This window comes from Gracilinanus agilis, chromosome 3 (assembly GCF_016433145.1).
Source record: "Gracilinanus agilis isolate LMUSP501 chromosome 3, AgileGrace, whole genome shotgun sequence".
NCBI classification, from domain to species: domain Eukaryota; kingdom Metazoa; phylum Chordata; class Mammalia; order Didelphimorphia; family Didelphidae; genus Gracilinanus; species Gracilinanus agilis.
Window position 1 is genome coordinate 380,315,529 of NC_058132.1, and position 66,983 is coordinate 380,382,511.

General features: G+C 37.8%; 1 protein-coding gene across 1 annotated transcript; it reads left to right on the forward strand.

The window, feature by feature from the left end:
- Positions 1–39,481: 39,481 nt before the first annotated feature.
- On the forward strand, positions 39,482–56,264 carry EIF2S3 (eukaryotic translation initiation factor 2 subunit gamma). Its single transcript, XM_044666822.1, has 12 exons — positions 39,482–39,559; positions 40,389–40,452; positions 42,932–43,059; positions 43,154–43,275; positions 44,414–44,508; positions 46,064–46,222; positions 47,137–47,271; positions 48,184–48,278; positions 48,702–48,846; positions 50,198–50,367; positions 51,866–52,038; positions 55,714–56,264. Exons 1-12 carry the CDS (start codon positions 39,491–39,493, stop codon positions 55,775–55,777), a joined length of 1,419 nt encoding a protein of 472 aa, XP_044522757.1. The 5' UTR covers positions 39,482–39,490; the 3' UTR covers positions 55,778–56,264.
- The last annotated feature ends 10,719 nt before the right edge of the window (positions 56,265–66,983 follow it).

Genomic DNA, 66,983 nt, shown 5'->3' on the forward strand with positions numbered 1-66,983 from the left:
AAAATGGTAAATTTTGGACGGGATGTGGTAAAATTGGAACACATTGTTGGTGGAGTTGCAAACTGATTCAAACATTCTGAAGGGCAATTTGGAACTATGACCAAAGGGATATAAAACTGTCCATACCCTTTGATCTAGTAATATCAGTACTGGGTCTGTATCCCAAAGAGATGCATGGGACAGGGTCATGGACAGTGGACCCCACCACTGAAAGAAGTTTACAAACACAGAGCTCAGAAGAGCCAAAGAAGACAGTAGTTTTATTCTTTCAAAAAACGGACATTCTCCAACATTAGGTGCCTACGGAATGTCAAATTAGGAATGTCAAATTATTGAATCCAAAGAGTCAGTTTATAGTCTCCAAACAAAGAAACTCCTCCCCACTCCCACCTCCCATCTTTTGTTCCAGTCAGACATTGAATCTTTTAAAATTGAGTGAGTTACTGGGTGTCAAAGATTATAAAATTTGATGGATTATGAGTTAATCCATCCCTCAAGGCCTTTAAAATGTGAAAGACCAAGGGTTTTCTTTGGGGGGGGGCAGTTCTAAAAAGAAGGGAAAGTACTAACATCTATCTAGGTACTGTCAACTTGGGAAAACAAAGAACCACTAAAGTAGTCAGCAAAATCAAATCTTTAATCAGGAAAGAGACAGATCCTTAATAATTGGCCACCACACAGAGCCAAGCGCTAAATACCCCACAGAGTTGAACCCTGGAAGCTCTGGGGACAGTATCTCTGAGAGAATCTCAGATGCACAATTCTGTGTGTCTTTTCCAGATTATTCTCCAAAGAATAATAAAACTTGGGGACCTTATATACCTTTCAGGGAATTAAGTACAGCAAACATACATTGACAGTTTATAAGTAGGCTTGGGAAAAAGGTTGTAGTCAGAGGCTAGGGTATCAGGGAGTAGCTTAATTTACAATGGATACAAAAGGATGGTTCCTGCCAAGTGTTGGTCTTCTTGGGAAAGGATCTCTGATACAATGGGGAAACTTCAAAGAGAAAAGGAGTGACTGAGTATTTGAGCATTTCTATGACTCCTATTCAGGATACTTAATGGATGCTCGGTGATTACTTGTTCAGCCCAAGACAAAATCAGTTTGGGACTTTCCTTAAGGTATTTTACAGAGACAAAATTGGGATTCCCAAAATCCAATTGACAGTACTTAGCACTTCTTATGAGATAGACACAGAGTTAACAGTATCAACCTGAAAAAATACAGAATTACCAAAGTAGTTACAATAATGTGTCTTTAATGGGGGGCAAGGAGATTGTGATCAAGAAAAACATACAGAGCTATAGACTAGAATTATAATCTGGAAAAGACACACAGAATTGTGCACTGGGACTTCCACTAACCTACCAAAAGAGGGGTGCTTAAATATTCTTTTAAAAGTGGAAAAAGGGATAAAAGCCAGGTCACTTAATTCACAAATGCTTGGGATAGACACAGTAGCCAGAGGCTAGGATAATTGGAAATGTGTTTTAAGTTTATTGTCTTCTATTACTAAATCCAGAAAAAGAAGCAAAAATTCATAGTCATTTCAATCATTGTCTTTTGAGTTCTTTGTTTTAAGAATCTGGGAGAGTCAATAATGAGATTATCTGAAAATAATGTTGTCAAAGGTAATTAGGAATTCTAAGAAATAGAGTTGAGTGTCAATGTGGAATCTAGAAACCTCCAAATTTGTAGCCTCATGGGATCTGATAACCCCCTCAGTTTAGTTAGCTTTAAGGTAAAGATCTCAAGTTTGACTTAGTCACGTGAGAGTTTCTCCCGAAGGGAAAACCCAACTTTGCAAGTTTCTGGTTAACAATAGACCTTAAAGTAGTTTAGGTGGAGCTAGCTAATCCTATCAGGTATTAAGTACCCTTTTTGTCCCAGTAGTTTCTCCCTTTATGTCAAAGCCCTTTTCCAAGGTAGCCCAGCCCTTGGCTGGATCTTTCCCTTTTGTGTCCATTGTAAAGCAATAGCCTCTCCCAGAAAATCCTGTCTTGGACTTCTCATTTTCTTTGCTGCCATTGTAAAGCCAATCAACTATACTCCCCAGTCCTCAGTCCCCTAAAAGGTATGTAAGTCCCCCAATTTCTTTTATCATTGGAGCTGTCAATCTTACTCAATTGGAATGCCCTGGGGTTGATGGCCAGGGTAGCCCAAGTCTCAAGGCTCTGTGTGGGCTTGTGGTATGCAACCCTGTGTGGAGGGCTGAGAGAAAATTACCAAAACCCTCTCCTTAATTAAAGATGGGTTTTTTCTGACTATTTAATAGTTCTATGTTTTTTCCAGTTTAACATGAGGAAATAGTATTTTCTAGGCATGGCAATCAATTACTGTTTCCACCTGAAAAATACTGAACAATCAAGAAGTAGTATTATAACAGATCTTCATTTGGGGCATGGAGATTATAATTGAGAAAAACACACAGATCATAGCAATGAGGTTATAATTTGGGAAGTCATGCTGAGCAGAAGTACTGGAATTTCCACTGAATTAAAGAAAAGGTGGTGATTAAATAGTTTTTTGGTTTGTTTTAGTTTGGGCTTTAGGAAGGGAGTGGGCAACAGAGAGACAGATCTTCTGAGTTCACAAAAGCTTGGGAAAGATGCAACAGCTATAGCTCAGGAAGGGCCTAGCTGCAAGAGCCTGAATTGTGTGGGGAATGGGTCTCTTATTCTTCAGATCCAATTATTCTTTTTCAAATTCAAGTCAAGTGAAGAGTCAAGGATGACACCAAAGTTGCAAAACTTGGTGACCAGAAGGATGATAAGATTTAACATTATCAGAAAATCTCCAGATTGACTCTTTTCCTGAGTGTTAAAAAATAGAACACAAAAGACAGATAATAATTGACTTAACTATGAATTTGTTTTGCTTCTTTTCCAAGACTTAACTTCTTTTGCCTGAAACTTGATGTAAGAAGACAATCAAACCTAAAGAAAAGGACACCTTTTCCTAGTCACCCTAATCTTTGGCTATTGCATCTTTCTCAAGTTTTTGTGAATCCTAGTAACCTGACTGTTTTTCCTCCCCTCTTTTCCAAAAGATTATTTAACCCTCATTTTTCTGCATCAAATTAGGGATCCCAAGTTCCATTGGTGCATGGTGCTTTGGGGGAAACCTAGATTGAAATCTTTCTGACTACAAGGAGAACTCATGGCAAATGACCTTGAATTTTTTTTCACTAAAGTATGAAGTCTTCAAATATCCCCTGATGTTAAGGAATAAAATATAGTAATTTTGCATAACTCTCAAATAATGAATATGGGTATTGAAGTAGTGTTGTACCCAAATTTTAATACCTAACCCAGGTTCATGGCCAAAGGAAGAATCACACTGACAATGCAATATGCAAGAAGAGGCTCATTCTTTACTAGCAATAATAGCTAGGGTCCCTAGGCAGAGAGGAGTGCCTGAACTGACCCCTTGGAATTCTCAGCCAAGAGTTTATATAGAAATATTTGGGGAAGGGGGTTGGTACATACATAATTATCAAGGTAGTATCAGGGACAGGTGGTCAGGAAGCATCTGGGGAGTGGGGGAGTTTCAGGGTCAGGGGTCTGGAAGCATTTGGCAAATATACATTAAATAGGCAAATATTGTTAAGCAGGCAAACATAGACAAACATTCCTCAAGAAGGTTAATATCCATGAGATAAGATAGCTTCAGTTTTAGGTTTATGATAGGGGGAGATAAGGAAGACTGTGCTGGGAAACCTTGGGGACTGGGGGTAGCTTGTCTAGGCCAGAAATAGTTCAGTAGACTGCCAGACTGATTTTTAAATCCAAAGTAGCTCTCTTACCACTCCTGGGCCAAGGACAGTCCCTAGCCCGGATGAAAAAGGAGGAGGGTTGGGCGTGGGGCTAGCAACCCCACCCTGTAAAAACTACATCTGCTAAAGAAACTGCAACCTAAAGTAGGGGCAGCTGGGCTGGCTCAGTAGATTGAGAGCCAGGCCTAGAGACGAAAAGTCCTAGGTTCAAACCCGGGCTCAGACACCCTGAGTGACTGTGTGACCCATTGCCTACTGGTTGTTCAGCTCCTAGAATAGAGTCCCAGGATAAAAAAAAAAAAAGTAGCTCTCACTTTTAAAATTAAAATCTTAATAATTATTATGCAGTATTCTTATAACATTGAAAAAATCAATGTTTTTAGAAGGCCTTTGAAGTATATTTGAATTAGAATAAAGTGATCATAGAGTACAAAAAATATAACTGCCAAAAAAATAACTCATCATGCCCATAAATTATATAGGAAAATAAAAGAAATCTGTGAACTGTTCTCATTAGTAGTCCCTGCTTCCTGGCCATTCAACTCACATTCAACTCAAATTCTCTATTTTTAAAGGTATTCACTGGAGTCTGTCAATTCACTGAAAGAGCATCCTTTCTGTTCCAGGGTTAATCTCAAGCTCTCCCACAACATTTTGGTGCCAAAAGCCAGGACTGAGAAGACTGCTTCTCAGGGAGGAAGGGACTCTCTTGGCTCCCATCCCCCTTGGGTAGTGGCTGCATTGGACTCTCTCCCTCCTATATGGAGCCTCAGAGGTTAGTGTGGCTGCCAAGCCTGGGGTTGGACTCTATGTACTGATTATCATTTCTCTGAACAGCTGGAAAACGCTCTGACTTAGAGAAACATCTCACACTTAGAAGTCAGTCTGGCCTGAGAGTTTGGTTGTTGGTCATTCTTTGTGGATGCAAGAATGATAGCTTCTCAGTATGGGGTTAGCCATCTCTTATTATGAATTTGCCCACCAGGTATTCTTGGTGTGATTACAGGAGACAGAGGGAAAACATTCTAAGAGAATTCACATTCAGATGAAATTAGGCCTAAACAGCTTGAATAAAAATGAAATTATTTTATGTTGCAATGTTGAATGGCCAAAATACATCCTTTGAGAATTGAGAAAATTGACTTGTGAATGGCACTGTGTGAAACAGAATTAAGTGTGCTATTTTCAGAATGAGCATTTAGCTTACAAGGACTAGTTTGTTACCTTTTTGTTGATTAAGGACTTCAGGATAAGCTTGGGAGGGAGACTGGTGAAAGAAAGGGCAGTGAACAGCTCTGTTCTGTTGCTCCTCTTACTTCACCTAAACTGGGTTGGAAGAATCTACAACCCTGTCACAAGTGTTTTGAATTGTGGGGGTGGTCATAACAGGGGACAGGAGAGGAGCTTTGTGTTATATATTGCCTCTTTGCTCCTTAGTCATTTGGTACTTCTTAGCCCATCATTGAAGTGTTCTCTTTCATAGGGGAATAAACAACTGCCTCTTTTTACTCCTACCTTCTGATTCTAGGTTTTTATTTGAGTGAGTCATCATTTTTTATCTCACAGATGGGGGGCTCATCCAGGATTCCTGGAATGATAGAGAAATCCTCAACACCCTCCCCTAATTGATAGGATGTCCCATCAGTCATTCTGGTGTCTTCCCCCTCCCCCCCATCCTCAGGGAAGGGATAATCAAGTGAGCCTCTGCCAGCTTCCAAGCCCAAAGGGATAAGAAAGTGAAAGTAAAAAATCAGAGAAGGTCCAGATGGGGAGGGGAGAGAGCTGTGACAAGAATTTTGGTTTATGTACCCACATCCCAAATCTGTTGAGATTTTGAAAGTTTGAAACATCCTGGCTGATCTGCAGGATGGTCTTGGTTGGTGACCCTGAGGTTTGGGTGCAACCTAGGGTCTGATTCACAAGATATCTCAGACAAGATACAGTGAAAGATCTGGGGGGGTCTAAGAGTGAGCAAATCAAGGAAGTAGGCTTGTAGGCCTCAGGATTGAGCAGTGTAATGCCTGCCTGTTGTGATATTGGAAATTTGGAAGTCCTTGAACTAATTTTGAGGTCCCTGGTTTAAACTTCCTGTGGACATTTAGGGGACTTGAAACTACATTTCCCATGATTCCTGGCTTACGTAAATGACCATAGGCAATTACCTAATAACATCAACAGAAGGTTAAATAGGGAGTATGGGGACTGGCTTGCTCTCTTTTTGTGATAGGGAGGAGGAGCAGGTAAATGGCAGATCCCTTTAAATTAACTCAACAGAGACCTGGCTTCATTTTTCTAAATGGCTTTCAATAAACCCTTTGAAACCATGTTATTTTTAATTTTATCACTCTATATTAATTTTATTTCTTACACTGTAGGGTGACAGGGTTCTAGTCACCTTGATTTTGATACAGGTAAATCTGGGAATAGGCCAGGGAAATCCAGAGTCACAAAAGGGCCTGTCTCCCCCCTCCTGTAGATCTGGGGAGTTGGGTTGGAGCAGACTCAAAATCCGAGGCAGAGTTAGTTATCTCTTTCATGTTTGTTCTTGTAAGTCCAGTGCTATAGGTCTATTTTATGTATTTTAAGACAAAGGAGGTCAGTAACTTCCCTTTCCAAGATCCTGAATCCGGTGATTAGAGGGTGGTCTACATACATTCAGGCTGGGACTGCCACCTTGGTGGAGGAGAGCATAAAGTGGTCCTGAAGTTAGTAGGAGTTGGAGAAAGAAAGGAATGCTCTGGCTAGAGGACTGGGTCCTGAAAAGACAGTTGATTGACCCCAGTCTGAGAGATGCCCTTCTAGCTGTAAGAACAGCTGAGGAAGGATGGATTCACTACATATAAGTGAAGAGGCTGGCAGCTCCACTTATCTCTTGGACAGCTGAGACTTTGGAGGGACAAGCCCTGAACATGCCATTCAGAAAGACTCTGGTGACTGGTGCTGAGATTGGACTGATTGTCTTTGGACTGGGAATTTGTGGACTTTTGTGTAATTTGTTATATTGTCTCTATTTGTATTATTAAAGGAAAACTGAAGTAAATGAAAATAATACATCTCTGAAAATAAAATGGGGGACTGTGTGAAACGGAATTCTCGGAAGCATTTAGCTTACAAAAGCTAGGTTACCTTTAGTTGAGTGAGGACTCTGGGATAAGCTTGGGAGGGAGACTGTTGAAAGACAGAAACTATAATAACTCTGTTGCTTCCCTTACTTCACCTGAACTGGGTTGGAAGAATATACAACCCTGTCACAGGTGTTTTGGATTGTGGGGGTGGAGGTGGGTCATAACAGTGGAGGGGAGAGGAGCTTTGTATTATATGTTGCTTGTTTGCTTCTTAGTCATTTGGCACTTCTTAGCCCATCATTGAAGCGCTCTCTTTCATGAAGGGGAATAAACAACTGCCTCTTTTTACTCCTACCTTCTGATTCTAGGTTTTGCTTATTTGAGTAAGTCATTTTAATCTCACACAGCACCTTAATTTATAACTCCATTTGTCATTCGGATATATTTTGCAGGGAAGAGGACAGATAGAGAGAAGGCTCTTATATTTTAGTTTTTATGTCTCCCAAGTCAGAACCTGGATCTGCAGTGCTCCTGTTGCATGTGTCTCAATCCACCTATGATGAAATCTAGTGGGAGGAGTCCTCAGGAGGATATTTTAGCAACCTCCTCTCTCCAAAGCTGGCTCCCTCCCCCAAATTCCTTGACCTCTGCAAAAGGGGATATCTATCTCTGAATCTCCTTCTTTTTCTTCTTCGTAGCTACCACCCTTGCCTTTTTCCTCCCTCGCTATGTTCCCAGGGCTCCAAGTCCTAACTTTGCCTGGGACCACTGCTGAGCTTGCCCAGGACCCTGACTGGAATTAAACAAAGGGATTTAGAAATCAAATAAGGCAGAAAGGGATTAGAAAGCAGGTTAATTACCAGAAACTAAAAGAAGCCACTCAACGAAAGGAGAACACATGTTTCTTTTAAAATATGAGTCTGGCCATAGGATTAATGAATTTATCAGTTATGGATAGGTAAGAGAAAGAAGGGAAGGAGGGAGGAGAGAACCCTAATCTAACTTTCCCATGTGGCTGTTCATCCTCCAGCAGCTTTTTGGGCTGCACCTGGCACCTGCTCAGAAGTTACAACAGAGAGAGAGAACCTACTTCTTCCTCCATCATTCATATACCCTGCCCCCCCAACCCTTGGTTCCCTGCTCTCCCTACAGATGTTCAGTCTGATGTTCAGGGGACATTAGACATGCAGATAGTGTTGCATTTGTGACACCAGAAGGGGAGGGTAAATTTCCTTCACACAATCTCCCCTCTAATTCTTTGGGAGACTAGCATGTTAAATCTTTTCACTTTGGTTTTCTAAGAGTTTAACATGTCGGGTCTCCCCAGTGACTCATTCCACATGTAGAGTCTATACATCTAAAATTCTCTCACTAGGGGGTATAAAATATTATACCTTACATAAAGGGAATTTCAACAATTTGGGGAATAAGAGGGAAAAGGGGAAAGAAAAAAAAGAAAAATGATTGATAGATGCATTGATAAAAAGCCAGTTGGGGGCACTCCCCTTTGGCATAATAGTTTACAATCAGAATAAACAATAGATTCAACACCCAATTCAGTTCGTTATATTCAAAAATTCGCTCTGGATCTCTTGATGTAGTGTGTGATTTCTGCAAGCATTTCCATAATGTTTTCTCCAGAAGATCCACTTTCCTGGTACAGGGTATTGGTGATTTTCTTTTCTTGAAATTATTTTAAAAGATCTTAAACTTGGGATTTTAGGATAATTTAGGATAATTATATAATCCATGCCCCCTCAGGAGACCAAAACTAGAATCACCCTGGAATGGGTGGCTAAGTTAGGAGGTATATGAATCAACTTTTTAAAAAATCCAAACACGAGGAGAGAAAAAAAAGAAAAAAGTAGATAAAAAAAAAAATATATATATATATATCTATCAAATTCTATGTGTATAAAAATTGAGTAAAAATTAAAATCATAACAGATCCTTGAATTATCAGAAAGGCCCAAGTGAGGTAACTTATATCCTATAAGCATGCTGGACAATTGCAGCAATACTGTACTTACCTGTCAGCAGCCAGGACTACAGAAAATTGCCATACTATAAAAGAAGAAAGGGACAAAAGTCTGAGATAAAGGGAAATATGATTCTCTGGTCTGATTTTTTTCCCTTCAATCACAGGGATAGGGGAGCCAAAGCAAAAGCCAAACCAAGGTACTTGTAAAACTAAGCATGAGGAAGCCCAACATCTGGACTTGCCAAACAGTTGCTTCCTCAAACTCCTAGGACAAGTCCTCTGTCTTGGCATAGATACTTATTGACCCCATAGGGATTGTTGGTCTCCTTGACCTTGTGCTTCTTTGCACTGTGAACTGTTCTCATTAGTAGTCCCTGCTTCTGAAATCAGACACAAATATTAAAGTCCCATAGTATTTAACAACCAATGGCAGGTTTCCATAGTCTAAAGCTTATGGGTATTATGCAATGTTATTGGGGCTAATAGGTATTATAAACTTATCCTTCAACATAAAAAAATATTTTAAAAAAGAAAATCATATTTCACATCCCGTTAAACAATAGGTCAGCCAAACAGAGGCATAATAAAAGGATTTTTCACTCAAAAGTGAGAGCTAATTCCTTTTTTAAATTGACTATGATAGATGGTGTGATTGTACATAATTTTTTCACCTGGTAAAAGCTTGGTATAAATGTAGTACAACAGCTAATACAAATTCTAAAGAGTACCACAATTCTCAAGATTAGAAGAGCCCATTTGGTTATAGTAAACAAATCAGTACCCTGTAGCCATTGTAATGGTGAAATAAGAAGAGGATGGTAAATGGGAGTCACTAGAGGCCTAGGAGCCAGTAATTAAACTAGCTGGAGATTGGAGTTGATGTTATCAGAGGGGAGCAGCCTCAGCTGAATCTCCACTGCTAGCTGCAGGCTCCTTTAAGATGTTGAGTTGGTGGCCCCTCCCTGCTGAGGCAAATAACTTCCTATTGGGTGAGAGCAGAGCCCAGCAGGAAACCGTGGCTCAACTTCCTCCCAACAATGGAGACTTAGCTTTCCCTTCCACAGTAACCCCTACTTCTCAAAATTCTGTCCTCCCCTTAGTCTCCTTAGCCTTGAAGGTGCTAGAATAACCACAGGAATTAGCAGATTAAGGCCAAGGGATTTATTTGAACTGGAAAGGGAAAGCTAAGGTAAGAGGGCTTAGGTTTGCTAAACTGTTGCTAGGGGCAACTGGCAGGTGCTGGCAAAGGACCTAAAAGGTCTTGACAGGCTGATGGCAATAAGCCCTCAGCCAGAGATATCTAGATTCTGACTTGGTGCTGTTTGATCAGCTAGGTACACCGATGATGTTTTTGAGTTGCTCTAGAGATGGCCCTAACCACTAGGCTACACTATCTAAGTTCCTACCCAAGATCCACCTCCCTTTACCACCCAGGGCCCAAGGGGAAAGGTCAGGGATAGCAAGTTGACTGGGTGAGGTCAAGGGAAAACAGAACCCAGGGTTGGGTTTGCAGGGCCTTATATAGTCACAGCCCAACTGCCAGTTGGCACCTTCCCCATAGCGCATGCCATCGGCAAGATTCCATTCTGATAACTGACAGGATTCCTAGGTTAATGTTGCAATGCAAGAAACCCTGCATTACACCATGAAAGGTCCTTCTATGTACCAATAGATGGTGCATGAGTCTACAGCAATTTACTGTGTCATTTAAAATTCTTTGAAGCTCATGGACATTTGTCACAATTTCTCCAGATCTACTTATATAAGAACAAGAAGATTGATTAATAAGGGCACACATACCTCCCTATGTGGCTGTAAACATGTCAAAAGTCAGCCAGTTTTATATAACTGTTTTTGCTAAGGAGTCAATCTCCTTCTTTAGGAAAAAGATAGCCTTAGTAGTTCAGGATATGGCTTGAGCTGTATCTTGAGCCAATCTTTCAACTGCAGCTGACATATTTCTACAGAGTCTATCATTGCTGTAATTCCAAAATTCAGCAGAAGTGCCCAGAAAAATCTCTGTACTGCTGATGAGGATGTTACTGAATTTGACTTTGACCTCTTGGGTCTAGAATGCCACCAAGAACCTAAATTCCTGACTGTGGATTTGTCTATCCAGTCAATATAGTAGTGGTCATGCACCAATACTGGTGGAGTAACATGAGCCAAACCACAAGTACCATACCACCCTTGGGGAAAGATAGAGTAAGCTAAAGAGTTATAAACATAGAACTGTCCAGGAGTCATCAAGCTCCATGGGAAATCATTCAACTGAGATGAGACCATAACAGTCATAACACATGGATTTCTATGTCCCATTGTTACTACCAGTGCAATCAGGCCCAGGCAGGGTTCTTTTGACTAGGGAGGAACAACTGACATGAAGTGGCAAGAATTATAGAAAAAGGAAGAAAAATATGAGGAACCAGAATAGAGGTTGGAAAAGTGCTCTCACTGGTATTCCAGCTTGAGATGTTTTTTGTTAGGAGAACCAGTGCACATTGATCCATGATTGACATCAATGGTAAACAGGGGAAACAATACAATGGGTTACTTCAAAGATACAGGTCTGGTTTAACAGGTTAGCTAAATTCTTGTTATAAGAAAGGTTCATATTTTTATGGCTATGTGACTATTGATAATAAAGTAGGGAAGAGGTGTGAAGAAAGATTCTTAGAGGCTTTGAGTTTGGGAAATCCTAGGTCAGGAGTAAAAAATTCTACCTTTAGAGGTCCTTTTTTGCAGCTGTAGATGTTTGATATGCTATATCCAAGGATGCTTGTAATGCTAATTAGGAAAGCTCAGGTAAGCACCTTCAGAAGAGGCTGAATTTCTATTGTGAATTCAGTCAGTTTGCCAAGGAATAGACTTCTTTATGAATTTAGAATAGTCTCCCCAGTCATTTCTTTATTTGAAGGTTTAGGACTTGTTAACTTATGATAATTTCTGAAATTAAATTGCCTTTGCAAAATGCCTTTGCAAAAATATCTTGTTTTTCACTGAATTCTGGCTTTTGCCATAAGTCTCAGTGTGACGACGTCATTTAACTCATAGTTCTTTAGTCCTTTTGATTCCTTCACCTATCCATTGGGTTTCTTAACTTTACCTTAGCACAAATAAATGTGGAGGTAGGGAATGGAATGGTAAGGTTGTACTTCACTTTGTCACCCATAAGTCTACTGCTTAATGAACCCTTACCTCTGTTTACACATAAGTCAAAGTTGGCTCATGATTAGTCAGAGGTAGTGGTGGTCCTACGTATCTGAAAACCACTTCTGAAGACCTGTGAAAATCAACTATTTTCAGTTACTTAAATTCCTCATAGTTCAATGGTACAGGTTGAAATCAATTTGATTGAGTCCAGTTATCATCATCTATGTGACATGTAATGAAAGCAAAAGAAGCAAAAGGCTTTTTTGGCAACGTGACATTCATGTGGTGCAAGTTGTGGTAGAATGCAAGTCCATTCTGATGGACTGGAATTGTTGCCCAAGACAAAACAGAGCTCCTATGGATCTGGTGACAGACCCAGCATCCATAGGAACCAATGGCTTTGCCTTGGAAAAGAGTTTGTCCAACTTGACTATGGACTTTTATAATGGCATTATTCCTAGTCCAATCATAGGAAGAAGGTACAATGAAGAAATTGTAGCTAATAACTTTATTAGCTACTATTAGCATCCTGGATTAGATTAGATCAATATGTAAATTTAAAGCAAAATTGAATCCAAAAACAAACAAGCAGCAATATATAATATATATGACTGGGGGGGCAGCTGGGTAGCTCAGTGGATTGAGAGCCAGGCCTAGAGACGGGAGGTCCTAGGTTCAAATCCAGCCTCAGACACTTCCCAGCTGTGTGACCCTGGGCAAGTCACTTGACCCACATTGCCTACCCTTACCACTCTTCCACCTATGAGTCAATGCACAGAAGTTAAGGGTTTAAAATAAAAAAAATTAAAAAAAAAATATATATATATATATGACTGGATACAGTCAGTGTTAGTAGAAGGTACTTGTTTTAAATGCAAACAATGAATCCAATAGTCCTTTTATCCAATTTTGATAACTGTTGGAGTAGTTAACAGTACTTGAAATGGGCCTTACCAGGCAGGCTGAGTCCCTCCAGTGTGCTGGAAGTTCTTTATGTACACCTTGTTTCCTGGGTATAGATTATGGAATGAGAAGTCTAGAGATCCAGTCTGTACTGCAGCAACAGATTCATGGAGTTCTTCTGACTGAAGAGAGTCTTCAAGGGAGCTTTGCTTGAGATTGCAGTTTGCATTGTGGAGTTGGAGCTCAGCTTCAACTTAGACTCTGACTCCTGGACTATTTCGTTGGGTGAGTGAAAGGCTAACTCCTTCCTAGTTTCCTAAAAGACTAACTCCCATCTTGGAGGAGACCTTGTGGTTACTCACTACTGGCCCTCTTGGCTGAGGATTAGTATAGGTATTTTCTCTAACCTCTTTCACATTTCTCTACTTTATTGTTTCCCCTCTATTTTGGTAAATAAATTTCTGACTTGAGATATAATAATTTTGGCAATCACATTATTTCATATAATTTAAGTCCAATTATTAAATTTAGCCTTTACAGAGTTCACACAACTTGACCTGCAAATCCTGTATATAAGAAGTGTTAAGATTAAAAATAATAAAGACTGATATAATAATAGAAATTAGTATTTTAATTAAAGCCATGGCCATGCTGGTAAAATATATACATATAAGACCCCGCCTGTAAGTATTCAAACTGCCACCTCAGCCATCTTTTCCTTTCGTATCCCGCACCTGCTAGCTAAGAGACCAGTTCAAAGTCACTTGCCCCTATTTAAAGCTGTCCCTCACCTTGAATACATAATCCAAAACAGGAAACCCGTTGGACCACGGGAAATGTAGTTTTAAGGTCCCCATGTGTCCATAGAAAATATATATATACTTTTAAATGGCATCTCCCAAATTCCAATTAACAGAAGCAATAGAAGTATCCCCCCTAGTAATGATGTGTGTGCAGGGGAAAAGGGGTTGGCCTTTATGGTGGATGTCCAAAAAGCATTTCAAATGGGGGAGACATGTATATCTCCCCTGGGCCTGCTGCAAAGATAAAGCAGGGCTAAGGGGATGAAAGATTCATATATGAATTTGGAAAGCTTATACAGGTATAGGCCTAACTCTGGACCTAGATATGACCATGTGATATTGGTTCAAGGATGGGCACGAAGGAGAATATCTCCTGGGACCCTGGCCAGGCCCCAGGTGGATGTCTAACCATTTGTATGCTGACAGTTTTTGAGAACTCGCCACTCCTGAAAAACTGTAAACAGTCCCATGGATCTTTCAGGGAGGGTTGACCCCCTCTCTTGGGAAGATTCTCAGACCCAAAATTGTTTAGTTTAACATCTTTGGCTTTAATCCCACACACCCTATTCCTTGCCAAGATTAGCCAGGTTATGCAAGCATACTGGCCAAAAGCCACTTTTGTCTACAACCCCCATAAAGGTCCTTATGAAGCCCTCAGCCCTCTGGTGTCTCACCCATGGAGAGGAAGCTCTGCCTGGGACCTTCCCAGTCGGGACTCTGGGTGGCTGTACCAGGACCCCCAGCCTTGTGAACCCAGGAGTTGGTGTCTCCCCTGATTTGGTGATGTATTCTTGGCTTATATAAGCTCTTACTGCTTTCACTTTTGTACTTTTTGGTTGTATATTTTTTTTTTTTAATTTTAAACCCTTAACTTCTGTGTATTGACTTATAGGTGGAAGAGTGGTAAGGGTAGGCAATGTGGGTCAACTGACTTGCCCAGGGTCACACAGCTGGGAAGTGTCTGAGGCCGGATTTGAACCTAGGACCTCCCGTCTCTAGGCCTGGCTCTCAATCCAATGAGCTACCCAGCTGCCCCGGTTGTATATTTTATTGTTGCTGTAAATCAAATATTTCACTGCCCATTTTATAATTAATAAATAATTCTTACTGAAAACTGTGGTACCAGAGTGTCCTTGCATAGGAGCGAATCTGAACATGGTCTTTTAATGAGACAAATTCCCTTAACAAGACAAGGGATAACTTCAGGCCATTTCAAGTGAGTCTCAGTGCATAACTTACCAATCACGTTTTTAAGTCCTTTACTCATGGGTTCAACTTGGCCTAAATTCTGGGGATGATAGGGATGTGGAATTTGGGAGTAATCCCGAAACAAGAATAAACCTGAGCTAAGACAGAGTCAGTAAAATGGGTTCCCCTATCTGAATCAATGTGTGCAGGTAGGCCAAAGTGAGGGACAATATTCCCTCAAGAGCACCTTAATAACAAAAGTTGCTGTGGCTTGAGCATTGGGGAAGGCTTCTATCCATGTAGTGAGTTGGTCCACTATGACAAGACAAACTATAATGTGTAGCCTTAGACATAGTAATAAAACCAATTTGTAAATGCTCAAAAGATGTGTAAGCCAGAGAATGTCCACCAAAAGGCTTGTTACAGAAAGCATTTTGCTTGTATCCCTGGCAAGTGGGGCAGGTTGCACAGACTGTGGAGGCTACGTTGGTTATACCAGGGCTATCCAGACTTTTTATACAGTGTCTATGATACTCTGAATACCAAAGTGACCACTCGTGGGAACGGATAAGTGTATTTGATGATAGAAGCTTCTAGGGAGTAGGGGCTTCCCTTCAGATAACACCCACACACCATCAATCTATTTTGCTTTAAACTTTTGTTTCCATTTTTCCACTTCCAGTTCATTATAGGAGAGGGATAAATTTGGTCCATTACTAGGTGTCAGAGTTAAAATCAACTCAGGTCCTTCTTAAGTAGCAAGCTTAGCAGCAGTATCTGCCCAATGATTCCCTTTAGAAACAGGGTCAGTAACTCCTGTGTGGTCAGAACAATGAACTATAGCTAGAGCTGCATGTAGCTGGAGAGCAGAGAGTACCTCTTTAATGTCTGAGTTTTCAATACACTTTCTAGCAGAGGTTAGAAACCCTCTTTGGAATCATAGCATGTTTACTGCATGGCATATACCAAAAGCATACCTACAGTCTGTGTAAATCAATGTTTTCTTTACCTTGGCAGGTATACAGGCATGTTTTAGAGCCAATAGTTCTGCACTTTGAGCACTAATATATAAAGGCAGTGAAGCTGACCAAACAGTAGCAAATTCTGTGATCACAGCAGCTCCAATGTAGCATATGCTATCCCTCATAAAAGAACCATCAGTGAATAAAACTAAATCTGTGTTTTCTAGAGTTATGTCTGAAAGATTATCATGAGGCCTTTCAGTCATGGATACCATAGATTCACAATTATGTGATAGTTCTCCTGAAATTGGCAAATCTAGAAGCAATGTTGCAGGATTTAGTATTATACAGCATTTCAGGATAATATTTTAATTCTCCAAGAAGATTATCTCATACATAACAAGTCTTAAATATGAAAATGCCTGCATTCTATGCCTTAACAATAATGCTTCAATTTCATGCAGGCACATTATGGTTAAAGAACAACCAAATCAGCAGATTTGGTTACTAACAAAGTTGTGGTGGCAATACCTCTGACAGGGTGGGGCTCCTGCTGCTACTGGATCTAGCTGAGTTGAATAATAAGCAATTGGGTGCTGAACAAGACCCGAAGTTTGAGTTAAGATACCTGAGGCTACCCCCCACTCTGTTCATGAGCATAAAAGGTAAATGTTTTTTTGTAATCTGGAATTCCTAGAGGAGGGGCAGACAGAATAATTTGTTTTAATTTTGAGTTAACAGGTATTCTGCATCTAATTGGAGCTGTTCAGGGGCTGAATTTTTTGTCAGAGACACAAGGAGTTTAGTAATTTCCTGATAGCGAGGGATCCATTGCCTACAAAACCCTATTGCCGCTAAAATTGCTCTCAGTTGCTTCCTAGTAGAGGAGGCAGTCAGTTTCTGAATAGTCTCAATGTGCTTGGGGGAAATGGAGCAGGCTTCAGCAGGTAGAACAAAACCTAAATATTCTACTTTTTGAAGATATTACTGAACTTTTGCCTTAGAGACTTTATGGCCTATCCTTTGTAGTTCCAAGAGAAGATGTTTTCTGTCTATCTGGCACATATTGAGGAATCTAATGCAGTGAATAGAAAATCATCCACAAATTGTATTAGACAGCTCTACTGAAAAATAATACAGTTGTCCTTCACTATACTGTGGTTTACTTATTGCAGCTTCACTATATTATGGGTTTAAAAAAAATCTAATTCTGTATCACAGAGTTTTCACTATATCACGGGACCAGTCACAGAACTGTGTTCTGTATCCTGGGTGTTGATTGGCTCAGTGTTTATAAAGGTGTGGGAAAGGATAATAGGAGAGTGTGAAGGGTTTATAAGGACTTAAAATATATATAATAAATTAAATATAACACCTCTACTTTGTGGATTTTTACTGATCATAGGGGTCTCTGGAACGTAACTCCCATGATAGGTGAGGGATCACTGTAGAAGCTAAATACTGTCTTAAAATTTGTGAAAACAGAGTAGGGCTGTTGATGATCCCATGTGGTAATCTTGACCAGGTCCAGATCACTTTTCCAGGTGAAAGCAACTATATTCCTGGAATTTTCATGGATATAGATGGAGAGAAATGCAGAGCACAAATCCACCACAATAAAATATGTGGCCATGCTGAGAATATATGAGAAAATTATAATATAATCCCTGGGTTGGGAACCATAGGATTTTTTTTTGACATGATTATTTACCACCTTTAGATCTTGGACAAACTGATAAATATGTTTTCCATCTGTTCCTGGCTTTGGTTTCCTTACAGGGAGAATAGGCACATTTTATCCAGATTTGCATGGAATTATTCACCTTTTTTCAGTTAATGAATCTATCACTGGGGAAATTCCTTCAACTGCCTCTCTTAATAGAGGATACTGAGGGATGAAAGGATGTGGGCCCCCTTTTGTCCTACCCTGAACAGGAACAACTGACAAATAGGTTCACATCTGAAGAAGATGTTATAGGGGGCCATGCCTCTATATGATTTTTTGGGGTCCTGAGCGGCGTGGTGGCATAGGATGGTTAAAGCAGGAGAAAGAAAATGAGAACAACTAGACTAGTGGTTAGCCCATGCTGTCCCAAAGTCTGTGGGCTTGGGAGTTTATTATATACTGGTTTCAAACAAAGAACACAGCTATGAAGGGGTAACAGATCATACATAACCCATTAAAGTCTAAAGAGTAAAGGTATAAGTACCAAGACAGTGGCCAAATTCCAACCATCAATTAGTAGGGATAATTCTGGGAGAGGAAATATTTTTATGGAGATGCTCACTTATTGAGTTCTGTCTTCCAGGATTATAGGCACCTGGACAAATAAAGTCAAGACTAAAAGCACCATACTTTATCTAAGTATGCAGACTTATCTTAAGTAATGTTTGTTAGGGTTCAGGCTTCTTAATTATCAAGGAGAGGAATCATTAACTCAGTAGATGCTGGTCTGCCACTTCAAAGTTTTCCAATAGGAGTTCTAAGAAAGGTGGGGATCAAAACTGAGTCAAAAGAGGAGCCTCAGATTTTTATCTTAGATGGCCCATTCTGTCTGCATTCCTGACATGCAGTGCAGAAAAATCATACACACAGTTTTACTTGCCAATGATTTTGTAATGGGATCCAGATAAAATATCTGTTACAGACTCTGTTTCTCTAAATGACTCCTAATAGCCTCTTGGAGGGATCAAGTTGATTTTGGATTAACCTACCTGCTGGTACCAGAGCCTTTTGGGGCTCAGGTGACCAGGACCAAACACAAAGACTGCCTCAGCCTGGATTGGTCACATAGGGAATCCAGATAACAGGCCCTAAATTTGATCCTATTTCTCCAAAGGTTTTAATACATAGAACGGCTTCCCACAAGATGTGGCCCAGAGAGGCTAAGAGATATCTGCTGGGATTTCAAAGGTGGGGGGGGACTCCTTTACCTCCTGACTATCCAAAAGCAGGACTTGGAACAGAGTTAGATTCTTCAGGAAATTCTAGCACCATAAAGCTATCTTGGGAGCATGTTCTCATAACTCTAAGTTCACATATAAGATCTTTTCCTAGAAAGTTTATAGGGGAATCAGGCATTAGAAGGAAAGAATGTTCTACTGACAGGGGTCTCACAGATACTATTTGAGGAGAGAGTTTTGGGACGTTTGGGGAGATTCCTGATACACATACTATATTTAAAGAACCAGTCAAATTATATTCAGAATCAGGTTTACTCAGTAAAACTAATCTGGAATCTCCAGTGTGTGGAAGGCAATCATAATAAATTTTCACAACTTTTAGGGTCATGTGAGGCTCTTTATTTTGAGGAGCAGAATGGACTGGGATAACTGGAATTAAAACATCAGAGTCTGGGAAGTTGAAAGTCCCCTCCCCCATCATAAATATCTTGGCTATTTCTCTGCCCCACACACACACACACACTGGGTGGGAACTCCACAGTGAGCACAAGCTTCATTATGAATATTTCAGTGTAAGTTATGATTTGCCTTATTTGAATTATAAGCTTTACTGGGGGGTTCTATCATTATTGTTATTCCTCCAGTTTCAGTTTCTATTTTCTTGGTTCCTCTTTCTACAGTCCAGCTACATGACCTTGTCTTCCACAAAAAATAGCAGATTATCAATTGCTTATCAACTAGTATTCTCATGGATTCTTTCAAAGGAGCCATGACCTCCTCAACTACATTTATTAAAACAGGAGCTAAAGTAACTGATTCAATTTCCTTGTTCTGCCTTTTCTTTAATTCCTCTCTAATTCCTCTCTTTTAGCTCTTTCCTTTTCTCACTTTTCCAATTCCCTCTTTTCAGCTTTTTCCCTCTCTCAACATTTCTAATTCAGCTTTTCCCCCTCTCTTGCCTTTCTAATTCTTCCTTCTCAGCTTTCTCTCTTTCTTGTATTTCACTGCCTTCAAAGATATATACTGCTGTCCTCTTTAATTGTTCTATGTCCATTCTAGGGTAGTCTGGACAATTGTTTTGAAAATATTCCTTAATTTCTCTGGAAGAGTAATTTACAAAATGGTTCCTTATGATCCCAGAGACTGTCTCTTTAGAGACATCCAGGCCAAGATATCTAGACCCTAGTTCAACAATTCTGTCATAAAACAGAAATGGTCTCTTGTTCTTTTCCTGTCTGATATATCAAATTTAGTCCAATTACTTAGCTTTGTGGAGCAAGCTTTCATTCCCTTTAATAAAGCTTCCCTGGCCTCACACAGGTGTGTATAATCTGTGACAGAATTTGGATCCTAGTGGGGATCTTCGAATGGCTAGTGCATTGAATTTTTCATCTTGAAATACATATACAGCAGAAAGGATCATGTTCCTTTCTCCTTCAGTGAACAAAGCATTAAGCAAGTCTGTAACATCAGACCAACTTGGGTTTTTCATCCTAAACATATTTTCACTTTTTGACCACCACCATAAGTTTCTCATCAAAGACAGGAGTTTTCACATTGAATCTATCAATGTCCCTCAGACTGAAGGGTGAGTGATGTCTAATTTTGAATAAATCCCCTCATCTATCATAAGCAGGAACATCCCTTAGGGGGGAAAGGCCTGTATTGGAGTTGTCTATGGTATCTGGTGCTTGACTTGTTGTTCGGGTGGAGATGGAGCACAACATTCTTGGTGTGGTAGGGGAAGAGGGAAGAGAAGTAGAGAGAGACCTGGCAGGGGGAGGGAGAGCCTGGGGAGTGGGGAGGGAGAGGGGGAAGGAAAGTCTGGGCTAGGTAAGAGACAGGGTGGGCAGGGAAAGAGAAATTTGGGGCAGGGGGAGAGATAGACAGTAAGGGGGAAGGAGTAGAAAAATGGGACCAGGGATGGGATGGGAGGGAAGGAAATGGGCAAGGTGGAAGGTGAGAGGAGCATGGTAGGAGGAGGGGAGATTGGAGTCAAGTCTATATGGGCTGGATCAAGAGAAGGAGTAGCTTCATGACAGGCAGATTGGGAAAAAGCCAGGGTGCCATTTTAAAATTCCAAAAATAAGGCAAGGTTATATCTGTTTCAGATTCAACTGAGATTTTTTTGTAGTAATAGACTTGGTGGAGCCATCTCTAGGCAATATGACCAGGGTAACCAATAGGAAAACTCTTTGGAATTTTTGCTACCAATTGCTAGTTTCAGTTCTTTTAAGACCTTAAAGTCAAGAGAGACAAATCACAGTTAGTTAAAAACATGTATTAACCATGATTTGCAGAGCCTTATTGTCCCCTTCTTTGACATCTATGGTTCTATAGGAAATCTGGTTTATTCCAACTGCTTAGTACTTTTATATAACAGAGAGCCTTTGGGAACCCTATGTAATTTTTTCTAATTGGTAGCAATATTCTCCATAATGTAAAAAAGGACTTTTCTTTCTTTCTTTCTTTCTTTCTTTCTTTCTTTCTTTCTTTCTTTCTTTCTTTCTTTCTTCCTTTCTTCCTTTCTTTCTTGGAATGGTAGAACTAAATATACTTCATTAGTTATTATTATATTTAATTTTATTTTATTTACTTATATCAATATTTAAATCATCTGTATTTTGATCAATGAACAGTAGGGGGCACTTTGTGACAGATTAAAGACCCTGGGAGTTGGCATGAGTGCCTGCCAAGGCTGGGGATGGTCTGGAGGGAAAAGTCAGCCTAGGCAATAGGTGTGAGAAGGAGGAAGGTTCATGCCCAAGTAGGTTCCCACCTGTGCATTGTGTGTGGGAAGGGTATGTGTTGGGGAGGTGGAGTATGTTTGTCCCAGACTGCTTGCTAAAAAGAGGAGTGTGGGGAGGAGCTGTGAGTTGACAATCATGATGGGTTGGATTGGACCACATTGACTAAGGGGCCCTGGCTTGGTGCACTGGGACATCACTGCAGTTTCTATACTGACCACCCCCTCCCCCAGGGCTGATCCCCAGGGTCATGCTGGCTGCAGTGTGATGAGTGCACTGACTCCGGGCTCTGAGCACACTTGGCAGCAGCTTGGCTTGGCAGTGGCTTATTTTTAAACCTCTAATCTGATAAACAAATTAGTTAGCAAACTCTTTCTTTTAAAATATGAGTCTGGCCATAAGCTTAACAAATTTATTATGAGTTACAGATAGATAGGCGAAAGAAGGGAAGGAGAGAGAGAGAGAGAGAGAGAGAGAGAGAGAGAGAGAGAGAGAGAGAGCGCAAGAGAGAGAGCAAGAGATCGAGAAAGAGAGAGAGACAGGGAGAATAAGAGAGGGCAAGAAAGAGAGACATAGAAAGACAGAGAGAGACAGAGAAAGAGAAAAGGAGGGAGAGGGAGAGTATCCTAATCTCACTTTCCCATGTGGCTGCTCATCCTCCAGCAGCTCTTGGGGCCTTACCATGCACAGAAGTTAGAAAAGAGAGAGCACCTACTTTCTCTTCCATCATTCATATACCTCCCTGACTCCCCACTCTCTGTATAAGTTTTCAGTCTGACATTCAGGGGACCTCAGACATGCAGATAGTGGTAGGGTATGATGCCACATTTATGAGACCAGAGAGGAAGGTAAATTTCCTTCACACACCTGGCCTTCTTTATGAGTCATGAGCTTGCTGGTTGAAGCCATAAAGACATTTACCAATCTAGACCCAGACAATGGGAAGGAACCATTCTCTTACACCTTCTTTTTATGAGTCAGTCAGCCCCAGATATAAGACAAAAATTGCAGAAGCTACTCTCCAAAATCCTCCCTTCCAGTTAATTGAGGCTGTGTTTAAGGTTTATAACACTAGGGATATGGTGAAAGCTGAGCAGAGATAGAAGGCCTGCACCTGAGGCACACTACTTCTAGCCATTCTCACCTCTCAACCTCTAGGGGAAAAACTGAAGGTCTTACCTAATACAGGACCATGTTCTGTCTTCTATCTGGACAGGCACTGGTTAGGGAATATAGTTCCAAGGGAAAGCAGTCTCCCACTCCATGCCCCATCTGTGGGCAGCCTGGGCACTGGAAACACAATTGTGTTTCCACCAGGATGATACCTCAGCAACCCAGAACTCAATTCCCTGCACTCCAGGTTACAGAAGGTTCAGAGTAGTGGTGTCCTGGGAACAGCCCAGCCCAGCCTAGGGTTATTCTAGCCATAGAAGGTAGTGCTTTTCTGCCCTGCTTCCATCAGTCTGACTAGGCTAAAAGAGACCTCTTAGGTGGAGAGGAACTGTATCTCTAATTTGTGCTCAGGAAGATAAATTATTCCAACACTGTTAGGGACCAAGACTTTAAGATAAGATAGTCACTCTTCTAAGAATAGATATCATTCACTCTTCTAAGATAAGATATTGATCATAGGCCCAGCCATGCTTGGAGACAGTAAGATGCCACCAGAGATTTTCTATGCTCCCTTTCCGCGTTCCTTTCCCCTTAGTATCTGCCGACCCCCTTCTGCCCTCAGCCTATATATTCTTGTCATAGATCTGCAATAAACGAGCCTTGCTTCCATCCAAATGACTCTGTCTTGCACGCGAGGTCTCCCCTCTTCTTCTCCTATGGGTTCTTAGGTTGCCGTTTCCCCGGACCCCTCGGTTGTGTCTGGCTGGACCCGGACACAACACATCTTTTTAATCATTCCCTCCTCCCCACTTATTGGGCTTTCTCAGTTCGTATCTCAGCTACTCCCTCCCCGCTGTGCATGGCTACTCCTTTACAAAGATTTTCTGCACTCCCATTAGAAATCTGGGATAAAGCACTTCTAAAATAGAGTGTGGACCATGCTTTTGTCATTGAAATTTTAAGTGAATAAAATGGCTAAATAATTTAAATTTTAAACATATCAAACACTAAGACTTTTCACAATCTAGGAAATCTAGGTGCTCACAAGCACTAAGCACTAAGTGCTCACAAGCACTAAGACTTTTCACAATCTAGGAAATCTAGGTGCTCACAAGTTACCAGCATTAGGAAGGAAAAAGTTCCAAATCTGCAAATTTGAGACAGAACATCTAACAGGCGTTCAGAATGCTGTGCAATACTTTATCAAATAAGGCTAAGCACTATATAGTTTGCTACTAAAATATTTACTTTTAGGATAAGAATGATTTCATTGTTTGAATGTAAACGTCTGCATGTATCATGGATTTTGTTTAATCATAGTTTATCATTTTGTAAGATGGACTAAATTAATGTCTGACGAATTGGATAAAATATGCGAAGATATAGTGTTTAAATGTCACAATTTTTTAAAAATCTGGATCCTTTAGAGTTATTGATTAGCGATTAAAGTGATGTGAGGTTTTGTTAATCAACAATCTGTATTTGCTGTCCAGGTCCTATAGAAATAGCTGTAAAAATTCATGGGAACTGGACCCGGACCCTCCAGCTTTCATTTACCACAATTGAAGTTTGGATCTTAGGCTCAGAATTATGACCCTGTATTTCTCACAGAACCTGGGGGAGAGAAACCTATATGTAAAAGTGTTGTTACTTATGTGTTTATAAAAGCTATACTAATCTGTGTTGAGATCTGCTTTGCAAAAGATTTTAGCAGGAACATCTCAAGGATCTCTATAAGCAACTTGGAACAAGGTGTGAAGAGAGAATTGAACTCTCTTAGTTTATTTTAATGTAATCAATCAGCAACCTTTAATTTAATCAAATCAATAATTTGAAGTACCCTACTTAGCACTTGGTAAGTCACTAGGTAAGAGAGCTCACAAATCACTTACTAATTCACACCCCCAAAAGGCCATGGGAAGTTGCAATTGGTTCCTGTGAAGAGGAGGAGAGACAGGAAGTGATATGGAAAAAAGGGATAAAAGGCCAAGTCCAAGGACTGATTTATTCATCCTTATTTGGTAAATCAGGCTAAAGGGAGACTCTTGGAGGCAGTCACTTTTTCCTGGACTCATCTTAGCCTGGAGCATACTGTGCTGGAGAGGCTTGCTGAAGGAAGAGGCTTGGGTTGGGGGATTTCTGGCTGAAAATGCCACTAGGACTTCCACGTGGAGATTAGGACTTGAGGGAGTCCTTGTTGGGGAGGAAGAGTCTGAGCAGGACTTCACCAGATCAGCTCTTAGGCTGGTAGGCCAGACAATTCTCTACCTCCTTCTTATATTTCCTACTTTAATATCTCTATCTTGTGGTAAATAAAAGCTGCTAACAGTTTTTCTGACTTAAGGGTTAATATTTTATAAATGGTGACCACAATCTTACTTTTATAACTCTCATACTTAGTCAAACTCAATTTTAAATCTTACAAAGGGAAGCAATTTTCTGGAAAGACCCATCCCTGACTATAAGAAGATGATTTCTGAAGATTGGGTTTGTTGGTTATGGGAACAAGTTGTCCAAAGGCATAGAAGTCTAATGTTTAATCAATGATATCAAATACCATTATATTAATTTCTTCTGTTTCTATCTGTTGCTTTAGCCTGCTGCCTCAAGTACTGATCCCTTCCACCTGTACTCCCCCTGTGAATTAGGAGAAGCAATCACCTGGCAAACGGTTTAGATCTCTGTTGACTGCTGTTAGGACCCAGGCATTCACTGAGCACATGCCCTAATGACCCCTGTGCCCATAGTCACTTTCTCACCTTAAATAGGCAGGGACAGCTCTATGCCCCTTGAAGAAGTTACAGAAGTTAGACTCTTCCTCCTTTCCCCCCTAGAATTTGGAGAGGGGGCAGATGATAAGGGAGTGCATAGTTTCTCCAAAACCCCAGATCTCCAGAGGAATCTCAGGTCAAATAGTAGGTAAGGAATTCCCAGTTCTTGCACTCCTGAAGTTCTGGCTAGAGGAAGCCTACCTGAAAGCAACTGAAGGAATTGTATGATAAAAGGAGTCTGAGAGAAATTTTATTTGCAGCAACTGATATGTACCTTCTGTTTAGCTCTACCTTTCATTTGCATCTCAGACATCAATTCATTCACTGAGATATGCAATTCACTCTCCTTTGTGATCTGGGACACAGGTACTTTTCTTTTTACACCTGTATACCACCCCTCACCTCTGTTTCAGTCACAGAGTCACTGTACCCATAATGTATAAAAATCCTGTACCACTTCTCAACTATGAGGTAGTCTTTTAACTGCCCTGCCTCTTGGCCATTCAACTCACATTCAACTTAATACATTTCGCTATTTTTAAAGATATTCAATGGAACCTGCCAATTCACTGAAAGAGCATTCTTTCTGGCCCAGGGTTGATCTCAAACTCTCCCATAGTAATATGGGCTTTGTTTTTCTTATGTAACTTTCAGCCAGACTATTTAAAAACAAAACAAGAAAACTAGAAACCTTCTAATATTAAGAATGTAAAAGCAGAAGTTTATTTTTCCTTTTAGATGTGATATATAAAAGAAGTGTCAAGCCTACAGTAGAGAAAGGTAAAAGAGAGCATATTGAAATTAAGTAAATTTATTACTTTTAGTTTAATATGTATCTAGAAACAAATTATACAAAAAGTATAACATGGGATAACTGTTTTTTATGTTTCTAAAGAACTACTGAAAAGAAATAGTGAGAGATAGTTAAGCCTTAGTATATATCATTTATAGTTTTAATAAAGGTAAAATTAAAAAAAAAATTTAACTAGAACTTAAAGAAAAATACCTCAACAGATATTCATAGAAAGAATAAAGACTAACAACAATAATAAATTTATGTGTAAAGTGCTTGAATAGGCATGTGGATGCAGTAGAAGTGATAGTAGGGAGGAAGGGCAGTTCCAGAGGGTTCCACATTTATTCAAAGGCATGTGAAGAAGCCTAGGAACTGCTCAGGCTCCCTACATGAAGCAATGAGGTCTTCAGCATCATGTATAAAGTTTGAGATTGGGACAAAGGAGAGAGCCAAGGCTGAATCTAGAAACTTTAGAAAGGTTGTAAACAAAGTGGAATACAGTGATACCTTTATTAGTAAATCTCAAAACACTAATCTTTTAAAGAAATGTATTTTGGCATAAAAGGAGTTAAAAATAGCAGTGGGATCTGAGGAGAAGTAATTTGCAATGCAATGCCATGCAATGAAGAGCACTTCAATGATGGGCTACTCAGTTCAGGGGTTGGCTGTTATACTAGATAACTTTTGTAATGGTTAAAATGGAAATTTTGAAAAAATAAGAGAGCAACTATTAATAACTTAAGTTTTAATGAGAATATAGTACAGTTGTAAATTAATGCAAACTTTTCAGATCATAATTCAATAAAAATAATAATTAGCAAGGGTACATGGAAAGGCAAACCAAAAATCAATTGGAAATTAAATAATATGATTCTGCAAAATCAGTTAAAGAACAAATTATAGAAACAATCAATAATTTCAGTTGAAGAGAATGACAATGATGAGACATCATATACCAAAACCTATGGGATGCAGCCAAAGCAGTACTCAGGGGGAAATTTATATCCTTAAGTGCATATATTAACAAATAAGGGAGGGAAGAGGTCAATGAATTGGGCATGCAAATGAAAAAACTAGAAAGCAAACAAATTAAAAATTCCCAGATAAAAACTAAATTAGAAATCCTAAAAGTTAAAGGGAAAATTAATAAAATTAAAATTAAAAGAACTATTGAATTAATAAATAAGACTAGAAGCTGGTACTTATAAAAAACAAATAAAATAGATAAAGTGCTGGTTAATCTGATAAAAAAAGGAAAGAAGAAAACCAAATTAACAAAATCTAAGATAAAAAGAGAGAACTCATTAAGGCAACCATTAAAAACTACTATATCCAATTATATGGCAATAAATACGACAATCTAGGTAATATGGATGAATATTTACGAAAATATAAATTGCCTAGATTAAGAGAAGAAGAAATACAATACATAAATAATCCCATATCAGAAAAAGAAACCGAACAAGCCATCAAAGAACTCCCTAAGAAAAAATCCCCAGGGCCTGATGGATTCACAAGCGATTTCTATCAAACACTCAAAGAACAACTAATCCCAATACTATACAAACTATTTGACATAATAAGCAAAGAAGGAGTTCTACCAAATTCCTTTTATGACACAAATATGGTACTGATTCCAAAGCCGGGCAGGACAAAAACAGAGAAAGAAAACTATAGACCAATCTCCTTCATGAAAATAGATGCAAATATCTTAAATAGAATACTAGCAAAAAGACTCCAGCAAGTGACCAGGAGGGTTATTCCTTATGATCAGGTGGGATTTATACCAGGAATACAAGGTTGGTTCAATATATTAGGAAAACCATCCATATAATTGGCCATATCAACAAGCAAACCAACAAAAATCACATGATTATCTCAATAGATGCTGAAAATGCCTTTGACAAAATACAATACTCATTCCTATTGAAAACACTAGAAAGTATATATAGAAGGAACTTTCCTAAAAACAATAAACAGTATATATCTAAAAACCATCAGCAAGCATTATATGCAGTGGGGATAAATTAGAAGCATTCCCAGTAAAATCAGGAGTGAAACAAAGATACCAATTATAACCTCTATTATTTAATATTGTACTAAAAACACTAGCAGTAGCAATTAGAGAGGAAAAAGAAATTGAAGGTATTAAAATAGGTAATGAGGAGGCCAAGCTATCACTTTTTGCAGATGATATGATGGTCTACCTAAAGAATCCTAGAGAATCAATTAAGAAGCTAGTGGAGTATACTTGTCAGATCTCTGGGAAAGGAAAGATTTTAAAACCAAGCAAGAGTTGGAGAAAATTGCAAAATGTGGAATAGATGGTTTTGATTATATTAAACTAAAAAGTTTTTGTACAAACAAAAACAATGCAGCCAAAATCAGAAGGGAAACAACAAATTGGGAAAAAATCTTTATAACAAAAAACTCTGATAGGAGTCTAATTATTCAAATATACAAGGAGTTAAACCAATTGTATAAAAAAAAATCAAGCCATTCCCCAATTGATAAATGGGCAAGAGACATGAATAGGCAATTTTCAGATGATGAAATCAAGGGTATCAATAAGCACATGAGAAAATGTTCTAAATCTCTAATAATTAAAGAAATGCAAATCAAAACAACTCTGAGGTATCACCTCACACCTAGCAGATTGGCTAAAATGAAAGAAGGGGAGAGTAATGAATGTTGGAGGGGATGTGGCAAAATTGGGACATTAATGCATTGCTGGTGGAGTTGTGAACTGATTCAACCATTCTGGATGGTAATTTGGAACTATGCTCAAAGGGCTATAAAAGACTGCCTGCCCTTTGATCCAGCCATACCATTGTTGGGTTTGTACCCCAAAGAGATCATAGATAAATAGACTTGTTTGAAAATATTTATAGCCACACTTTTTGTGGTGGCAAAAAACTGGAAAAGGAAGGTATGTCCTTCAATTGGGGAATGGCTAGAAAAATTGTGGTATATGCTGGTGATGGAATACTATTTTGCTGAAAGGAATAATAAACTGAAGGAATTCCATGTGAACTGGAAAGACCTCCAGGAACTGATGCAGAGTGAAAGGAGCAGAGCCAGAAGAACATTGTACACAGAGACTGATATATTATGGTAAAATAGAATGTAATGGACATCTGTACTAGCAGCAATGCAATGACCCAAGATAATTCAGAGGGATTTATGGAAAGGAACACTACCCACATTCAGAGGAAGAACTGTAGGAGTGGAAACACAGAAGAAAAGCAGCTGCTTGAACACATGGGTTGAGGCAGACATGATTGGGGATTTTGATTCGAAACTACCACACCAATGCAATGATCAACAATTTGGAAATAGGTCTTGATCAATGACACATGTTAAAACCAGTGGAAATGCGCGTCGGCCATGGGTGAGGGGAGGGCGAGGGGTGAAGGGGAAAGTAGGAGCATGAATCATGTAAACATGTTAACTTTTCCAAAAAAATGAATATTAATAAATGTTAAAAAAAGTGATATGTAAAAAGCTAGTGGAAATAATCAACTTTAGCAAAGTTGCAGGATACAAAATAAACCCACATAAATCATAAGCATTTCTAAATATCTCCAGCACATCTCAGCAGCAAGATTTAGAAAGAAAAATTCCATTTAAAATCACCCTAGACTAGTGATGGGCAAACTGCGGCCCCCTGAAATGTTCTATCCTGGCTGGGTAACATTATTCCTAATTTGATGAATACGAGTAGAATACAATACAATGAAACTTCGAAAGAGTTGCCTCAGAAACAGACTGACAGATTAGCATTTCCTTTCCTTTGACCCCCTCTTTAAAAAGCTTGCCCAACACTGCCCTAGACAATATAAAATTCTTAGGAATCTATCTACCAAGACAAACACAGGAATTATACCAACACAACTACAAAACACTTTCCAAACCATTAAAATTAGATCTAAACAATTGGAATAACATTGATTGCTGATGGGTAGTATGAGCTAACATAATAAAAATGACAATCTTACCCAAATTAATTTACTTATTCTGTGCCATACCTATCAAACTACCAAGAAGCTTTTTTACTGAATTAGAAAAAAACTATAACAAAGTTCATTTGTAAGAACAAAAGATCAAGAATATCAAGGGAAATAATGAAAAAAAATGTGAAAGAAGGTGGCCTAGCAGTACCAGATCTTAAACTGTACTATAAAGCAGCAGTCATCAAAACAATATAGTACTGGCTAAGAGACAGAAGGGAAGATAGTGGAATAGACTTGGGGTAAGTGACCTCACCAAGACAGTCTATGATAAACCCAAAAAACCCAGCTTTTCAGACAAAAATCCACTATTTGACAAAAACTTCTGGGAAAATTGGAAAACAGTATGAGAGAGATTAGGTTTAGATCAATATCTCAAACCCTACACCAAGATTAACTCAGAATGGTTGAATGACTTGAATATAAAGAAGGAAACTATAAGTAAATTAGGTGAACACAGAATAGTATACTTGTCAGATCTTTGGGAAAGGAAAGATTTTAAGACCAAGCAGGAATTAGAAAAAAATTACAAAATGTAAAATAAATAATTTTGATTACATTAAATTAAAAAGGTTTTGTATAAACAAAATCAATGCAAAATTAAAAGGGAGGCAACAAATTGGGAAAAAATCTTTATAACAAAAAAAAAAAACCTCTAACAAAGGTCTAATTACTCAAATGTATCAGGAGCTAAATCAATTGTACAAAAAGGCGGGCCATTCCCCAATTGATAAATGGGCAAGGGACATGAATAAGCAATTTTCAGATATGAAAATCAAAACTATCAATAAGCACATGAAAAAGGGTTGTAAATCTCTTATAATTAGCAAAATGCAAATCAAAACAACTCTGAGGTACCACCTCACACCTAGCAGATTGGCTAAAATGACAGCAAAGGAAAGTAATAAATGTTGGAGGGGATGTGGCAAAATTGGGACATTAATGCATTGCTGGTGGAACAATTGTCATTCTGGATGGCAATTTGGAATTATGTCCAAAGGGTTATAATAGACTGTCTGCCCTTTGATCCAGCCATACCACTGCTGGGTTTATACCCCAAAGAGATCATAGGGAAAAAGGCTTGTACAAAAATATTTATAGCTACACTCTTTGTGGTGGCAAAAAATTGGAAAATGAGGAGATGCTTTCCAATTGGGGAATGGCTGAACAAATTGTGGTATGTGTTGGTGATGGAATACTATTTTGCTGAAAGGAATAATAAACTGAAGGAATTCCATGTGAACTGGAAAGACCTCCAGGAATTGATACAAAGTGAAAGGAGCAGAACCAGGAGAACATTATAAACAGAGACTGATACACTGTAGTACATTCCAGTGTAATGGACTTCTCTACTAGCAGCAATGCAATGATCTAGGCCAACTCTGAGGGACTTATGAGAAAGAAAACTATCCACATTCAGAGGAAGATTAAATTAAAGGTTGCTGATTAATCACATTAAAAATAAACTAAGGGACAGCTGGGTAGCTCAGTGGAATGAGAGTCAGGCCTAGAGACAGGAGGTCCTAGGTTCAAATCTGACCTCAGCCACGTCTCAGCTGTGTGACCCTGGGCAAGTCATTTGACCCCCATTGCCTACCCTTACCACTCTTCTGCCTTGGAGCCAATACACAATATTGACTCCAAGAGGGAAAGTAAGGGTTTAAAAAAATATATGATTTTTTTCTGATAAGTAAGTATCATTGGAATGTATCCTCTTTGTTAATAGTTTCATAGCTGTTGTGAAAGGGTTCCCAGTATCATAAAAAGTCTAGGTTACTTTTTGGAGATAATTTCTCTGATAATTAGCTCAGAGTCCTCATCCAGAATCTTAGAATACCACTATGCCAGGCTTCCAACTCTACATTTCTAAGCAATCTATCCACAACCTACTAAGGGCAGCTTCATAACACAAATAACACAGAAAGGAGACTAAAGAAAAATTCACAAATGGCTTACTAAAACCCTAAAATCTACATGATCCTCAAATTAATGACTCCAAGGATTGCAATCTCAATGTTGTTGCTCTGGTCCTTGTATAGGACTTCTCAACGAATAAATATGACAGAGTCTGACTCTGGAAACAGCTTCATGGGTTGTCAAGCTGGGGTGAGAAGCATGTATATTGGGCTTACAGGAGAGTCTGAGCCAACTAAGAACTATGCAGACAGCTTCTCAGAGCAGTGACAAAGTTTATTGGGTTGGGGTCTACAATTTATAGGGTAAATGACATTGGTAAAGTGATTAGGTAAGTCTTTTGCAGGGATAATTGCTAGTAATGTTACAGGATGGATACAATGGATTTAGATTACCTCAGTAGTTCTGAACAGAGTTTTCTATAAGATAATCACAGGTAAATATGTAACCATCTAGTCCAGATTCTCAGGGAAATGTTTGGCTTCAATGAGTTTGTATAGAACAGCTAGTCATTTACCAAGTACATCAAGGAGAGGGTTTGGGGCATCATGTGAAGAATGATTCTGGCCAGACCATGGCTTTGATTTTATTAGGGCCTTTCACTGGGGGCTATATAAATGCTGACTTCCACATTGTTTCCCTTGTCCATTAAGGATTTATGTTCCATGAGATTGGGGTTTGCTTTGTTTTTTGTCTTTATATCTCTAGCACCCATCAGGGCCTGGCACTTAGTAAGCACTTCATAAATGCTCTTTCATTAATTGTGTAATGATTAAAAATGATAAAGGCTGATATTATGAGGAAAATTAATGTTTTAATTACCATGGCCATGTTGGGAAATATATATAAGACCACGCCTGACTATTTCAAAAAATGCCGCCCGTCCGCATCTCCTCCCATCTTCCTTCAGTAGCCAAAGAGAGTTGTCTCAAGGCCAACCTCCAAATTTAAGCTGGGCTATACTTTGGGGACGTCACCATGTCCAAAACCAGAAACCCATTGGATCATGGAAAATGTAGTTTCAAAGTCCCCCACATGTCCACAGGAAGTTTGACAAATACTTTTAAATAGGACCCCCAGAATTCCAAATAACACATTTGATCACTATCTACTCTTATTTTTTTTAACTCTTATTTTCTGTATTGGTAATAGCCCTTAAGACAGAAAGGCAAAGGCTAGGCAAACAGAGTTAAGTGACTTGCTCAGAATCACACAGTTAAGAAATATTTGATGCCACATTTGAACTCATATCCTCCCAATTCCAGGTCTGAGCCTGGGTAACTGGGAGGATGGTGATACCCTCTGTGGTAACAGGGAAATTAGAAAGAGAGGAAGGCGATAGGAGAAAGATAATGGATTCAGTTTTAGACGTGTTGTGTTTAAGAGGTCTATAGGACATTCAGTTTGAGATCAATATTGGTTGCTTAAAGTCAAGGTTTTGATGTATCCACTCCCGAAAAAACCTATGAAATTGAGAACTTTTCATATAGCAGCTCCTCAGCAACTCACTGGGTCCCAGTGGTTCTTGATTTTTTTTATGTTCTAAAATTCTATTCAGCTGTACATGCTGATTCCATTCAAGAATCTGGACCATATGTGATATTGGAAATTTGGGGTCTTTGACCTTATAATATTGAGGTCTCTGGTATAAACTTCCTATGGACATTTAGGGGACTTAAAAACTACATTTCCCATGATTCCTCTTGTGTAATACAGGTGGGCAGGAAGTGTGATTACTGAGACAGAGGTATAAAGTCTCAGAACTTGATTGGGACGCTCTCTTTCCTAGGAAGCAGCCAAGGGGAAGGTATGGCGGGCCATTTGAATTAGATCTTAGCAGGCACGTGGTTTTCTTAATTATCAATATGTATTACAATAAAACCTTTTTTTAAATATACCCTTCTATATTAATTTTATCTGTAACAAAATATAGAACATAAAACATTGTGAATTAATAAGAAACCATAAGACCAATTTTTATATTAAAAACTATACTTCTATATTAAATTAATGTACTTCCCCCTCCTCTTTTCAAAACTTTTGTTTTTCATCTTGGAATCAATACTTGGTATTGGTTTCAAAGGAGAAGAATGGTAAGGGCTTCGGCAATGGAGGTTAAATGATTTTCCCAAGGTCACATAGCTAGGAAGTGTCGAAAGTCAGATTTGAACCAAGGACCTCCCATTTCTGAGTCTAGCTTTTAATCCACTGAGCCACCTACCTGCTTCCTGATACATTTTTTTTTAAACCCTTAACTTCTGTGTATTAGTTCCTTGGTGGAAGATTGGTAAGGGTAGGCAATGGGGGTCAAGTGACTTGCCCAGGGTCACACAGCTGGGAAGTGTCTGAGGCCAGATTTGAACCTAGGACCTCCTGTCTCTAGGCCTGACTCTCAATCCACTGAGCTACCCAGCTGCCCCTCCTGATACATTTTTAAAATATGTATTCATCATTGTTCTGCCCAATACCAATCCTCAAGAAGCCTTATATTCCATAAAAGTAACATGATGTATATATACAAATAAGTAAATATACTAAACATACTAAATAAAATACAATTGATGTAGTACAGTAGGAAAGAATGAGAAATGGTTCTTTTAAATTGTGCTTTGAATTCCTTTTTTAAATGATAATTTTAGATCTTATGCCTTTTACTAGTTAGTAGATGTTGCTAATTAGAATATAGAATCAAACTTTGTGCTTTCCCTGTATCCTTCCTCTCAGCTGATAAGGGTTTGCCTGACATTCCAAGCCTGAAGGGAGTGGGGAACACTCAAGCTAACTTGAAGGATGTTATGACTTTCTTCCCTTGAAGAGCTGAGAAAGGACACCCAAACAACCATGAAGACCTAACAAACAGGTAGGGGCAGGAACATCACATATGTATCCTGGGAATCTTTGCAATTAAGGGAAGATTTTTTTGATTAGGGAAAATTCCCCAAACCTTGTGCATGTTCCCTTCTTTCATTCCCTAAAATTTACTGTATGATGTGACAGTCCCTAAAACACACCCCCTCCTAGAGATATTCAAGCCCTTTCCATTACCCTTCCTCCATCCTCCACCCCACCATCCCCTTTCCAGCCTAGAATGTTCCCAGGAACTCCCAAGAGAGAAATAATCTGAGGGAGGGTGGAGAATCCCTAAAGATGGGAGAAGAGAATCTTCTAGAGCTGTGTAAATGAAGCTGTGGCATGAGTGCTGGGGAGGCACAGGGAGAGCTGCTCCATTCCCCCTCTAAACAGTACTTGAGGACATTTTTTGCATGTCCCACCCCTTGGTCCAGGCAAGCAATGCAAGTACTTCTTCCCTCTGCTGTCTGAGATAAGGCAGGGGACTCACTGGCAGCTGGAAGTTGCACTTTGGGCACATGATCTCAAAAAAGCTCACCAATATTGCCAGAGCCTCAATAAAATCTAGCAACTTGAATCCCAAGGTGTGGCTGCAATTCTATCCCTGCAGGGCCATTCCACCACCATGGGCTATTTCCTTGCCCTGGCCACAGGGTCTGTAATATCCTTGAATAAACACTTTCATGCCTTCAGATAAAAGGGTCTGAACTTCAATTCTTTGGGCTAGAACCAGCATTCACAACAAACTCACTCTCCCACAACAAAAGTATTTTTAAAATTAGAGTAATTTTTAGGAACGAAAAACATTAGAGCCTGTGGGAATAAGAAAAGTCTTCAAATAAGAGGTGGTACTTGAGCTTAATCTTAAAGGAAACTAAGGATTCCAAGAAGTAGAGGTGAGATGGTAAAGCATGTACAAAGGCAAGAAATAGGAAATGGAATGTTGATAGAGGAACAGCAGAGAAGCAAATAATCAAGTTTAGTGGGGAAAAAAATTGGGCATGGAGGAATAATACGAAATTAGCTTAGAAAGATAGGCTAGAACCATATAGTGAAGGGCCAATCAGTAGAGCTTGTATTGTTACATAATTCCTAACCACAGGATCACAAATATTAAACAAAGTCTCCAAGCTATAGAGAAATAGGCTTATTGTTAGAGGGCCAGTCCCAAGATAAAGCCAGACTTCTGGTCAAAACCAAAAGATCCCCTGGCTTTGTGACCTTCCTATATACTCCAAAGAATTAGACAACTTTTATACCAGTACAAAAATAATCCAAGACAGTGATAAAAATAGAGATATGGATTGGTTGAAGTAATCAGGAAATACTTCTCATTGGTAGGCAAGCGAGAAGTAGGGGAAACTGAACCCTACTTTCTAAGCCTGATGATGTCAAAGATGATGTATAGATGACTAGGGTAAGGAGGAGGTACCAGGCCTGATATATAATGGGTATATACAAAGGTGAAGGGGTGTCACCAGGTTTCTAACCAAGTAACCAAAGCAAAAACCTCTATGCTAATGAAGGCCCAGTCACAAGTTTAAGACCATGATTGCTGAGATTGCATGATATAGCAATTTTGAAGGCTAAGGCCCAAAACCTATGCTAACAATGATTATTTATATTCAAGCAGTTATCTTACTTTAAAACTTATACTAAAATCATCACTTCTGGTAACATTATTTAACTATCTTAGAATTATAATTATGATTATCTAAAGACTATTTCTAGCATTAAAATCTAATTCTCATATAAGGCGTAGGGGATTTTTCTCTCACAGTATTTTATCTGGAAGCAAGAGTTACCAAAGCTGTCTGAGTAGGAGATTGACATCAGACCTTTTTTTTTTGGAACATTTTTTTCAGTTGCTATTTGGAGGATGGTTTGGGAAAGGAAAGACTAGATATAAGGAAACCAATTAGCAAATTATTGCTATAGTCTATAAAACTACTATAGTCATAGGAAGAAGGCATGGAATTTATAGGAGAGAATTCCATTTATTGGGGAGAGGGGGGAGGATTGGAGTGGATGGTGAAATAATTTGAATCCCTCTCCAAACAAAAACCTATATTTAAAAAATCTATCTGACAGACCTTGGTTAGAATGCAGAGTACAGATTTTTTCTTCCACAGTTAAATGGTGCTTTGCCACTTAGGTTTAAATGCTTGAAAACAGCCAACATGGTCCTAGATTGCTCTTCTTCAAAAAACTTTGTGGCCAACTGAATCAAGCCTTACTAGAAATGCCACCTGGAGTTTTAAATTCTTTTATCTGCAACTTCCTTCTTGGGGTTCTGAGTCACTTGACCCATGAAATTCTCTAAAAATAATGTATTCAAGGTATAGCACCCAGTTCAGTAAAATACATACACTAGGTCTCTATGGTTTATTTTGTTTTGTTGCCCTGGCCCAGTCTTTACTTGAAACTAACATTTCAGTCCCATAATGTGGTCCACCATTCCAGCGTTATATAGAGCTGATAAAAACCCAACAAATTGAATTAGAAAGAATATACTTTCCTTATAGCCATTTCTTTCCCCAAAAGAGGATCTGAGTGTCTGGGTTAAAATCATGCATTATTCTACAGTATACATTGGTTTTAATAATCTTAGATTGGCAACTTCCTATAGAAAATTAGAGAAAGTTAGATACCCTTCAACAGAGAGGTACTGATTTCTCCTTATGAAGAGTAGAGAAATCTCCTTCCCCAGTTTTTTTATATATACACACACCTTTAATTCACTCTTTCCTAATGCAGCCAAACCCCTCTTTCCCATTATGGATTCTCAATAACTCTTGACAGTCAGAGGTTAGAAACTGAGTAATGGTGATGGAAAATTCTCATGAGACCTAAAGTTCTAATTTTGGCTCCCTATATCAAATGTTTCAGTAAAAAGACCTTGGCCATGTCTAAACTCTGACTCAACTTAGAAACTGCAAACTTAAGGAATGCTCTCATGAGTTCAAGAACATGGGAAACTTAAGGGGGGTAGAAAAAGAAAAATATAACATACATTGACACTGTATCTTACACAGGTAGTGGTGGGACAAAAGAAAAGCATTGTGTTAATTACATATAAATTCTTAGTTTACTTGTATACCTGTTAACTTAGAAAAAACACAGAACTATTAAATAGTTATAAAGCCACTCTTTAATCAAGGGAAAGAGGGAACAGGGCTACTTGGCCTCTTATGCAGAGCTGCGCCTTGTGCAGAGTCCAGGATTGAACACTGCTTCGTTCTGATCCCTGAACCCCAGGGAGTGACACCGTGCTAGATGATGACTCCAAGAAACAAAGGAAATTGGGGAACTCATATACCATTGGGGAAGATCCAGGGGCTGGGAAACATGATGACATACTGGTAAGGATGGGATTTACAATCAGGCTTGGGAAAGTAATTATAGCTAGAGGCTAGAGTGTAAGGGAAGGGGCTGCTTACACAATGGATACTAAAGGATGGTCCCTGCCCAGGGGTGTCTTTCAGGGACAGGGTCTTTGATACAATGGGCAAGACTACCTAAGACAAAAGGGTATTTAGCATTTATTCAGGGTCCATTATTCAGTCTGCAACAGCTAGCCTGAGATTCCCTTCAGGGTGGATTCTCACGGTAACAGGGAACTAGCCCAAGTTTTGGGGGTTGACAAACCCATTGCTTTAGGTCTACCTCTCCGGGTAGTGCCACTCAAAGCATTGCTCCTGTCCTCTCTCCTTCTCTAATAAAGGCCCATTTTTTCTGCCAAGAATCTTATCAAGTCTCCTGTCTGCTCATTAGTGACTATAGTGCAGACCCCGCGATTCCACTCGCCACATGGGGGATTTTATCTGTGTTATATTAACAAGCAATAAGACGTCTGGACTTGGTTTCTTCTGCAAGAGTGTTGGAATGGAGGAATTTCCTTCCCCAGACTCGAGTCCGTCTTCCAGCTTACACAGCCATGGGACCAGAAGTAGGTGTGGCAGGTTCCCCAGGCGGCAGCAAGAGGCCTGGAATAAGGCAGATTGGGGGTGGGGGGACGGTAGCCAAGGGACTCGAAGCCATGGGGCTTGTTCAAGAATTAAGCCTGCTCTCTTGTCCGTTCCTTGCTTATAAAAGTATGGAAACGAAGAGACCCAGAAGAAGTGAAGCTAATGACCCACGCGTTGCAACTGGAGCGGTAAGGTCTCCCCTTTCTATCTCGTCCCCGCCCTTTACTAAAATTCCACGTTCAGGAAACCGGATCCGGCAATTCACGCCGGAAGCGGAAATTGTTTTCGCCCCTAGCAGACACGCGCGCCTGGTTTCATCACCTTCCGTCTCTCTGGGGCCTTTGCTAGGGTTACCCAAAGATTTGCCTGCTCAAATGTCTCTGAGAGCTACGAGAAGCCAGAGTTGATAGTCACTGCGCTGTCCTTGGTAAGCTACCCAGAAGTGCTGGACTCGAAGCCAGAAAAACTTTGAATGGAGACGATTTTGTCTTCGTCCAGTTTTGCGGTCTTGCCAGCTCTTGATATAAAGGGGCTTGCGCTCAGTCAGGCGGCCCCTGGGCCAACCTACTTCCTTTTTGAGCAAGATGGCGGGCGACGAGCCGGGAGTGACTCTGGGGCAGCCACATCTATCTCGCCAGGATTTGACCACCTTGGTGAGTCCGCTCCCTGACCCGAGCGCTGGTGCAATTCTGGATTTGGGGGACACCCAAAGAGTGTGTGCCCGTGGGGAGGCGAGCGGGGCCGAAGTGCAAAGCGGCGGAATTGGGGCGAGGCGGCGCTCGCTCGGCCAGGGGGCAGCCCGGGTGCCGGCTCTCCGGACCTGCGCTTGCGCCAGGCCGGCGGAAAGTCGGGAGGGGATGGAGGCCTGGCGAAGCTGGGGGATCCCCGGGTGTGTGCGCATTTCCGACAGCCCTCCGCCTGCACAGGCTGCATCTGAGTAGTTCCTGGGGCTGAGGATGGGGAGCGTGCGGGATGGCTGGGGAGAATCTGGTGTTCCCTCCAATACCCCGTTCTGAGTTGAGTCTCAGTTATAATTCCACTTGCTAAAAGGTAAAGGGCTCTTGGAACTTTGCAACAAGCAGTTTTGATATGGAAATGTGTTTTGGGAGAGCAAGTTAGGAGCATTTCGGAAAGATGGGAAGTGACAGTCGATAACCATTTATTAAGTATCTTCCATGTGCCAGGCTTGTGCTAAGTGCTGGGGAGACAAAGGAAGGTAAAAGAAAGGGCTTGATCTCAGGAGCTCAAGGTCTAACAGGTTATAGACGATATAAAAACAGCTATTTAATAGAGAAGACAAATTGGAAATTACAAAAAGATATGAGACTACAGTTAAGAGGGATCAGGAAAAGGCTTCCTGGAGAAGGTGAGATTTTTAGCTGGGGTTTGAAAGAAGCCTGAGAGAGGGAGTGGGTATTGACAGTTCACTTTTGTTAAGTGGCATTTTACAAATTGACTAAATTGTAATGTGCTTTCTTATAGGATGTTACCAAGTTGACTCCGCTTTCACATGAAGTTATCAGCAGACAAGCCACGATCAATATAGGTGAGATTTAGTAATTGTTAAAAGAGTGCTCGTGGAGTCAGGAGATCTAGATTCTATCCTTGGCTAAGATGTATTATGATCTTGTACAAGTCACTTAAGCTCTCTAAACTGCGGTTTCCTTTTCAGTCAAATGACCACTTATGGACAGGTAATTAAGGAGCACTAATCCTGTGCCTATGGTAGATGCAAAGAAATAAGTAACAACATGACTTTTAAAAAGGTTTTTTAGTTACATATAGAAAAAGGTTTTGACAATTGAATAGCATGACTTAAAAAAAGTCAGTAATATATGTGCAATTATCTCATTTCCTTACTATACTATAAATTCTCCACAGGCCATAATCTCTCTAACCTTTCTCTGAACACTTCTCACAGAGCTTGCACATACTAAAAAACATTGGTGAATGTTGAAAGGAATTTCTGAATACAGGGAGGTTGTAGTTAGAGAAATAAGTCAAACCCAACAAAAGTTAACAATACTATATTGTGTTTTACATTAGTGCTATTCTGACTCCAGAGGGTATTTAGAGAAAGAAGCTTTAATAGTTACCTTGCTACTTCATCACAATATTATTTAGAGTATTAATCATGCAACCAGAAAGCATTTATCAAAGACCCTGCTACTATCAAAGCACTGTCCTGAATACCAGAGATAGAACAACAGATTGAAATTGTCCAGACCCTCAAGAAGCTTACATTGGGAAGCAACATGTACACATATAAATGCATACAAAATTAATAAAAGGTAATTTTCAGTGAAAGGAACTACCTACCAGGTGGGAGGATCAGAAAAGGTGTTATATAGGAAGTATCACTGGAGCTGAACTTTGAATGAAATTAAGGATAAGAAGTAGAATAAGGAGAGAGTTGAGTATGTCCCTGGCAGAGATGGGAGATAGAATGTCATTTGTGAGGAATGGGAAGAACACTTTAAGTAGACCATGGAGTTCATGAAAGAGTAATGTTTATAATGTGAAAAAGCAAACAAGAGAAATAAGGTAAGTACAGTCAGTAAATAAGCATAAGCTGTAAAACGTAAATTGGATAGTTTTTATTCCATGCTAAATAGGAACATATTTGTTGAGTGAATTCAATGCTTCTAATATCAATATTTGTACATATAATAATAGTTGATATTTATATGGTGCTTTAAAATTTTCAAGGTGCTTCATATATCTCATTTCATCTTTGTGACAACCTTTTCAGAAGCAGTATTATAGTTAATATTCTTATTTTATAGAAGTAAAAAGTTGGAGGATTTACACCAAGATAGGCATGGTATCTTGTAATTTCTAAGTTGATGTAATGTAACTTCAAACCTAAGGATCATAGTTAACAAGTATTTTCACATGGTATGAACACACTTCAGAATTGGAGGGAAAAAGTGCTCTTAAACTATATAGGTAGCTTTATTTAAGTAAATTTAGTGAAAGGTTAATTCAAAAAAATTTTTTACAGCATATCAGAAATATTGTACAAGCTTTGAACTTGTATTGTGAGCCTGGAAAAGGATTTTCTGACAGTGGCTGGCTTGTTCTCTGCATTCTGTCTTCATCTGACCACTATTTTTTTTTTTTAACAGAACCACCTTTCTTCCCTTCCCTTCAAAAAATCCTAGTCTCTTCCAAAGAACAGGAGAGACAACATAATGTAAAGAATACTAAACTTGAAGTTGAGAAACCTAGGTTCTCATCTCAGATCTGTAATTGTGATTGTGTAACTTTAAATAATTCACCTCTCTCTGGAGCTCAGTATTCCTACTTATAAAATTGTCTGTGATTTTAGATTGAATAGAAAAAGTTATATACTAGTAGGTCTTCAATATAAGAATTTTCCCACTCAATAATTCTTTTGAAATGTCAGAAAAACCAAGTAAAGAATCACTTATTGAGTACAATTTATTTACAAGCTCTTCTTGTCTTTAGGACTTTTTATATAGTTTCACATTTCTGTAGTTACTTTTTAAAACTATGATGTTTACTTAGTGTTGTTTATTGTTAAGCAGTATTTAGTAATATTGCTTGGAGTATGGTTCACTATCAGATTTAGTGCTGAAATGAATCTTAGACATTTTTTTGTCCAATCCTAGATTAAGACTCAGTTGTTAAGTAACTTGTCTAAGCTTGTCCAGGTATTTCGAGTGCTTATTTACAGAGGTGTAAAAAATGTTCCAGATGTGCTTCATGATTTTAAGTGTACTTAGTCATTTTTGTGGCAAACATCCTGAAAGCTGTGTCTTTTTTATGTTATTCTTTGATCAGGATGAAGCAGATAATTTTCAGCAGTCAGTTCATTGGAAGAATAATTTACTCACATATTTTGTTATTCTAGAACAAAACTTTGATTGTAAGATATGGAGTATGAAATTTTGATTGTGGTACTACTACTACACTTTAGACTTGACCAGTCTCTAATACAGTTTATAAAGTAATACTTTTGTTTAACTGGTTCTCATTTGATTTTTTGTGTTTGATTGTAGGTACAATTGGTCATGTAGCACACGGAAAGTCAACAGTAGTAAAAGCTATTTCTGGAGTTCACACTGTCCGATTCAAAAATGAGCTGGAAAGAAATATTACCATTAAATTGGGATATGCTAATGCTAAGGTTAGTTGTTTAATGTTGGAAAGAGAAAAAAATTGCCTGGGTTCAAGATGTATATAAATGGTCATCTTTAAGACCTTTTTCATTGAAATTTTAGATTTACAAACTTGATGACCCAAGTTGTTCTCGGCCAGAATGTTACAGATCTTGTGGAAGTAGCACACCTGATGAATTTCCTACAGACATTCCAGGAACTAAAGGAAACTTCAAATTAGTCAGGTGACTGATCTGTTTTTTTTTTCTTTATATTTTCTTTATATTTCGTGCCCTGTTATCTTTTATGTCATTAAAAAAAGCTGGAAAGTTTGACAGTGATATATAACAGCCATCTGAAGTCATATATTGATGAAGATAAAATTATGTCTCTGAAAATATTGGGATCCCAGACACTTGCAATAAATATATGCTTTGGCCCATAGATGTAGCAGTTTAGAATAGTTATTGAGTACATGGATGTAAAAGGTCATTTAAAAAGTGTTGGCTTAATGTCTTATTGATCTTTCCCCCAGTAATTGTAAAGTTGCTCTTAATGAAAGTGAGTTTCAGAAAAAGAAAAAAGGATTCTGTGTTTGTTTTTTTTAATATTCTCTTTTCACCAGCTTTTCGATGCCCCTATCTTCTGAATATTTTTAAGTTTCTACAAGATGTACTGGTGATGCTTAAGTAAGTTTGGGACTATTTTAATTTTTGAGTGTCTCAAAAGGAAATTGGGCAATAACCTACTTTACAATGTTTCACCTTGTTTATATTGGGCATTAAAAGCTTTCTAGGTGGTTGCTTGCCATAGCTTGCTTATTTAGTAGCATAAGAGGTGTCATAGAGATTTGTGAGCAGCCACTCTGCTGATGAAAATTTTATGGGGTTTTTGTTTGTTCTGAATTGTTAATAGAGAAAATTTGTAGAAATATAGACAATAAAATTAAGGGGGAGAAAAGTCGGTAGAGTTGGAAAAATAGATTAGAAATCAGATTATCTATTCTAGCCCCCATCATTTTACAGATTAGGAAACGTGTTTCATTATGCTTTTTAGTTTTCAGTATGCCTATTGAAAGGACTAAAGTGATATGTTTGGGAAGAGCCCTGGTTTTGGAGTCAGATGACCAGTTCCAGCCTTCACTACACTGGTTACTAGTTGTGAGACTGAGCAAATTATTTAATCTTTCTAACCCTCAATTTCTTCATCTATGAGATTTGCTTTTGTTTTGTTTGAGAAGTTTTTGAAAGTCTGTTTTGCTATAATGTAAATAATGTACTTTATAAGTAATTTAACCTTGATAAAATTGTGTCTTTATTACATGTTACATGTTCTAATTATAAACTAGTTGCCTGATATTTATTTTTTTCCTCTAATTATTAGACATGTCTCCTTTGTGGATTGTCCTGGTCACGATATTTTGATGGCTACTATGCTGAACGGTGCAGCAGTCATGGATGCAGCTCTGTTATTAATAGGTAAATAGGGCATCAAAAGTTAAATATATGAAAATTCCATTTGCAATATTAAGATAAACATAGGCTATTAAGAATATAACTAACCTCTTACTGAAATTTGCTATTGAGGAGAATAATCATGCCATTAACCACATATCTCTTGGTATCACAAATAAGTGACAGTATTTATTGTAGGGTCATTGGGTCACATCTATTATAGCAACTGAATTCAAGAAGCATTTATTGAATTTTTGTTACATGCCAGGCATTGCATTAAATATAACAAAATAAAAGCAAAATCGTCCTTTCCCTCAAGGTTATTTATTGCATTCTATATAGTCTGTTGAGGGAAACAATATAGATACAACTAAGTACAGAATATAGACATAGTTTTGGGGGAGTAGGAGAATGCTAATAATGGAGGAAGGAATTAGAAAAGGCCTATAGGGTCTTGATCAATGACACATGTAAAACCCAGTGGAATTCCTTGTTGGCTATGGGAAAGGGGTAGGCGGAGGGAAGGAAAAGAACATGAATCATGTAACCATGGAAAAATACTCTAAATTAGTTAAATAAATGAACTTAATTTTTAAAAAATGAAGGCCAAACAACAGCAAAAAAAAAAAGGCCTAATAGGAAATGGCATCTGAGTTGTGTCTTCAAAGTAATAGGGCATGAAAGATAACTTGTTAAAAAAAGAATTTAATTTAAACATCTGAGTTAACTTTAAATTTCATCTTTTACTGAAAAATTAGAGAGGGATAAATTTACTTGTTCAAAAAGTTACTTTGAAACATCTCATAAATTATTGGAATTTCCAATAAACACTCACTACTTTTGCTTCACTGCAGATTGTATGTAGTGTTGAAAATCTAAAAAAATCTTTAAGTTTATTATGGTTGTGTCAAAGAAGCCTGTGTTGGGAGTATTTTTGTATGCACTTATCTATCCATAGAGAGAAATTCTGTGACTTTTGGTCATAAAGGAAACAAAGCCTGGATAGTTCAAGGCAACTGAGCACCACTCTCAGAAAGGTTGAAGTGGTAAGGAAGAGATAAACCACATGATGAATCAGGAACATTACCTTCACCTAGCAATGATAATTTGAGAATTTTTACTTACAGAAAAATTATGAAGTACTCAAGTAATTGAATAATCTCAGATTTTCTCTTGGAAAACTGAAACACAATGTTAAATTAATGAGGGGGACTTGTCAGTACTTTATCTAATATCTATTGATATTTAGAAGTACCTGTTTGTTTTTCATATCTGATTGTTTCCCTTGGTTATTGAGAAGTAGCTAGGATATTTTGAGTGAAGTGGGTTTTTTGGTTGTTTTTTTGTCTTAGAGTTTTTTTACCCTTCTGACAATAAAATTGGATGTTGAGTTTGTATATTTAAAGCATTATATGCTAGAATAAGAGTAAAATCTGTTGAAAGAAGAGGTGTGAAGTGTTTAAATTTTATGTGTACTGTCAGAAAGTAATTTTTAAATGAGTATTTAGAAAAGATTGTTGGATAAATGCTTACCACCTTATATATTCATACTGATCTTTTCTTTCTCTTCTTCATGTAGCTGGCAATGAGTCTTGTCCTCAACCTCAGACTTCTGAGCATCTAGCAGCCATTGAAATCATGAAATTAAAGCACATTCTGATTCTACAGAATAAGATTGATTTGGTGAAGGAAAGTCAGGCTAAGGAACAATATGAACAAATCCTTGCATTTGTACAAGGTAAGTAGCTGTAATAACTAGTAAGTGATTGTTAAGAATTGTATACTAAAAGTTCCCTGCAATATAAATCCTTCAAAGTATTAAATGAGTTTTTAATAAAGATAGCCAAACCTAAACAGAGCTATAAATCCAGGCACCCATTTCTGGATCTAATCCTTTTGTCACTTTAATAAGTGACACTAAGCATGTTTTTCTAAAATTTGCTGTGCTCAAGTATTAAGTATCCAATGCTCATGGGAAGAGAATTAAGCTAATTTGGCAGAGAGCAAGGTGCAGTGGAAAACACTGAATTTGGTGTTTGAAGGCATAGTTTTGAACCTCAGACCTCTATTGCTTGGAGTTTTCTAAATTCCCTTTAACTTTAATATCTACGATCCTGTGACTAATAATTTATTTAGTTTTTCTTACTTTAATGATGGGGAAAGTTGCTGCTAATCTTAAGCATTTTTGTTTTCCCCTACTTAAACTTCAGAGAAAACTAGAATGAATTACATGCTGTAAGCTCAGTTGGGTCATAAGAGAGAAGGTATAGTACTTGAAAGACTTGTTTGGCATACTTATATTACAAGTCAAACACATCATTTGAGGTAACCTTTTGATTAGTCAAGAGTCTATAATTTTGTTTTAACTCTTATTACAAAATTAATTACATAGACTAGAACTTAGCCAGTTATGGTGTAGCTTCCCTAGTAGTCATTTTGTCTACTTTGTAGAAATATTAAAATATATTTACAATTTCTTTTGAAAGAAATTTCTAACTTTTCAAAGTAAAATTATACCTATGCTCAGCCAAAATTTGTGTAAGGCTGTTTAAATATCTTTTTAGTGCTCTTAGATGTCATATGAAACAAGTATCTAATAGTGTCGTTTCTATAAAGCCAAATTTTGAAGCTTTCCATTTTTCATTGGAACAGGTACAGTTGCAGAGGGAGCTCCTATTATTCCAATTTCTGCTCAGCTGAAGTATAATATTGAAGTTGTTTGTGAATACATAGTAAAGAAAATTCCAGTACCCCCAAGAGACTTTACTTCAGAACCCAGACTTATTGGTAAGTTTATAAGTTGATGACATGCATTTCTTTTGACACTTCTTTTCTATCTATATCTCTTCATACGCTACCTTCAAGGATCTATGTTACCATATATGTGAATATTTTTTGCTGATAAAATTGCAACCTTCTTCATATACTTAATTGTTATGGCCCCTTAGAATTCATCACTTGGGCCAGACCTCTAATGAGACCAAATTTATGAGGCTGATCCTCAGATGCCAGAAATAAAATCTCAAACCTAAGGTTCACACTTTCAGGGTATTTACATTTGAGTAAGCCCTTGAGTATAGCCTTTGGAAATTTATGGTCACCACACCATGATCATCATCTAAGTAGGATTTCAGTGGTAATATCTCCATATGGATTGACTTAGGAATATAGTTTTTTTTGAGTAGATCTTGTGAAGATAAATGAAATAGTATATACAAGGTAATTGGAACTTATAATAAAATAATGGAGATATATAATCCAATTTTAAGAGTGTTAGAGTTGAATTCTTCAAAGCAGAACGGAAGTGTACAATAGTAAATAGAAAGCTTTTAGAATTTATTATCAAGTATTCTTATATGACCAAATTCTGAAAAATGTCTGGACAATATTATGGGGGAATGAGGTGTATCTAATACAGGGGTAATGTTTTAGAACTTCTAAACAAACCATCAAGAAAGGCTTTTATCTCACTTTCCCCATGGTTTTAAATTTTTTAAATGCCATACTTAAACTGAAATCCATGACATCTATTCTTTGATTTTTTTTCCTCCCTTGAATCTATTAGTTAACAACTATGAAAAATGTATCTAATGCTGTGTATTGCCAGATCTCCATAATTTTTAAAAAGTTAATTTGATAAATTGCTGAAAGTCTTGAAATAGCACAATTGGTTCTTAGTGACTCTATGTCCTTTTTTAGTTATTCGGTCTTTTGACGTCAACAAGCCTGGTTGTGAAGTTGATGACCTTAAGGGTGGTGTGGCTGGTGGTAGTATTCTCAAAGGAGTATTAAAGGTAATCTTTTAAGAAGAAAATCCAACTTATTAAAACATAATCCTACTCTCTTTTTCCCCCTATTTTGCTCAAAGGAAAGGTCAGAAAAGGCTATAAATATAAAAAATAAACTTGGTATCATAATATCATGAATTGTTAGATATGTGCTCTTTATTAATTGCCTTATCTTCCCTGTCTAAAATGTAAGCTCAATTTGGGTAGAGACTATGTATTCCTCCTTTGTGATCCCATGACATCTAATTCAGTATTTGGCATATATTTGGTGCTTGATTAATACGTGTTATTGGTTGTGATTTTTGAGCATATTTCTATCTCCAACTCTTACCAGGTTTTAACAAATCATAGGTTATAGCAAACTCCTTAAGGTTGTGATGGTCTAGATGTTACTACTTGCTTCTCATGAACTTATTTACTTATTTCTAGGTGGGGCAGGAGTTGGAGGTCAGGCCTGGCATTGTCTCTAAAGATAGTGAAGGGAAACTCATGTGTAAGCCAATCTTTTCCAAAATTGTATCACTTTTTGCAGAGCATAATGACCTGCAGTATGCTGCTCCTGGAGGCCTTATTGGTAAGAATTTTTTTTTTCTGTTTAATCAAAATACCTCTATTTGAAAATTATTAGATTCCTAATGAAACAAAGCAGAAATACAGTAACCTTTATGGAAGGGGAACCTTTAAATTTTAAAATCTTCATTTTTAGTATTAGAGTAGTACCCTCTCACTCTTAAAGTGTCATAGAAAGTTAATTCAGCTGATCTTTTTTTTTTTTAATCCTTAACTTCTGTGTATTGGCTCCTAGGTGGAAGAGTGGTGAGGGTGGGCAATGGGGGTCACGCAGCTGGGAAGTGTCTTGAGGCCGGATTTGAACCTAGGACCTCCCATCTCTAGGCCTGACTCTCAATCCACTGAGCTACCTAGCTGCCCCGATCATTATTTTTTAAAAAAAACTTTGAAAAGAAAAGTTGAGAAATCTTAGTATGGATTATTCTGTTTAGCTCTGAGATGTAAATCTTATATTTGGAACAGTAAAATTAGCAGCATTTAATCACATTTATTTTTCTTTTTAAAAAATCTGCATATAGATTATATGTGGCAAGTACTTAAATGTGTCAACTAGTTTGTGTTGTATTTGCACTGGAATGATAGATGGGAGCATTGGTAGAAGAGAAAATACCATGTTATTTCCTGATTGTTTCAAATATTGATAATAGGATTTCTAGCCTATCTGGACTTTTACCATTTGCCTGCTGGGGCACAAAAATACCGCTGATATTGATGGAAGAATGTAAAAGTAGTGATAAGCATAGATTTAGACTTGGATGAGTTCTTAGAGACACATACAACTCTGTCTTTACAAGGGAGAAAGGTTTTGTTGATTTCAACCTACTGAATTTAGTATTTCCAAACATTGTTTTGGAGTTTTGTTTTTTGTTTTTGGTAGGAGTTCTTTAGTGAGGGAGAAGTAATTCCTTTGCCTATATGAGATTTTCAGCTATGGAGTTCATTTCTATTTTCCTTTTTTCATAATTATCAACATTTGATAAATAACTATTTTTCTCTAGCCATGCCATATATATGTGTGTGTATAAATGGAAATATTGCAAACTAATTTTTTTAGCCCTTACCTTTTGTCTTAGAACCAATACTATGTACTGGTTTTAAGGTAGAAGAGCAGTAAGGGCTAGGCAATGGAGGCCAAGTGTCTTGCTCAGTCACACAGCTAGGGGGGGTATCTATGGCCACATTTGAACCTAGGATCTCTCCTGAGCCACCTAGCTTCCCCTTACTTCTACCTTTTTGAAGAAAGCTGTTATAGAGATGCAGATTTGTTGCACTGAGTTTGTTACAATCTGTACTATTTTGCAACTATTTTAAGACTTTAAATATAAACATTACATAATTATTTCATCTTGCCTTAGGGGTTGGAACAAAAATTGATCCAACTTTGTGCCGAGCTGACAGAATGGTGGGACAGGTTCTTGGTGCAGTTGGAGCATTGCCTGAAATCTTCACAGAATTGGAAATTTCCTATTTCCTGCTTAGAAGACTTTTAGGAGTGCGTACCGAAGGAGACAAAAAAGCAGCAAAAGTAAGTGTTGCAAAACAAGCAAGTTTTTTGTGAAACGTCTTTAAAAAAATTTTAGTGCTGTTAGTTTAATAAATGTAAATAGGAAAAGATGAAGTGACTGAGAAACAAAGGTTCGATTGTTTGAGCATATTTATTAAGCAATGCATTCCAATTGCCCAACAAATAGGGATGCAGGCCCCTTCTTCGGCTTAAGGCTGGACTCTGATTACAGGGGGAGACAGACTTTTATACATTAAAAACAATAAGATAAAATCAATTAATTAAAAGGAAACATGACATATAACATGATTTCTAATTGAAGGGAAGATTAGGCACTTTCCAAGTTTTCCCAACAAATGGTGCTTCCAATAATTCAGGAAAAGAGGTGTCCCATTCATCCCCAAGTATCTATAGATAATCAAAGGAGCATGTAAACAATAACTGGTTAATTTATATGGGACCATTTTTCATATGGTTGCTTCAGATGTACAATTATGAGAAAACTCCTTATATTGATCTTGAATCTGATTGCATTTCTGATCAACATAACCTAGGTCCTTGGCTAAGGATCTTTAAATAGCAGATACAGATGGTCTACTTTCCTAGCTGTGCAGGGCTAGGGTCAAATAATGCAATAAAGTTTCTTCCCAACTAAATAAACTTGCCTCACCAGACAGAATTTAGACTAGGTGCATAATGGAATAGAAAGGAAACTGCTAGTTCCAGAATGGAATCAAAAAGATGAGTCAGTGTATAGTTCATCCAAATCCCAAGATTACCCATTTGCTGTCCTAATTCCCACAATCCCCACGCATAAGTGACAAGGTCAGGAAAACAAGCAAAGATTTGAGACAGATGGTTATATTTTTAGAGGCAAAACTAACCTTATAACTCAGCCAAAGAGGCTTTAAACATGTTGCAGTCCTCTGTATTCCCCTCTCCCTCCCCCAGCAGTCTCCTGGTGTTATGTCTCAAGTCGTTCATCAGAAAATTGTCTTCCTGTACCCCCTACACATTGTACCTAAGTTACATATTTCTGTAATCTTCTGTTTGCCTGTATTGGTGAAGAAAAATGAATTTACAGGAAACTTAAATTTAGAAGCAATGTTAAGGAACACTGCCTTTTTGAACCATTAAGTTTATTAAATGATATTTTTTTCTGGTGTCAGTCTTGTTGCCCATTATCTGTCCTCTTCTAGTTCTGAAAGGAGGTAGATCATGAGACTAAATTTCATAGTATCTTAATGGAAGGATCAGGTCACATTGGCCGACACAATTGGCAGTTTTAAATATTTACAGGTTAGATGTCATTATAATGAAAAATATGCAACAAAGCTTTCCAAGACTTGATTATCATTTATGTCAAACAGTAACTTTGAGAATTAATTCCAGGACAAAAAAAAATTAGGTAATTCCTCAAAATGAAGTGTAACTAAATTCTGTCTATAATAATTACTAACCTACTTTAAGAAGCATTTTCTTAGTTCCCTTGTCCCTCTTGATTCTCTCCTTACTCTAGGTGCAAAAATTGTCCAAGAATGAAGTGCTCATGGTGAACATAGGCTCCTTGTCTACTGGAGGAAGAGTCAGTGCAGTAAAGGCTGATTTAGGCAAAATTGTTCTTACTAACCCTGTCTGCACAGAAATCGGAGAAAAAATTGCCCTTAGTCGAAGAGTTGAGAAACATTGGCGGTAAGTCACTAAGGATAAGTGCATAGGACAATTCTTGGTGGAGCTTGTCCTTTCTTTCCCTATCACCTCTATTCAAATCTCTACATTTGATCTTACTTAGATTTTAACCTTTATAACCTGTCACCTATTGGGTATATCATTACTATAAACTTGTTCCCAAATCCAGATCTTTCCCAAACTAGTTTCCTAACTTATTCTGTCAGGAGAAGCACAATTTTTTTTACCACATATCTTCAAGATCTTGAGTCATTAAAATTTTTTTTCTTGTTTAATTTTTATTCTGAATTTAACATATAACAAATAGAATATAGTAGGTCAGAAAAAAAGATTCATACTTGAAACTCTAGGTCTCCATTATACAGAAGCTTGTTTTTCTATGAAGAATATAATAAGACCAAGCTATAACTTCCAAATCTGCCCTTATTGCCTAGCCCTCCTTCTATTCTTTTCATTAAAAATTTTTTTTTAAGATGCCTCAGTGACCCTTTTTGGGAGAGAGAGAGGAAGGGAGTACCATCCTATCCCTATTTCCCCTCACCCAGTTTCAGTTGTATCTGACTCTGTGGCCCCATGGATTTTCTTGGCAAAGATAATGTGGTTTGCCATTTCCTTCTCTAGCTCATTTTACAAATGAGGAAAATGAGGCAGACAAGATTAAGTGATTTACCCAGGGTCACATAGCTAGTAAGAATCTGAGGCCAGGTTTGAACTGAAAATGAGTTTTCCTGACTCCAAGCTTGTAGCTACACCCCCCTCCCTTAATTTCTAGAGCCACCTTTATGTCCTCTTTATGTGATCAATTTCCAAGCTTTGTCCCTACTCATTGCCAATCTTATATGTTCTTATGAATTGTGACTTACTTTTTCATACTCTTGCACAGAGTGACCATCCTTCTATCCTATTTCATTTCAATAGTAAATGTCTTTTGTGTATAACATTTTTTGGTCCTAGATGAGATACAAGCTTAGCTAACATAGTCCTTTCCCTCATGGGGCTTTGTAATACATTTTTTTTAAACCCTTAACTTCTGTGTATTTACTTATAAGTGGAAGAGTGGTAAGGGTAGGCAGTGGGGGTCAAGTGACTTGCCCAGGGTTACACAGCTGGGAAGTGTCTGAGGCCGGATTTGAACCTAGGACCTCCCGTCTCTAGGCCTGGCTCTCAATCCACTGAGCTACCCAGCTGCCCCCTTTGTAATACATTTGTAATAAATAATATATGAAAAAGAGACGATTGTAAGATTTTGGAGTGAGAAGAGACCTTTGACGCCAACCCACTCATTTTGGAGGTGAAAGAGTTTAAGCAGTTTTTTCAGGAATATACACTTCTAAGTTAAATTTGAGATCAAAGAAAGGTTTCAGAAGGAGTTAATATTTTATTTGTTTTAAAGGTTGAGCTGAAATTCAGTAATGGAAAATGAGGAGGAGTGGCATTTCAGGCATAAGAACAACCTGAATAAAAGCAAAAGCAAAGTATAGCACATACATAAAGTGATTGAGATTTATACACAGAAGAAACCTCTACAGAAATTATTTAGTTAGTCCTCTTGTTTTACTTTGGAGGAATGTATGGGGGCAGTGAATCTGATAGTATTTGACCAGAGCATAGTGCACATGGAACATGAAGTATGACTAGAAAAATAGGGGAGTACTAATCACATATGACTTTTAGTGCCAAACAAGAATTAGAACTTGACTTATGTGATAAGGAACACTGAAGATTTTGAACATTGGAAAACTAACCAGATCTATTCCTAAGAAAGACAAATATGGGAGTAGTATTAAGAATGCTTTGGAGACAGGGGCCTCTCAGAAGACTTATTATTGTTTAGTGAAGTTGGTAATGAGTGTGCCCAGTGGTAGCAGTAGGAATTGAAGGGTAGAGATGAATGCTAGCAGTATTTCCAACAGAATTAATAAGACACAGTAAGCTGGGGTGATAGGAACAAATCAAATACTGTAGTTTTGAATGTGGGAAGCTATGTAACTAATAATGAAAGGCAGGAAAAGTAGAATTTTTGGAAAAAATAAGCTAGGTTTGGGACATCAGGTAGGAAGGTGCCCTGGACTTAATTCACAGTCCCCAGTCTGTACTTTGGGAAAAAAGTTTGGGCTAGAGATTCGGAATGAGAAATCATCTTTATAAGAGATAAAAGTTTCTAATGCCCTGTTCATTTACAGCTTGGTTTTCCTCACTAGTCCACATCAATCTCTTCATATGCCAACTTTCATTTTAACTGTTAAAAATCTTCATAGCAGGGGATGTATTTATTATTAAATATAAATCCACACATCTCTTGAGGCATAGTAGGAATTCAACTATTGAGTCAAATTTAACTTCAAAAATGAGTCAGAATTTTTCTTTTTTAAATAAGAAAGTAATCCTTTTTGTGGTATGGCTTGAAATCACTATACTTTTCTTTTTATTTGATTATACTTAAGTTTATTAGAGAGTGCATAAGTCCCTTTTTTGCAGTGGATCATTTTCTCACTAGATAGAATTCATTAAATAATATTGTATGACATGGCCAGTGTCTTTTATTTGCTAAGAGATGGCCTTTTTTAATGGGTGGGGGGGAGGTGCTTGTTAAGTTATTTTCCCCTCCTTCCCATCTAAGAAAAGAGAATCAATGAAACATTCTTAAGAATAATACATAAAATAAAGAACAGAAGGAAATTTAAAGGAAAATAGATAATTGAGATTTTTTTGAAACTTAACATTAAAATTTTTTAATGTCTGATAATTTTGTGGTTTTGCATATTATACTTTGTATGTAGAAGTGATCTTGTTTGTTGATGTTTTAAAAAGTAAATACGGCATATTTTCTCACTATATGCTAATGTATTTGTTGATACTAGTAACAATCCTTTGTGGTAGTATAAGATTTATCCCAATTTTATGGTTGCAAAAGTTGAGGCTTAAATAGAATATCTTCTGATTCTAGTCAGACCAATGATTTCCATACTGCACCATACAGGACTAGTTAGATTACAGAAGAGACAATAGTCCTTAACATTGCTTTTCTTTGACACCTTCTACAGGAGGCCTTTTCCCAGTATTTACAGCTATTATATAGCCTTCTTTTAAGATTGTCTTCTGTCTACTTTGTATCTTTGTGTATATAAGTAATGTCTGGCTCCTTAAGATAAAAACTTCTTGAAGACCTAAACTTAGAATTTTGGGGTTTTTTTTGGTTTGATTTGTTTTGCTTTTTGATAGTCACAGTTCTTAACATGCCTGGTACATAGTAAAAGCTTGATTTGACATATTAAGCACTTTGCAAAAAATTTTTTTAGACACTGACTTTAATTTGTGAGTCAAGTGAGAAAAGTTGTTACTTTTCTTAAACTACATCTCTACTGTGTGTACCTTCAAGCACTTTGCAAATTTTAAAGAGCTATATAACTGTTAATATTACAGCCTATGATTGTGTTTCCTTATTTACCTTCTATATTTTTTACCCTTTAATAATTTATTGTGGACATAAGAGTTAATATTCTTCAGAAAATTATTTTTATCCTTCCAAAATGATCTTTGTCCTCAAGTTTGCAGAGATGGTTCCTATATAGAACTAATTGTGATGGGCATAGGCACTTAGGTGGCCTGGTATTTAAATATTGATTGTATGATAGAAATGGTTTCATTATTGTTTAATGCTATATTTTCATTTTGCAGTTTGATTGGCTGGGGTCAGATAAGAAGAGGAGTTACAATCAAGCCAACGGTAGATGATGATTAAAGAACTACCACTTGAATGCCTAACTTTGGCTGAAGAGAAAGATTCCATTTAAATCTAGGGGTATATTTTCAGAGCAATAATGGGGAATTAATTTTTCAGCTCATTACATTTAGTAAACGCTGGTTAGTTTTCTCATTTCTTGTGATGAAAATTTAACCTCTGGTATTAAAATACTAGTCAGTGTCTGCAATAAGTGTAAAAATTGGCATAATGGTGGATTTGTTCCACATTTTAGCAGAAATTAATCATTCTCATACTACATGTCTAATTTATACATCAGTGCAGGTTTGAAATTAATAAACAATGCAGGTTTGAAATTAAGATATGTTTACAACAGTCAAAACAGCTTTATTGTCATACATTTAACAAAACTGTTTGAAATAAAGTTTTTCTTATTTTTTCATTGTTCCTTTGAATAGCCCAGGCCTCAAAAATTGTTTAGACAGTAAAATGCTTAAAAGAAATAAAACTTGTTTTGAAGACCAGGTATTATTTTGCACCATTATTTTTGTTTTTTTCTCTGACAGTGTATATGGAATAGTTATATTAGAGATAAAATTACTTTAAAGCAAAATTCCCTTTTAAAAATAAGTAGAAGCTCTGTTATAATTAACTGAAACACCTCTGCTTGTCCAAAATGTATTTAAGGATATTGTTTCTATATATGAGCCAGAATACTGTGATTTCTAGGACTTTTTCCCATTTACTTATAGTGGGTCACTATATTGCTTAGCAAGGTAAGAACCTTCCTCATCTCCACCCCCTTAGTAGCTTTAAAGCATCCAGCTGAGTCTTTCCATTGAAATCTTTGAAATAAGTGAAATATTAGATTTTTGTAGCAAAAATTCTAATATTCTTAGCTTTCTTTTGATTCAGTGTAATAAACCTTATAAGTAATTTTTCTCTGGCTCTTCTATATAATCTATGTGAAGTTATCTAATTATGTTTCAGTAGCTATGTAGAGTTGCATAGTTGATTTTGGAGATAGAAAAACCTGAGTATAATTCCCACCTGTAAGAAAGGTTACTATCTCAAGTTTCCCAGTCATCATTTACTATCCTCAGTGGAGGGAGTCAATGAGATATTCTCTATATTGATAAAAATTATTGAATGCCAAAAGAAATGTTGGCATCATGGTAGAGGAGAGACATTTGTGCTATCTAGTCACAAAGGTCCTTTAACTTGGCCCTTAACCGGCCTCAAATTATCTAACCACCAAATCTCTTAGCCATCCACCACGAGCATGGTGGGAAATCCGGGACTTCTGAGGTGAGGAATGATAAAGGATCCCTCCTTTGGAAGGATTATTACTTGGAAGATAAGTTTAAATTGACTTCTGTTGGCTCTCTGGAACAGAACTAGGAGAAAGCAAAATTAACTGGTTAAAGTTGCAGTGGCCAGTTTAGGAGAGATATAAAGGAAAACTTTCATGAAGAAATTAGAAAAGGAAACAAGACCAGCAAGGTTAAGTGATTTGTCCAAAAGTACTAAAGTAGGAGAACTGGAATTTAAACCCGAATGATTCCAAATCCAGTGAAGGGGGCATATTGCAGTTGGATCCAGTGTTCTCTGCTTTCTCCCTTTCTCCTCCAAAATTGCACTGATGAGTTTTTTTTCTCAATTTTAAGCAATTTGAGTATATCTAGTAGTGCAATCTCTAGATTAAAAATATTAAGATGTAGTGATTTTTCTTGCATAATAAATACTGCAGTGTTTTATGAAGTTTATTAATGTTTTTAAAATATCCGTTGTTGAATTAGCAGAACCTTGTAGTAAATAGAGGTCCACTCAACTTTGGGAGCTTTTAATCCTTGAAGAAGTTACCTGTATGGCATCTGATATCATCAATTTACAAGAGTCAGGTAAAGCATACTTATATACAGAGCTTCCCAAAAGTCTTTATGAAGCTGCCAAGCTTAAATAGCTTAAAACTGCACAAAGACTTTTGGGAAGCTTTTTGGTATGAAAGAATAGTTTTTTGGACCTTATTTTTAAAAAGCACATTTTCTGTGTTTTACTAGTGTGTAGTGAGGAAAGTGTTGCACTATTAAGATTCAGGATAGACCTGGGTTTGAATCCCATTTTTGCCACTTACTAGTAGCTTTGCCCAGGCTCATTAACCTTTTTAAGCCTTAATTTCCTTATCTGTAAAATGAAAATAATCCTACCTACTTGATGACATTTGAGGAGAAAGTGCCTTGTAATCTAAAGCACTATTTAAATATGATCCATTACTTTGCTTTAGGCTTTTTTGCAAACTTTTTAAAATTTTGTAAAAATTTGTCCCCAGCCCTATCACTCTCCTGCTTAGATTATTATTCAATTGTCTAGGCTATTAGCTGTTATTTGTATAGTGCCTTATAGCTATAAAGTTTTCACATGAATTTTCTTATTTGATCTACACAGCTAACCTGAGAGGGTAGGGTAAGAATTATCTCCACTTTAACAAAGGAGGAAATTGAGGTTTTAAAAAAATCTCCAGTCATTTAATGGTTAAATGCCAAAAATATGTGGTAGTATGGGGTTGTGGTATTCAAGCTTTCCTCTACAAAGTTAAAAAAAAAAGGCATTTGTGGGTTTTTTTTTTCAGTCTGAATGTTCTGAGTACATATATCTCCTAGGCTGCTTTTTAGGAGATTTCTAGGGAGCTTGTGATTATTACAAATGTAAAGGGAAAAATACAAAATTCTGAATTAAAAGCTCTATGATCTTTAGCCATTTATAAAGTATTAAGTCAAGATGGACAAAAAGATTTGGTTTTGACAATTAGCAATCAGTTTAAGTCAATGATTCAAATTGTATGGAATATCATAAAAAGTTAAGATAAAAAACTATAAACAACAAAATAGTACAATGTCCTTGGCCTTATATAGCCACTCACTGCAGTAGCTGGAATAAGGGCTCTTCAAGTTTAGGAAGAGAGACTTCACTGACTTCATACCCATTTCAGTTCTTTCATTGTCAGTAAATTCCTCTTGAAATGAATATATGGTAGCTCAAGCGATTACACACTAGAATGGAGGGGAAAAGTCATGCAATGGAATACTAGTGTCTTATAAGAAATGATGAGCACAGGATGGTTTCAGAAAAACATCAGTAGACTTAAATGAACTGGAGCAAAGTGAAATGAGTAGAATCAGGATAACATCCACGGTAACGGCAATATTGTCTGATCAACTGTGAATAACTTTCTGATCATTACAATGACTTGAGACAATTCCAAAGAATTTAGAATGAAAAGTGTTATTTGCCTCCAGAAAGAGGACTAAGGGGGTCTGAGTGCAGATTGAAGCATAATTTTATTTTTCTTGCTTTATTTTTTTTTTAAATGGCTACTATGGAAATCTATGATTTCACATTTTTATTGATAGCACATTGCATGCCATGTCAGTGGCCTGGGAGAGAGAAACTGGAATTCACAATGAAAAAAAAAAAAGAATGTCAAAAGTAAATAAATTTGGAAAAGAAAAAATAACATGTTATAATAACCCATGTGTCTAAAGGAGATTTATTGTTGAAGAATATGTGATTTTCAATTCACTGAATCCAAAAAAATGGTATTCTGCGGACCTCCATATCTGGTGGGCAGATCTAAAGGAACTTCCTATTTTTATCCATTTTATAGGAAACGTTCCATTTCAGACATTTTAGAACAATTCCCTCTTTTTCAAGAATTCAAGGATGGTTGTTGGTGGAGTGCAAACTATACAGTTTGCTACTTGCAGGTCCAGATATACAATTTGGACTCTTAAGGGCAGTAATTACTTAAGGGAGATGAGAGTATGGTACTGTATCATTAGTTGTATCATTAGTCATCAAATGTTAACTTTCCCACTCTTCCTGTCTTTAGCTTTGTGACATCTGAAAGTGTTATAAATATTTTTTTATCCAAGTCACTGATAATAAGCACAGATTCCTGGGGCACTTCACTGGGGACCTTCAATTTTGATATAGAATAATTTGTCACCACTCTAACCTCTGCCATTCAACTTATTTTAGACAACCTAACTTTCTCAAATATGCTATTAAAATCTAAGGCAAGTATATTTACATAATTTCACCTGATATTGTAATCTGGTAAACCTTTGAAAAGAAGTAAATAGAATTTATTTCTATTGAATATGACATTGCCTATTCAAAATCTTGGCTCCTAGGTGGAAAAGTGGTAAGGGGGGCAATAGGGGTCAAGTGACTTGCCTGGGGTCACACATCTGGAAAGTGACTGAGGCCAGATTTGAACCTAGGACCTCCCGTCTAGGCCTGACTCTCAATCCACTGAGCTATCCAGCTGCCCCAATAACAATTTTTAACATAAATTTCCCAAATTAAAAAATCCAAATTGTCTCTCCCTTCCTTTCCTCTCAGTTCTCAGAGATGGTAAGCAATTTGATCTGGGTCATTCATGTATTGTCATGTAAAACATACTTCCATATTTGTCATTGTTGTAAGAGAATACTCATAAACCCCCCCCCAATAAAACCATAAATAAATTAATGTGAAAAATAGTATATTTCGATTTGCATTCCAACTCCAATTTCCCAGGTTTTCTGGAAGTGAATAGCAGAATTTCATCTTCCAAGACATTTGTATATTATCCTTTAGAGCAGATAAGCTGACCTGGTCCCATCCCTGCTTATCCTTGGCCAATTTAAGTAGTCTTATCTCATTTCTGGGAGCAGTGAGTACTTGTACTTGTACTTGGTCCACTATCAATGACCTTAAAGTACTGCTGGGTCCCATAAGTCAATAAAGCATTCAGTAAAGCCCTCATCCTCATGATGCTGCCAACTGTACAATCAATTGTACCTTCCTGTTCTGTTCTTTGTTCTGTGCATATAAAAAAGAATTGCATCTTCAATTTTTGGTCTTTTGACTAACTGAGGCTTTCATTAGACCCATTCTGTTGGCAAATAGTGCTCCTATTAAAAATGATACCTTGCTTGGAGAAAACATGTCTCAGTCTACTTTTCTTGAGTTTCTTTTATGACAGTTCTTTTTTAAAACTTTACCTTCTGTCTTAGAATTAGTGCAGAGTAAGGGCTAGACAATGGTGGTTACACAGCTATAGAGTGTCTGAGGCCAGATTTGGACCCAGGACCTCCCAGTCCTTGCTCTGGATCCTTGCATTGCTGCTAGTAGAGAAGTCCATTATGTTCGATTGTACCACAGTATATCAATCTCTGTTTATAATGTTCTCATTCTGCTCCTTTCACTCTGCATCAATTCCTGGAGGTCGTTCCAGTTCACATGGAATTCCTCCAGTTTATTATTCCTTTCAGCACAATAGTATTCCATCACCAGCAGATACCACAATTTGTTCAGCCATTCCCCAAACGAAGGACATTCTCTCATTTTCCAACTTTTTGCAACCACAAAGAGCGTGGCTATAAATATTTTTGTACAAGTCTTTTTCCTTATTATCTCTTTGGGCTTTAATCCAAGCAGTGCTATGGCTAGATCAAAAAGGCAGACAGTTTTTTAAAGCCCTTTGAGCATAGTTCCAAATTGCCATCCAGAATGGTTGAATCAGTTCACAACTCCACCAGCAATGCATTAATGTCCCAATTTTGCCAAATCCCCTCCAACATTCATTACTCTCCCCTGCTGTCATTTTAGCCAATCTGCTAGGTGTGAGGTGATACCTCAGAGTTGTTTTGATTTGCATTTCTCTAATTATTAGAGATTTAGAACACTTATGTGCTTAGTGATAGTTTTGATTTCTTTATCTAAAAATTGCCTATTCATATCCCTTGCCCATTTATCAATTGGGGGATGGCTTGATTTTTTTGTACAATTGATTTAGCTCCTTGTATATTTGAGTAATTAGACCTTTGAGTTTTTTGTTATAAAGATTTTCCCCCAATTTGTTGCTTCCCTTGTAATTTCGGTAGCATTGATTTTGTCTGTACAAAACCTTTTTAGTTTAATGTAGTCAAAATATTTATTTTACATTTTGTGATTTTTTTTTTCTAACTCTTGCTTGGTTTTAAAATCTTTCCTTTCCCAGAGATCTGACAAGTATACTCTTCTGTGCTCACTTAATTTACTTATAGTTTCCTTCTTTATATTCAAGTCATTCACCCATTCTGAGTTTATCTTGGTATAGGGTGTGAGATGTTGATCTAGGCCCAGTCTCCCATATCGTTTTCCATTTTTTCTAGCAGTTTTTGTCAAATAGTGCTTTTTTGTCCCAAAAGCTGGGTTCTTTGGGTTTTTCGAAGACTGTCTTGCTGAGGTCACTTACCCCAAGTCTATTCCACTGATCCTCCCTTGTTTCCTTGCCAGTACCATATTGTTTTAGTGACTACTGCTTTATAATACAGTTTAAGATCTGGTACTGCTAGGCCACCTCCCTTCATATTTTTTTTTTCATTATTTCCCTTTACATTCTTGGTCTTTTGTTCTTCCAAATGAACTTTGTTATAGTTTTTTCTAATTCAATAAAAAAGTTTTTTTTTTGTAGTTTTGTTATGGGGGTGCAAATGTTGAACCCCAGGGTTTGGGAAGGAAACCTTTCTCAAGAATGAGAGGACTCCAAACTTAGCTGAAAGGAAAAAAGATTTATTAGTAAGATAGGATTAATGGCCAGCAAGACAGCATGAGTGGAGCAACTATGGGGGCTGCTCCCCAAGTGCCCCAGTTCAGAGATTTTTATATTCTTTACAGTAGTGTGGATATGACTTTTTGCACTCAGGCATTTGGAGGGTGGGGGGGTCTGCCTGAGATCCTTGGGGATTAGGCTATCAAGGTGTGGCCCGCTCTTTGTCTCTCTCAATCCAAAGGAAGTCCAAAGATAACTGTCTTTGCCTCCCATAGTCACAAGGACAGAAAGGGGGATGGGAATTTCCCTGTTCACAGCCTGCCAGAGTTAAGGGGTAAAGGGTCCCTGCTGGCTCTGCACAATGCCCATGTCAGTTTGATAGGTATGACACTAAATAGGTAAATTAATTTGGGTAAGATGGTCATTTTTATTATGTTAGCTCATCCTACCCATGAGCACTCAATGTTTTTCCAATTGTTTAGATCTAGTTTTAATTGTGTGGAAAAGGTTTCGTAGTTGTGTTTGTACAATTCCTGTTTGTCTTGGCAGATAGATTCCTAAGTATTTTATATTGTCTAGGGTGATTTTAAATGGAATTTCTCTTTCTAACTCTTTCTGCTACGATGTGTTGGAAATATATAGAAATGCTGATGATTTATGTGCGTTTATTTTGTATCCCCTGCAGATACTTTTAATAGGAATGCATTTCCATCAAGGAAGATCTCTCAAAATAGGAGAGCAAGATAAGGGGTCAACTTTAGCATGCACCAAAAAATACATGACTTTCTCTGGATTTTGAAAGATTGGGAAAAAAATGGTCTCTCTTAGTCTCTGATCAGTCTCTGAGTGTGCTAGCACAGTCTCTCCTGACACCTAGTGGCTAAACAAAATAATAACACATGCATTTGGTTTTATTTTTTGGTTTGTTTTTTTAGAAAGACCTTCAGGTTTAACCTCAAACTGCCCTTTGCTAGATTATAAACTGTGTCCCCAGACTAAGGAGAGAATTTATCTATAGCCACTCCTACAATTGGGTGAGAAGGTTCTATGAAACTAATCGTAGAAAACAAGAGTCAATGAGGGAATCCTGTGCCCTCCCAGGAGGTTTTCAGATACATGCATCCATTTCCAAGTAACCCATGAGTTCTCTTTAGCCCTTAACTGGCCCCAGTTCTGGAACTAGGAACAGGCATCCAGAACAGGTGGAAAAGATTCCTGCCAGGGATCCCTACCCCTTCTCTGAGATTCCTAACCTGAAGACCAGCAAGACTGTTTATGGTCCCTAAGGACAGCTCCTTGAAACCATTGAACCTTAGAAGGATTTTTTTTCAGGTATCATTTCATCGTTATCTAAATTGGAAATTGAATCAGTAAAAGATTTTTTTTAAACTTCTCCAAATAGAGGGAAAGGAGAAGTAAATATTCAGAAGTCTGGTAACTAAAGCACTGCCAAAAGAAAATATTGTGACCACTATCTTGTAACTGTCTATCTGTTTTACTGTGCCAGTATTTGTACAGTCTCTATGTGTGTCTGAGAACTTTGTTTTTCTTTTCTTTTTTCTTTATTTTATGATAGCAAAAAGAGACCCAATTTAACCTCTTAGGGAAATGCCTTCCTCTCTGAGGAGTTGTTACTTATGATTTCAGGGACAATGAAGTTTTTATTAGGCAGCTTAATCCTTTCGACCCCCCAGCCTCTCCATTTGGAGAAGTAAAATTCCTACATTTTATAAGAATCCTGGAGTACTTTAAAGCTATATTTAAAGGTTATGAGCCTACTAGGCAGAGGTAACTGTTTTAATGGTGTCTCTTCTCTCCATGGGAGAAACACAAGCTATTATAGAAGCAGCAAATACATTTTCTTGGGGAGAAGAGGGAACCCCTGACCCCAGAGTTTCCCAGATTGGCCCTTACAAGAATGATCCAGATGATTATAGCAGGTAAGACAATCTTGACTCAGGTATGAATACTTGAATAGCACGCCCAGAGACGTGGAATAAGTTTTAGGAGAACAATGCAAGAGGAGGGTAAAAATCTTAATCATTTTTGTGATAGACTATGCAAAATTGCTAAGTAGTATATAAGACTGGATCCCGTCAGACTGCAAGACACTTGTATCATTTACAGTCATGTTAATCAGTCACTACTAGAGACACAAAAGCATTTCTGTAAAAGATATCTTGGCTGGCATGTGTAGGATTTAAATTAATGTCTAATACTCTAAGTATTTTATAAAGTTTATTAATAATCACTTGAAGTAAAGGAATAAAAAGGTAATTATCTATCAAAATATAAGGCCATGTGAGTAGATTCTCCTGCCACTCACCTCACCCCACCTCCACCATATGGGATCACAGGAAGAGAGAGTGAGAGGCAGGGCAACACCAAACTTATATCCTCCCTAGGTCAGCATGTAATGTGAGAAGGAGCATGAGATGCTGGGAATTGGAGTTCTAGGGTATGGAAGTTAATTGCACACATAGTATGGCCATAGAACAAATTAAGGATATCATTTTGTGTATCTTCTATGAAGGAAAGGAAAAGGAGGATAGAGAAAACAGGGATAAGGAAGAGCAGAAGAAATAGGGAAAGGAAAAAGCTCAAACTGTCATTACCCCAGGGCAGGAACTTCAGTTCAAACCATTTAGGCTCTTTTATCGTCTATCTCAGAAGTCCTGATGTAGAAAATGTCAGAGGTAACTTCCAGGTCTCAAATGTCATATATGTGTTTTTACTGTAGGAAAAAGAGCCATATTGCCCAAAATTGCAGAGAGAAAAAATGGAAGTGCCGAAATAAAAAAAGAAATAGTGGTGGAAGGTTCTCTAATTAACAATAATGAGTTGGGGGTGTAAGGACTGTGGATCTCTAAGACAGGTTTTGTGTTACTTTGAATTTTATTACATTATATCTATATTTGTTGAGTTTTCTAAGCTACCTTGAGTTTTTTTTTTTGTTTTTTTAAACCCTTACCTTCCATCTTGGAGTCAATACTGAGTATCGGCTCCAAGGCAGAAGAGTGGTAAGGGTAGGCAATAGTGGTCAAGTGACTTGCCCAGGGTCACACAGCTGGGAAGTGTCTGAGGTCCCGTCTCTAGGCCTGGCTCTCAATCCACTGAGCTACCCAGCTGCCCTAGCTACCTTGAGTTTTATAAATTTTTCTAAAATTATTCAGCGGTTTTTAATATTCATACTATGTCTTTTGTGCCATATATCATTAATCAGTTTTGTTGTTCTTACACTAACTGTGTAACATGTTATTGTAACATGCCTGCATGAGATTCAGTATAACAGAAACACAATTACCAATTGTAGGTGGATCCTGGTGGAATCCTGTTTCTTGATTCACTTGATTGTGGAGAAAGTTTTTCACCCACTCTTGGTGAATGGGCACTTATTTCCTTCTGCCCTTTTATTCTTTTTAGATTTCTCATTTGTGTTGGTACAACCTAGTAGAGACATCTCTATGTCATTATGTTAAAGATATTATATTATTAGCATATAGATAATGATGAGAGAAAGAGAGACAGATAGACAGACAGACAGAGATTATTCTTTTTTGTCTCTTCTTTTTCTCTGAGTGAAAAACTCATGGATTCTAAAGTTCAGTCTCCCTCTCACATAGATTCCAGAAGTTTAGGATTTCTATTCTATTACTTTTTTTTTAAACCCTTACCTTCTATTTTAGATTCAATCCTAAGTATCAGTTGCAAGACAGAAAAGTGGTAAGGGTTATTAGGCAGTTCAGTGACTTGCCCAGAGTCACATGGCTAGGAAATGTCTGAGGTCAGATTTGAAAACAGGACTTCCCATCTCATCTCCAAGTCTGGCTCTCAATCCACTGAGCCACCTAGCTCAGCCCCTATTCCTTTTAATAAGAAAAAAACTCTGAGCTAAAGTTTAGAAGTTCAATACTCTCATAAAATATTAATTCTAAGGGAACTGTAATCCTAGTGCCACCTGCAAATCACTTTGTGCCAAAGAAGGGTTGTCATAATTTTATCTCCTGAGAAACTCCATGGCATTTGTATGTTATCCTGGAGAGCATTCAATCTGATTTGGTCCTATCTCTACTTATCCTAGACCAATTAAAGATCAGTGAATCTACATCCCTAGTTCACTATCCATGGCCTTGGGGCAGACTCTATTCTCTTCCCTTTTTTGAAGATCAGGAGCCCATTTGCCTTTCTTCAGTTCCATCTACTTTTTGGTTCTCTACAATCTTTCAGAGATCACTGATGGCATCTAAGCAGTCAACTCTGCTAAATTGTTTTGTTACAACAGGATGTACTTGGGTGTGATCCTGATAATATGAATTCCTCAAGAGCGATACTTTTTATGTACTCCAATGAATTTGTGACCTAAATGAATTGGGCATGCCCTCCATTAATGCAGATACCATTTATTTCTCTAATCTAATGCAACTCTTTTATGTTCTCCCATAAATACCTCATGATAGATCTACCTGACATTTTCAGGCCTTCCTCTAATTCTATTAATTTTTGTTGTTTTTCAGTTGTTTCAATCATGTCCAACTTTCTTCCTTCTTTCCTTCCTTCTTTCCTTCTTTCTTCATTCCTCCCTTCCTTCCTTCCTCTCTTCCTTCCTTCTTCCTTCTTTCTTCCTTTCTTTTTCTTTCTCCCTTTCTTTTTCTCTTTCTTTCTTTT

What these genes read in the sequence shown, in the direction of transcription:
- EIF2S3 (XM_044666822.1), top strand. Translation starts at nt 39,491, where the DNA reads ATGGCGGGCGACGAGCCGGGAGTGACTCTGGGGCAGCCACATCTATCT. An exon ending in TGCAGCTCTGTTATTAATAG is followed by an intron (nt 44,509 to 46,063) that starts GTAAATAGGGCA and finishes TTCTTCATGTAG; the next exon opens with CTGGCAATGAGTCTTGTCCT. An exon ending in TTCAGAACCCAGACTTATTG is followed by an intron (nt 47,272 to 48,183) that starts GTAAGTTTATAA and finishes GTCCTTTTTTAG; the next exon opens with TTATTCGGTCTTTTGACGTC.